Raw genomic sequence first — 72,089 nt, 5'->3', positions numbered from 1 at the left:
ATTCCATGCCCTAGGCTTGACTTGCAGAAGGAACATGAGTGGAAAGGCAGGGTAGAGCGGCAGAGGGGAGCTGAGAAAAATCAGTCTGCTCTGAAGATGGACCTTTTTCCTATGGAGGACACGTGGGTCATGAGGACCTGTTCCCGGTCCTGTCCAAGGGGACCTCCTAGGTGTAGCGTGGATCCTGGAGAGGGGAGCACAGTGGGCAGAGGGGCCCATGGATGGAGTCCACATCTGAGTGGCTCCATTTGAACAACCCCAGCTTGGGAATCTCCAGAGAACCCACGGGGTTGCCCATCGGAGGGTCAGCTTTCACCAACTGCTGGGCTGGAGAGCTGGAGTGCTTTCCCACAGATAGAACTGTCCGCTCCTTCAACTCTCCTCCCTAATCCCCAACCATCCCCTTCAAACCAGGCAGGACTCAAAATTGCAGCTAGCGAATTGGGGGTGTGGCATGAGCAGAGAAGAACAGAAGTGGCTTCATCCCCCAGAGCCTGGCTGCCTACTGACCACAGGCTCTGTCAAGGAGGGAGAATGGAGAACGAAGTGTGTCGTCAACATTGTGGGCAGGACACTTAACCTCTGAACTTAGAGCAGCTCTGGAACTTGGAGTGAACATAGGACTCTGTCTATGCTAAAAGTGGAAAAGGACAAGTCATCAATTTGCTGAATGTCATCTAGAGGCAGAGAGAATGCCTCCTCTGTTAAATGAACTTTGATGGGCTAGTGGGAGGCAAAAACCAGAGAGGTGGGCTTTGTCAGACACCACCTACTGGTCTTGTTCAATGTAGTCCTGCAAGTATGAGGCTGCATTTTGTCCTAAGGTGCAGGCAACAATGCACAGTGAGGAGGAGACCTAGCATCTGCTTTATTTGCAACCACAGATTAAAGGCAGGAAAATTCTTCTCAAAGTAGATTTGTTAGCTGTTCCTCTGAAGAGAAGCAGTAGAGCAATAGGGTTGGGGGAAGGAGGATGTGGTCAAATCCCCTGGTCACAGCAGGGGATAGAGGATGGGTCAACGATAGGTGAAGTAGTTGCCTCTTAACTTTTCTTTCTGTAGCTCTTCCCCATTCCATTTTTATTGAACACAACTGATTGAGTGCCTATTACCTGCAAGGCTCTTTCCACTGCCTGGGCTCTCAGCCTTTTAGTGGACAGAACACTTCTTGGATAGAAAACAGCCTCTGATTATAAAACAGTTGATCCTTGAATAACACAGGGGAGTTGGGGCGACCACCCCCATGCAGTTGAAAATCCAAGTTTAATTTTATAGTTGGCCCTTTGTATCTGTAGTTCCACATCCAAGGATTCAACCAACTTTGGATTGTGTAGTACTGTAGGGCATATTTAGTGTGAAAAAATCTGTGTATAAGTGGACCCGTGCAGTTCAAACCCGTGTTGTTCAAAGGTCAATGGTAAACTCATACTAAGGGGTTAGGGAATCCAGTGTCGATCTTCTCAAGAATATATATATATATATGTATATGTTATATATGTTGCGTATATGTACATATATTATGAATATGTGTACATATATACACGTATATGTCTACACACACATACATACACATAATTGAGGAACAGTAAAAGTTTAATATCTAAAACAATTAGACGTCACAGAAAAACATCAGAAGCAAGGAACACTCATGATGACCCAGAGGTGACCACTGAGAATGAGAATCCATTGGCTCTGCCTACTCGGCATCCCTTCCTCTGGAGCCCCCGACCCTCCCTGTCCCTGGTCCTGGTCATCTGTCAGTCATCCACCCTCCTGTGGATGCTGCCCGTAGCCACAGGAGGAGGTATGTGGCTCAGATGGACCCAAAAAACTTTTTTTCTGCCAGGAACTGGAATCTTTAGTGAAGATATCAGAAAAGAAGTCAGCTGGAGATGACTCACTCTGATGTCAGCAACATAATGGGGTGGTTTGCAGCCCCATCTCTGGAAATCCTCCACATCTGCCCTTGAATCTGTCCTGATCGCCTCGTTGGTCAGCATGTTTTTCCATTCAGTCCAACGAACTTTCCTTGCTTAGGTTGTTAGTGCAGAGCTTTAGGGCTTACAACCAAAGTCTGGGAAATGGATCCATCACTGTTTGATTTTAACCAGTTTCCTTTTCATCTTTTCTCCATCGTTTGCATTCTTTGGATATCAAAGAGAGCTTTGCAGAGGCTCCAGAGACAGGCAGGTAGCCCCCTTCAACAGGGGCGCACATGGCAACCGGAGCTCTGGGGCTGGAATAGACCTGAGAAGTTGTCCTGTCCTTGCCCGCATTTGACAGGTGAAGAGACTGAGGCCTGGCACTGCAGTCTTGCTTGTTTCCAAGCAGTATCTGTTGCTAATCCTGGGCACTCTCCTGTGCACATGAAGGGAAGGAACCCCAGTCTGTGCCAGCAGGGGTACATCACGGCCAGTTTGTAAGGACTGTCTCTTTGGAGGCAATGTGGCTGGATCAAGTTTAAACCATCTGTTTTTAAATGTTAAGGACAAAGGAAGACAAAGTACATTTAAAATATGTAATGTATAACCAGCCGAGCCTTGAACTGCCCAGGGTGAGGAGACAGAAGGACCCTTTCCATCAGGAGACATGGGCCTCCACCAGGAAAGAAACAGCCTCTGTTTGAGAAGAGGCCCAGCTCCAAGTTTCAGACGCTGGAGTGCGTTTCCTGTCTGTAATGTAAGTTTTAAGCTCTTGGTGTGTGTTTTTGCACTCTGAAATAAACAGAGCACCTGGATTGAATCAGCCAGATGGTAACAGAATCAGACTTCCAGTCCCCGACATGTGCCCACCCCCAGGTAAGGGCTGCGGGGCAGAGCAGTGAGCCGGCCGGGAGAATCCCGGACACCGTGGTTCCTTGTGGGCTGATTATGAATGAGTAAACAGCTTGGAGCCCACGTTGGCCCAGGGGTCTCTTTGCAGCACTCGTGGCCTGTTCTCCAGAACCTTGCATGACTTTGGATGGCGGGGGCTGAGTTGGGGTCTGTAGCATTTGGTGTGCAAAACGCTGGCTTGAAGCTCCGGTTGGTCAGTGGAGTTTCATGAACCATGTCTGACTTTCAATCTAAAAACATTCTGGCACTTTCTTTGGGTTGAAAAATGTTGCAGGAAGAATTTGTTTTCTTGTGAACGAAGATGTTTGCTTTTGGATGACTGCTTCTTTGTTAAAGTGCTGAAAGGAGGTCACAGGCTCTGCTCTGACGTGGGACCGGCCACCTGGGCAGCTGTGCCGGGTTCTATGTGTGCAATGCTGTAGACACAGCGCTCAGAAGGCAGGAAGGTCAATGCCACCAGGGATCCTGAGAACTTCATAGCCACCTGTGATAAGACGCTAAAACAAATTGTATAAGCATCTGGAAAGAGAAGCAGGAATTACTGGGAGCTGGTGGTTTTGTTGGGACATTGGCCTGGACTCTGCTTCTTCCTGTTCTGGAACTGGCCTTATGGAATCCTCATGGGTCGTGGGGTGCCTGGCATGGTACCCCTGGGTTCCAGAGAGATCTTTCACCAGGGCCCCCTCTTTGTCTCCTAGTGGGCGAGATGGAGAAATGAGGGCCGATCAGGAGACAATGAGTTGACCCACTGATGGGCCAGCAGACCCTGGAGAGGCCATGACCATCGCTGCCTGAGGGCCTGACAGTGCCCTCAGCGCTGCCCTCTCCCACCGTTTTATGAGTTATTTTGGAGCAACCATCTTTTTTCTTTTAGTCTCAATTTGATAAAGCAGATCTATCATTTTGATTCTTTTAAAATAATTACTGCTGTACAGCAAAGTGGCTCAGCTAAATATATATATATATATTTATCCCTCTCCCCCCCTTTCCCCTTTGGTAATTTTTTAGTTTTTTGTTGTTGTTGTTTTGTTTTGTTTTGTTTTTGTTTTGCGGTACGCGGGCCTCTCACTGTTGCGTCCTCTCCCGTTGCGGAGCACAGGCTCCGGACGCGCAGGCTCAGCGGCCATGGCTCACGGGCCCAGCCGCTCCGCGGCATGTGGGATCTTCCTGGACCAGGGCACGAACCCGTGTCCCCTGCATCGGCAGGCGGACTCCCAACCACTGCGCCACCAGGGAAGCCCAATTTTTTAGTTCTTGAGTGTTTTCTTTTTCTCTTGATATATGAGCACAGGTATAGAAATAATCCCCAAATTGCCAATTTTACCATTATGAACCATGAGGCGTGTTTCAAGCATCTAGAATTCAGCTTTTGAAATGATTTCTCTAAATCTGTGCATGTTAAAAAATAAAAGTAAAGAGTTGTTGGATGTTTTCCTATTTGCTTGATATCTGTCAGAAAACCAACACAGGAGGGCAGGAGGAGGAAGGCGGCGTGGGGGAGGTAAACTATACCCCTCAGCCCAACCTTGAAAAATATTTGAAAAAGAAAATCATAGAGTTACCATATGACCCAGCAGTCCCACTCCTGGGCATATGTATGGATAAAACTATAATTCAAAATGATACCTACACCCGTATTTTCATAGCAGCACTACTCACAATAGCCAAGATTTGGAAGCAACCTAAGTGTCCATCAACAGAGGAATGGATAGAGAAGATGTGGCACATATATACAATGGAATATTACTCGGCCATAAAAAGGAATGAAATAATGCAGCCACGGGGAGGCAACTAGAGATTATTATACTAAGTGAAGTCAAAAAGAGAAAAACAAGTACCATATGATATCACTTATATGTGGAATCTAAAATATGACACAAATGAACTTATCTATGAAGCAGAAACAGAATCACAGACATAGAGAACAGACTTGTGGTTGCCAAGGGGGAGGGGGATGGGGAGGGAAGAAGTGGGGGTTTGGGATTAGCAGATGCAAACTATTATACAGAGAATGGATAGACAACAGGAACCTACTATATAGCACAGGGAACTACATTCAATATCTTGTAATAACCTGTAATGGAAAAGAATCTGAAAAAGAATATCTATCTATCTATCTATCTGAATCACTTTGCTGTACATCTGAAACTAACACAGCATTGTAAATCAACTATAACAAACAAACAAAAAGACTCGCAAAATCCACACAAACAAAAAGCTATCAGTGCAGTTTATCTTGTTGTAACTGTGCCCGGGAGAAACAGAATTGTCCCTTCCAGTGATAATTGCTCCAAACCAGAAGGACGTTGTGACTCTCAAAAAATCACCAGCTGAAGTTATTCTTATATTCAAAATGTTTATCAAAGCCTGGATTTCTGATATGTTTTGGAAAACATGTAAAAAAAAAAAAACCCAAACAAATGTATTAAAATGTATCAGAGAGCAGGAAGAAGAGAAAGCACATTTCTTTGGGGAAAAGAAATCCAGTTTATATATCTGAAGTAAGTGAGGAAATTCTTCTTCCTCACCTCCTTTATCAAATGTACCCATCCTAAAATATTTTTCCCTAAAACTACAATTAGGAAGAACTAAAGGAGAAGATAAGGGAATAAAAAAATAAAAGGACATGTACATAAAATTATAGCTTAAGGAGGGGTGAGGCTGGCTATCATGTAGTCTGTAACAGACGGGGGTCACATTCCAAGAAATCTAAGGCTGGATCCAATTCACGATACCACAGGAGCTACAGAGGGGAGGCCTTCTAAAAACATAACTGCCTTTGTTTTTTCTAATATTTCCTGACAGCAGGGACTTCTTCTATTACCTCAAAGTGCTATTGACGCCAAGCTGGAAGGCAAGATACAAAGAAGGCGCAAGACGGCCTCAGCAGGTGAGAACGATGGACTCGGTTAAACATGGTGGCACTTGATGTGTGCACATGTAAAATGCTGACCCTCGGTCCAAAGACCAACTTCACAGATGCGGTGGCATGTAATGATGTGGATGAACAGGTTTCCTGTGGGGAACAGGAGAATAACCCCTCTGCTTCAAACCCCTTGATGGCTTCCCATGACCCCAGGGGTCAAGTCCACGGCCTTAACATGTGTTGGAAGACTCTGCAGCCTCTGGCACTGTCTGCCTCTCTGTAGCCTCACCTGCATCACTCTCCCCTTCATCCTCTGTGGTCCAGACATAATGGGCTTCACTCGGTTTTAAATACAGATGATGTGTCTCTTCTCGGGGATTTGCTTAAACTGTTTCCCCTGCCTGGAATACTCTTTGCCCCACACAGGTCTCCATTTAAGCATCTCTTCATTGTTCACGCACAATGTATTGAGCTTTTCTTACAGGCCAGCCACTGTGCTAGATGCTTGAGTCACCAGGGTAAACAAGCAAACAAACAAAAAGGCCCCCTGCCTGCCTTTGCTGTGTGAGAGCCAGGCAATCAGACATGAATCGTGTGCTAAATGATGCGAGGGAGAAGCATACGGCGCTAAAAGAATGTGCACCGTGAGCAGAGATCTGGAGAAAGAGTAAGCGGTACCCTTACGGGGAAGCAGTGTGTGCAAAGGCCCTGTGGTATGGGGAACACGGCATATTTCAGGAACTCAAGAAGGGCCAGTGTGGCTGGAGTGCAAACAATATGCGATAGAATGGAGGTGGCGTGGGATGTCCATGCTCTCTGGTGATGGTGCCGTGCTTGCAGAGCTCTTCTAGAGGTAATTCGCATATGAGCTAGAAAGTTGAGTCAACACTTACTCAGAAAGCATTAATCACGCAGCTCTACTGTGTTGAGCAGTGTTCTGGGTGCTGGAGATACACAAGGCAGACGTGGTCCTTGACCTCGTGGGCCTTACAAACAAATAAACAAGCAGCCCCACCCAGGGGAGCACCCTCATTGGTGTTGCAATATATATATTGCAACACCTCTATATATGCAGGCCTCTCACTGTTGTGGCCTCTCCCGTTGCGGAGCACAGGCCCCGGACGCACAGGTTCAGCAGCCATAGCTCACGGGCCCAGCCGCTCCGTGGCATGTGGGATCTTCCCGGACCGGGGCACGAACCCGTGTCCCCTGCATCGGCAGGTGGACTCTCAACAACTGCGCCACCAGGGAAGCCCTGGTGTTGCAATACTGAAGCACGTGGGAGGGCAACTGAGCTAGCCCGGGACTCGGCTTCCTGGAGGACATGATGACCAGCTGATTTGGAAGCATGTCAGGGAGTTTGCCCAGTAAACATTCAGGAAGAATGTTCCATTCAGACTGAACACCACGGGCTGTGTCTACTGAGCCCAGAGCACCCGGGAATGTACATGAAGGCATCTTTCTTTTTTTTTTTTTTTTTTTTTTGCCCTCGCTGCCAGGCATGTGGGATCTTAGTTCCCGGACCAGGGATTGAACCCGCACCCCCTGTGCTGGGAGCACAGAGTCTTAACCACTGGACCGCCAGGGAAGTCCTGAACGCATCTTTCTTGCTAGGGATATTTCAGTCCTGAGCAAGTTTAAGAAGCTCTGGGGACAATCTAAGCTTTGACAAACTGGCTGGCCTCCTGACCCCACCACTTCCGAGCTGCATGACCGGTGCCTGCCCTGAGCCTCATCTATGAAATGGCGATGTAACAATGCTAGGAACGTTGAGTCGTGATGATCCAGTGAAACAGCAGACTGGGTGCCCTACAAAGGTTGGTTGCTACGTCTTTTCCCTGAAATATCTGCCTTTACTTTTAAGTCCCCAAAGTCCATCCTGTAGTGGGTAGAGGGAATCAGGGGAAGAAGCAGAGATGAGAGTCGTCTGAGATAAACTGTTTTGCAGAGGATCTGTATTTCAGGATGTGACATGAGAAAACACTGATCTCTTTTGCCAGAGGAACGAAGTCAAAACATCGGGTTGGGATCCCCCAGGAGCTGTTGCTTGGGGAAACGCAGTAAGTGGTGTTTCTTCTTTCTGCCGTCCTCAGACACCCTCCAAACCCAGGTTGCTTATTTTCATCCTAAACTTGCTCTGGCTTCTTTGGAGGAACTGCAGCTGCAGGGGAAAAGGAAAGGTTGAAACACTCTCCATCCTGCAGACAGTGGTGCCATTAACCCCCTGGTCCTGACATTTATGCTCATTTAGGAAACTAGGGATATTGTTTCCTTTGGCAAGGAAACCAGATCACTTGATTTTCTTACTGAGTTGCCTGCAGACTTGCTGTCCCGTAAGAATAATAAGGACAGCTTTGCCCAAATTGCTGGGGAATGCGTTCTCTCTCTGGGGAAGATTAACATTGGCAGGTGTAGAGTTGCCCTGGGGGGGTGTCGACATCCTGAATTTCCTTTGTTGGCTATCTTTGCAAATCACTTCCCCCTGCTCAGTCTTGGAGTCCTCCTCTAGAAAATGAGAGGTTGGGTCAGAAGATGACAAGGATGATGAAAAGCCCATAACAGATCTCACATGGCCTTCATAATCACCCTCTGAAGTTGGGGGTCTGGTATCTGTCCCATTGTTCAGATGAAGCAACTGAATTAGAGAACTGAAAAATCACAGGACTCGGATATGGTGTAAACAGGCCTATTGACTCCAAGTGCAAATTCTATTCCAACAGGACCTTATCAAGGCTTTCATTTCCTCCTTGCCAGAACAAAGCAAGAGTAATATATGGGTAGATAAAAAGAATGAAATAAGGCCATTTCCAGCAACATGGATGGACCTAGAGATGATCATACTAAGTGAAGTAAGTCAGAAAGAGGAAGACAAATACCATATGATATCACTTATATATGGAATCTAAAATATGACACAAATGAACCTATCTGTGAAACAGAAACAGATTCACAGACATAGAGAACAGACTTGTGGTTGCCAAGGGGGAGGGGGGTGGGGGAGGGAAGGAGTGGGGGTTTGGGATTAGCAGATGCAAACTATTATATATAGGATGGATAGACAACAAGGTCCTACTGTACAGCACAGGGAAATATACTCAATATCCTGTGATAAACCACATGGAAAAAGACTATGAAAAAGAATGTGTATATATATATGTGTGTGTGTGCGTGTGCGTGTGTATAACTGAATCACTTTGCTGTACAGCAGAAATGAACACAACATTGTAAATCAACTATACTACAATAAAATACATTTTTTTTTTTTTTCGGTACGTGGGCCTCTCACTGTTGTGGCCTCTCCCGTTGCGGAGCACAGGCTCCGGACGCGCAGGCTCAGCGGCCATGGCTCACGGGCCCAGCCGCTCCGCGGCGTGTGGGATCTTCCCGGATCGGGGCACGAACCCGCGTCCCCTGCGTCGGCAGGCGGACTCTCAACCACTACACCACCAGGGAAGCCCAATAAAATACATTTTTAAAAAAGAATAATATATGGGTAGATAAAGCCTGACTAATTTCCATAATCAAATTTTAGAAATCTACTCTACATTCTTGAGGGGAAAAATATGCATTCTTTAATGTTGGGTACAGGACTGTATGTCTATTAGGCCCAGCTCATTAACTGAGTTTTACAGATCTTCTATGTCCCTGATGATATTCTTTCTGTCTTCTGGATCATTCAAAGACAAAAAAGTGTTCCTTTTATCCAGAAAGATATTCCACTATGATGGTGGACTTCCTATTTCTCCCTGAAGACTGATCTTTTTAATCGCTTTGTGTGTTTTGAGACTAATTTTTTAGGTACATATATTTTAAAAATAATATCTGTCTTAGTCTTCTTGGGCTGGTATAAAAAAATACCATAGACTGGGTGACTTATAAATAACACAAATCTATTTCTCACCATTCTGGATGCTGGAAGTCCAAGATCAAGGTGCCAGCAGATTTGATGTCTGGTGAGGGCCTGTTTCCTGGTTGACAGGTGTCTGTCTTCTTGCAGTGTCCTCACATAGTAGAAGAGGTGAGGGAGGAGCTCTCTGGGGTCTCTTTTATAATCGCATTCATGAGGGCTCCATCCTCATGACCTAATCACCTCCCAAAGGCCCCACCTCCAAATACCATCACACTGGAAATTAGGTTTCAACATAGGAATTTTGGGGGTGGGGGGGAATTCAAGCCTTCACTCTATAGCAACATCTTAGCAAAGGGAACCTTCTACCATTACGTGGTGGTCCTCTCCCTCACCAACAATGTTAGCTATATTACCATAGATAATATTGATTATATAGATATACAGATGAATGAATATATAGATATATGGATGAATATAGATGAATCAACCAATATATATATCTATACAATCAGTAGACATAACCAGCTTTCTGGTCTGACAGCAGTGGGTTCTCAAGTTCACCAGACGAAGGACAGCCTCTGATTGTATGTCCCAGCATGTCATCAGAGGTGGCTGGATGTCCTACAGGCTCGGGCTGTCCTACTGCATGGTCAGGCCACTCAAGATGGCTGCTCTCTTGCTCTCTGTACATCCTCTGCTCTACCAGGGCCTGCTTCACCTACACCCCACTCACCTGACTGCCCTTCCTACATACTTGCTCCAGGTTGCAGCTAAGGATCAGTCTAGCTTTAGCTCAAAACTCTCCACTGTGCTTATCAAAGGGGTGGGAGTGACCTTCTGCTAGTTTCCCTGGTAACCAACCTGACATCAATTCTTCCTTTAATGGGATACAAAGGTAGTCACCATGTCCTGCCTGCAGTCTGCTGCGCACCATGGGGTATGGGGTGTTGCTCCAGGACCTTGCTTCAGACTGGTAATCTGCCCCATCCATTAAACCCTTGGTGTCTCTGTGGCTGTCTCTGGGCTCTTCGATCTTGCAGCTGGGCAAGTACACGGCTTGCAGGCCTGCAGGGTACAGCCCAACACGCTGAGAGCCGTCAGGGTCCTCTTATAAGATCTGCTGGGTGGAGTTCTGATTCTTCCCTGGAGTAGCCAGTCCAGCCGGGCTAAGGCAATTGCGTGGTTAGGTGATGAGATGCCTAAGTACAGAAAAGATGTTCAGACCCTCAGGGTCCGGCTTCCTAGGCAAAATAATCCTGACAAATCCATCAAAAACGTATAGTTAAGGCAGCTGTGGCCTTATTTATACTAAATATAACACAGGCCCCTGAATTCAAATAACCGTATTACAGTCAGGTAGCACTGGGCAGCTTTATATCCACCTGAACTATTGAGAACTCAAAGGGCTGTCTAGTGACAAAAGAAAGATTCATTTCACACTGAGATCTAAGCCTCAGGATGGGAACCCTTTTGACAAATGATTAAGCACATACTTAAGTACATTTGTTATACATATTACACATGTACTTTTCTTTTATATCATGTATTACAATTTATAATTATATTTTTATTTTGTATCTATTCTCTATCTGTTTCATTTTAACTGTAAGCTCCACCATGTAGGGGCCATGTCTGCGTGCTCACAAATACATTCCCAGTAGCGAACAGAATGCCTGGGATGTAATAGGTGCTCAATGAACGTATATAGAATCGAATGGGCTGGAATTGAACGGCAGCTCAATAATCTGCTAACCTGTCTTCTGAACCTAATCTTTTAATCTCAGGCCCAATGTACACCCTGTATCTTCTCTTCTACTTTATTGCAGGAGCAGAACTAATGCCAAAACATAGAGCCTTTAGGGCAGTAGATATTGGTTCACAGCAAGAAAGAACATTTTAATATAGCCCTCCAGCCATGTATTAGACTTCCTCATAAGGAATGTTCGCTTGGGTGGGGGGGTAAATTGGGAGATTGGGACTGACATATACACACTACAATATATGAAATAAATAACTAATAAGGAGCTACTGTAGAGCACAGGGAACTCTACTCAATACTCTGTAATGGCCTATATGGGAAAAGAATCTTAAAAAGAGTGTTTGTACATATATATAAAGAATCTTAAAAAGAGTGTATGTTTGTTCATATGTATGTTTGTACATACATAAAAGATTCACTTTGCTGTGCACCTAAAACTAACACAACATTGTAAAGCAACTAGACCCCAATAAAAATTTTTTAAAAAAAGAAAAGGAAGTGCTCTCTGACAGCAGAACTAAGTCAGCTAGGAAGAGAAAATTCTATATGTCGAATTTTCTGAAGCTGCAGCTCTCTCCCCTGGGTTCAAGCAGAGGCTGAGTGTCCACTGGTCAGGGATGCTGTAGGAGAGATTCTGGCTTTGGGTGGGCAGTTGCACTGGGCTTCCTCTTGGATGGCTTCCAGTTCTAACAATCTGTGAGCTGTCCACAGTCCTGCCTCATCTGATCGTACTCCTGAAGACTCTGTAGAGTTTTAGCAGGCAAATTACAAAAAAGAAAAAAAGAAAAGAAAGAGAAGCTAACTCTAGATTGTCTGGATCGAGATAAGATAGGTCGCCTTTGCTGTATGAGCCTCCTGTTGCTGCTACAACAAACTGTGACAAGTGTAGTGTCCTGAAACAACACAGATGTATTGTTATACGGTTCTTCAGAGCAGGGTCTCACTGGGCTCGGATCAAGGTATCCCAGGGCTGCATTCTTTTCTGAAGGTTCCAGGAAGGAATCCACTCCCCTGCCTTTCTGGCTTTTGGAGGCAACACGCAGTACTTAGCTTCTGGTCCCCTCCTCCGTCTACAAAGTTGGCAATGTCACAACTGTCTGACCTTCTGCTGTGGTCACACCTCCCTCTCCGATGATGACCAGGAAAGGTTCTCTGCATTTCAGGACTTGTGTAATTACACAGGGCCACCAGGATGATCCTGATCGCTTCCCCGATCCCCAGATCTTTGACCCTATTCACATCTGCAGAGTCCCTTTTGCCATGTAAGGTAACATAGTCACAGGTTCTGGGGATGAGGATTTGGACATTTGCGAGGTCATGATTCTACCCATCACATTGACCAAGCCCAACCTTGTGATAATTTGGAATTTCTTGGGCATCAACAAGGGGCACTAAATCTTCACTTTATAAAATGAAATGCACTTGACTTTTTTTATATTATTAATTAATTTATTTATTTTTGCTGTGTTGGGTCTTCGTTTCTGTGCATGGGCTTTCTCTAGTTGTGGCAAGCGGGGGCCACTCTTCATCGCAGTGCACGGGCCTCTCACTATCGCGGCCTCTCTTGTTGCGGAGCACAGGCTCCAGACGCGCAGGCTCAGTAGTTGTGGCTCACGGGCCCAATTGCTCCGCGGCATGTGGGATCTTCCCGGACTGGGGCTCGAACCCGTGTCCCCTGCATCAGCAGGCAGACTCTCAACCACTGCGCCACCAGGGAAGCCCAATGCATTGGACTTTTAAAGAAAGATCTAATTTTTAAATCCTTGTGTATCTTTCAAAATCCAGTTCTCCATTCATCAGAACGGCAAAGGGTTTTTAAAAGTATTATTACCTGTAGAGATGATTTGCATTCATGGTGTACAATGACATCATCCAAGGCAGGGCTTGGTTGAAACCAGCCCCTGCCTGGAAGGTTCAGACTTACCTTCTGTCAGTGCCAAGGGATGAGCTGGCCCTGAGAGGCTGCTGAGTCAAGGTAATTAATTAATTAGGTAATTAATGAAATTGGGCTTCAGATGGAGAGCATCCAGTTAATTAAACTCCGCAGCATGCTACCATAACTTGTCTTGTAGGGCTCCCCTCTTTGTTTCATTAATTTTGTGTCCTCATCCCTATTCCCATCCCCTCTCCCCATATGCACCTAGTCTGATGTGTTTGATACACATGCTTGGATGTGTTTGTGTGTATTCTCAGCAGCACACCCCCAAGAGAGGGCTTTCCTACTTGCCGCCATATGCGTTTCTGGTGTCCTGAGAGACTGACTGCCAGGTGGTGTCTCAGGATGGTTGTCCCAGTTCCCCTCCTACTCTGAGGAGTGTAAGCTGGTGTTTTCCTTTCATTCGCATTTCTTTGCTTACCAGGGAAATTGAACATCTCATGTACTTGTTAGTCAACAGAATTGAATTTTCAGGAGAAAATTCAATACTCAGGTCTGTTATCTGCTTCTTCTTGTACCTGAAGGAAATGAAGCTTCCAGGGATCTTGCTTTAAAATCTTTTGGCTCATGTGGGAGTATCTTCTGAATCACAGTCCGGGTAAGTGTCTCTTCTCCCTTCACACTCCTCAAGTTCAGGGTTAGTTTTCTTCTTTCACAAATTATCCCCTATTTTGAATTTCTCGGGACAGTGTGGCCCACGGTAGAGTTTTGAATGGACACATTCCATTTGTTAGATTTTGTGATGCTGCCTTTTTTTTTCTCACCAAGGAACACCTCCAATGCACCCAGGCACATATAACAGCATATGCTGCATGGACAGCAGGGCTGATGTGTCCTTCCTGCCCACCCGCTCTAGCCTTAACCACAAGGTGTTCCCTCTACCTGCTTCCCTTTTTGCCTCTCCCACCGGGTTAATGGATCACAGCCCTGGAAGCATACTAAAGCCAACTGGAGAGGGCTTTCAAGCTTCAGTTACTCAGCCCTCACCACCAAAGACAAGGTCTCAATCGTCTGCAGTGGGGTCGGGCACGGGTACTACTTAAATGGGTTGACTACCAAGGGGAGGGGAAAATGAACACACAGGCACTCACACATCCCCACATCTCACTGCAGACCATTGGATCAGCCTCCAGCGAAGGGAGTCAGCAGAATTCTGCATATCTGTGATTCTGATGCAATCCATTTGGAGGTCTTGGGGTGGGATGATCTTTAAGTGGCCTTTTCTCTGATTGTGTTTTTGTTCTCAAGTAGCTGATGGATTTGCAGCAGTGATCATATCCCACAAACAGCACATCAGTGTACAAGGCTGGAAAAGCTTTTTTTTTTTTTTTTTTCTGATTTATTAAATAATTTACATGAGAAGTCTTACCAAGACATTTAATGAAAAGACAGCTATAATATGTCTTCTTGAAAACAAATTTAAAACATAAATTAAGGGCTTCCCTGGTGGCGCAGTGGTTGAGCGTCCGCCTGCCAATGCAGGGAACACGGGTTCGTGCCCCGGTCCGGGAAGATCCCACATGCCGCGGAGCGGCTGGGCCCATGAGCCATGGCCTCTGAGCCTGCGCGTCCGGAGCCTGTGCTCCGCAGCGGGAGAGGCCACAACAGTGAGAGGCCCACGTACTGCAAAAAAATAAACAAAAACAAAAACAAAACCCATAAATTAAAACCCATAAATTATAGCTAGTTCTTAATTTAGTATTTTTTTAATTGAAGTATAGTTGGTTTATAATATTGTGTTAGTTTCATGTGTACAGCAAAGAGATTCAGTTATACATTTACATGTATATATTTTTCCAATTTTTTTCCATCACAGGTTATTACAAGATATTGAATATAGTTCTTTGTGCTTAATTTATATTTGAATATTTAAAATCAGAACTGACCCATAGAGGTGAATGGATACATGTATATGTATGGCTGAGTCCCTTTGCTGTGCACCTGAAACTATCACAACATTGTTAATTGGCTATACTCCATTATAAAATAAAAAGTTAAAAAATAATAAATAAAATTATTAGCTTTATATGTTTTAAAAAAAAAGAACTGACCCATCGATTCATTACAGGTAGAAGAGAACTATATAGATAGTTAAATACACGTGGAACTAATAGAGTTTCTTATAAGAGCCAAGCGAGAATCTCTTGATGCCAGTAAAGCACCCCTCCCCCACCCCTACAAGGAGCCCAGGCCATCCTGGAGGGGGTTGCACTGACCCATGTCCCGTTGCCTCCAGTCTCCATTTCCCAGAGCTACTGATGATCAGACTGAGGCTGGGATATTTCTCACTGGACCTGAACCCTGATAGAGTGGTACATTTTTCTTTATGTTCCGGAAGAGTGTGCAGTGTATCAAGGTTGCTTTCAGGCTTATATTGGTGAAACTCCAACATGGAAAACTGTCTCAATCTCTTTACTTCTTGCTCTTTCTTCTTTCAAGAGCATCCAAATTGGAAGACTGTTTTGGGGAGAATAGATAGGGGCCCACCCCCTACCCCTCCATCTACCTCCCCCACGTGTGGGTGCCGGCAGTGCTTCACTGGACTGCATTGGAAGGTTGGAGAGTCTTGTCTGGCTGCGATGCCCTCAACACATCTGGCCACAGAATCAGAAACTTGGGGGGCCCAAGGGAATAGTTGTAGAAATGAGAGTTTACAAAGTACAGTGATTTAAATCTGAAATTGTTATGTTTGTCTGAATTGTTATGTTTGCGAGTATCTACATTGGATGGTAACTCCTTGAACCGGGCCTTGTTTGTCTTTTTGTCACTGTATCTCCAGGGTCTGATCTAGGGCCAGGCTCATGGTAACCATGGTGACCAATGTGTGTTCAGCGCTTCACCAGGTGCCGGGCACTGTGGTAAGCGCTTTATGTGTAGTCCTCCCGCCAACTCAGGGAAGGGGGTGTTGTTATTCTTCCTCTTTTACAGCTGGCACAGAAAGGTTTAGTAACTTGCCCAAAGTCACACAGCCCATAAGTAGAGCCAGGATTCAAATCAGGCATGGCTGGAAATACTACACAACAGGACCCCCTCAGTGGTGGACACTGAATCCTTACTTGTTGAATGAATGAATGAGTGACTGAATGAATGAACAATGACCATTTTGTGGGAGAGCAGAGGTAGAGAAGGGAGGGAAGAAATAAGGAGGTTGAAAAGATATTCTACACATCTGAATGTTGGGACTGAGCTCTAATTCTGTGTGACCAGGGACCTCTCGTATCTGTGCACTCAAGAGTCCTCCTGCTGGGCTTCCCTGGCGGCGCAGTGGTTGAGAGTCCGCCTGCCGATGCAGGGGACACGGCTTCGTGCCCCGGTCCGGGAAGATCCCACATGCCGCGGAGCGGCTGGGCCCGTGAGCCATGGCCGCTGAGCCTGCGCGTCTGGAGCCTGTGCTCCGCAACGGGAGAGGCCGCAACAGTGAGAGGGCCGCGTACCGAAAAAAAAAAAAAAGAGTCCTCCTGCTGAGAACAGACCTGCCAACTACGTTTTGCCAGATTCAGTCTGGCTGATGGACCTAGAGAAGAGGCCCAGGTTCTCCAATGCTGTCAACAGAGTTTGACAATATATTAGTTTAATTTATAAATACACAAAATGCTTTTCTACTTGTTGAGGAAAGGAAGCTAGGCGGCTGAGAATACCCTCTAGGGATTTGATGCTATCGTGTCCCGATCTTACAAAGGAACTGTTATGGGTTGAATTGTGTCCTCCTAATGACATGCTGAAAAAAAAACGGGTGCTTATGAATATGACCATATTTGGAAGTAGAGTATTTGCAGATGCAGTCAACTTAAGATGAGGGGGCCCCACTCTAATGTGATGGTGTCCTTGTAAGATGAAGATGGGAGAGACACACAGAGAGCGAAGATGCCATGGCACACGGAAGCAGAGGGTGGAATTTTGCTGCCACAGCCAAGGAATGCCTGGGGTCCCTTGGGAAGCTGGGAGAGGCAAGGAAGTAGCCACCCCCCAGAGACTTTAGAGAGAATGAGTCCCTGCTGGCACCTTGGTTTCTGACTTCCAGGCTCTAGAACTAAGAGAATAAATTCTGTTGCTGTAAACTACCCAGTTTGTGATACCTCCTTACAGCAGTCCCAGGAAACAAAGAACAAGACTTAATATTATTTTTCATTTCTGTGTGACTACGATGCAAATGTCAATTTCACCTCTCACTCCCTGCGTTACTCCCCCCACCCACCAATTTGCTCCAAGGGATGTACACAAGGTCAGAAGTGCCATACCTGTCTACACCATCCTGAACTAGACAGTATTGGCCATTTAGTTTGAAATCCTTGGAGGGACTGCCCTGTGTCCAAATCTGACTCTATCCTGGCTCTCTGCGTGAGTTTACTTGTCAAAAACTCAAAATGGGAAGATAGGAATAGTGGCATTTGTGGCGTACTTCCTACGTGCAGGCTTTACAAGAATTTTCTCTAATCCTCACCACTGTCCTGGAAGTTACATGAACCCAAATATCAAAGAAACCAATTGGGGGAAAGAGTCTGACCCGGGAGACCGGCCATGTTCTGACTGGCTCTGAGGCTGGCATGCATACCATGCTGTTGCTTTGGGGACATGGAGAAGGGGGAGAATGGGCAGGGCTCAGACAGGGAAGTGTTTTGTTTCCACCACCGTGGTATGCTGGATCCAGCTCATTACTGGGTCGCCAGATCTGACTGTTAAATTTTCAGTAATATTCCATTGTATATATGTATCACATCTTCTTTATCCATTCATTCGTTGATGGACACTTAGATGGTTTCCATGTCTTGGCTATTGTAAATAGTGCTGCTATGAACCTTGGGGTGAGTGTATCTTTTTGAAATAGAGTTTTTGTCTTTTCCAGATATGTGCTCAAGAGTGGGTTTGCTGGATCATATGGTAGTTCTATTTTTAATTTTTAAAGGAACTTTCATAATGCTCTCCATAGTGGCTGCACAAATTTACATTCCCACGAACAGTGCAGGAGGTTCCCTTTTCTCCACACCCTCTGCAGCATTTGTTATTTGTAGGCTTTTTAATGATGGCCATTCTGAGCAGTGCGAGGTGATACCTCATTATAGTTTTGATTTGCATTTCTGTAATAATTAGCGATGTTGAGCATCTTTTCATGTGCCTGTTGGCCACCTGGATGTCTTTATTATGTTGCCTCTTATATGTGGAATCTAAAACAATGATACAAATGAACATATTTATAAAACAGAAACAGACTTGCAGACATAGAAAACAAACTTACGGTTACCAAAGTGGAAAGGGAAGGATAAATTAGGAGTTTGAGATTAACAGATACACACTACTATATATAAAAGAGATAAACAGGCCTTCCCTGGTGGCGCAGTGGTTGAGAGTCCGCCTGCCGATGCAGGGGACACGGGTTCGTGTCCCGGTCTGGGAAGATCCCACATGCCGCGGAGCGGCTGGGCCCGTGAGCCATGGCCGCTGAGCCTGCGCATCCGGAGCCTGTGCTCCGCAACGGGAGAGGCCACAACAGTGAGAGGCCCGCGTACCGAAAAAAAAAAAAAAAAAAATTAGATAAACAACAAGAATTTACTGTATAGCACAGGGAACTATATTCAATATCTTGTAATAACCTATAATGGAAAAGAATTTGAAAAGAAAAAAATATATATATATATATACTGAATCATTATGTTGCACACCTGAAATTAATACAATATTGTAAATCAACTATACTTCAATAAAGAAAAAAGGAAAAAAACATAAAAATTTTTAGGACTTTTGCAGGGAGATTGATGTCATGCTGGTAGTTTGAAATTGGTCACGATAGGAGCATTTACACACACAGAAACTGGCAAGTGCTACAAATCAAAGAGAGAGAGAGAGAGAGAGAGAAAGAGAGAGAGAGAGAGAGAGAGAGGGAGAGAGAGAGGGAGAGGGAGAGAGAGAGAGAAAGAAAGCTAAGAGAAGGCACCCCTAAGGCCTTTAGACCCATGCTGGCTGAAAAGGGCTGATGTGGTCTAGGCAGTGTCTTGAAGTATTGGGGTCATAACAAAAACTGCCCACTTTCTATGGGTTTAGGGAGGGCCAGTCCCTCCCCGGGAGGTTGAAAGCATTCACAGAGGACCTTCTCAGTGAGTGGAGACACAACATCGTCAGAGCTGCCCGTCTCTCACCCTGAGACCACAGCTACATGACAGGGAAAGAAGCTGATATCTGAACTAGTTCCATGGATGCTCTGGGCTCAGTTGTTATCTGTAAAAAACGGGATAACAGCCAGTGATTCCCGTCTCCCCCATTGTAAGTTTCCCATGGGACTTTGGAAACGCCCCACGTCCACCCCAAATCTACTCTGGCTGCCCCTTCCCGAGGCACCCTGCTCATGACTCCCCCTTCTCCGCGTCTGGACACTCAGCCGCCATGTCTGTGCTCGGTGGTCCTGCCCTGACATGGCTAACTGATCCAGCTGCGGCCAAGATGCTAGCTGCCCAGTTTCATCTCTGTCTCCCGGAGATTTGGAATTTTGAGCTTAGACACCCTGATATCAGGGGTTGATGGTAATAATTTGGACCAATGGCAGCATCCAGAGCTGTGTTGCCCAATTCAGTAGCCCTATGAGGCTACGGAGCATGTGTGCAAATTGAGATGGGCCGTGAGTGTAAAGCACACACTGGATTTCAAAGACTTGATATGAAAAAAGAAAAGGATTTAAAATATCTCATTTAAGGGAGGGTGGGAGGGAGACGCAAGAGGGAGGAGATATGGGGATATATATACACACATAGCTGATTCACTTTGTTATACAGAAGAAACTAACACATCATTGTAAAGCAATTACACTCCAATAAAGATGTTTAAAAAATTAAGCAAATAAAGTATCTCATTCATAATTCTTTGAATTATATGTTGAAATGATCATATTTTGGGTCTATTAAGTTAAATAAAATATATTATTGAAATGAATTCCTTCTGTCTGCTATTATTTTTTGTAATGTGGCTACTAGAAAATTTGAAATGACATATGTGGTTGGAATTTTATTTCCTTTGGACAAAACTGCTCTAGAGAAATGTTTCTTGAAGCCCCTGGGGCTGAGTGGCTCCTAGCTTCCACAGGCCTGGGCTATATATTATTCAGCTGTCTTTTCTTCTTGAGCCAGCCCAGGTCTCTTCCATCCTGTTCTCTTTCTGATTTACCCTAGCCAGAGTAGTTTGAATTATTTGCAACCCAAGGGGCGTTCACTGATAAACCAATGGAACCAAAACTTCCTTAGGGTGTGTACAGATGATTCTGCAGCTCTGCCAGAGAACACTTTCAATGCTCCCAATGGGTCACGTTCGTGGTCTGAAATGATGAAATCACCTGGACCACATTATTCCTGTCCCCAGACCCTGACTCTGCCTCTGTCTTGTGGGACCTTCAGCTCTGGCCACGGGAACCAGATTTGGATTATGAGATTCTGCTGGTCAAGAAGGACACCTGGGGTCCCAAGGTGTCTGGGTCAAGCTGAGGCTGTGCTTAGGAGCTGGATTCTGTCAGTAGAGCCTGGAGTTTAGAATAATAACAGTTTTGTTGCTCTCTCCCAGAATCTATTGGGAATCAAGTTTTGAAACGATCCATTTCACAAAGCCCACACGATGGTTTCTCCCTTCCCTACTCTCCCTTTCTCATCTGGCGAGTCAGCCCACCCTGGTGCATGGTGATTTGGGGCGTTTTGTGACTCCCACCCAGCCCGGGAACTCTTGCTTTGGAATTGTGGCTTTCCTAAGACATTTCAGTTGTTCCAAGGTGTGAGGTGAAACTCCCACAAAAACCTGTCAAGAGCTGGCTTTGGGGTGGAATGCTCAACGTTAACTCACGGGGAGAGCTCGCATCATATGCCAGATTCCAAGTAATTATTCCTTTAGGAACTGCCTGCTCCAAGCACTTTAATGAAAAATGATAGAAAGAGCTGTTGACCTTTGAGACATTCAACTCCACCGGGCAGCTGAGCATCGGCAGTGGATCCGGCCAGGGAAGATTACGTCTGCCCCACCATGGAGACACTGCAACAGTTTATCTTCCAAATAAGCAAAGAAAATGTGTTTAATGAATCCCCAAAGCATGGTACGTGCAGATGGGGTTGAAAACTGCCTTGGGCAATTTTTCATCCTCATCGTAATGGGAATCCCTTGGAAACAAGCTTGAGAGAGTGTGTAAATTTATCTTGTTCCATTTAAAACATTCTTGGGAAGACTAGGCATGAGATGATGAATGAAGACATTGCAAAGGTAATCATTTGAGAGAGAAACCCTTATTAAAATAAAACAGATGAGCTGCATATGCCATATTCGTAGGAGATATACGTTTTAATAAAATGAAATAAGCTTCCAATGTGTTCCATATGGCTCTGTGTTGAGTGGAAGACAAATGTGGGTAAGACGTGGCCCCTACCCTCCAGGAGCTTGGAATCGAGTTGGTTTATTGAGACAACACTTAGACAGAGAAGCTGTATCATAGTGAGAGAGTCTCAGTTGGAGAAAAAGAAGCGCCTGACTGTTGAAGGGGGATGGAGTGAAAAAGAAACATCAGAGGGGGGTGGAGTGTGCAGGAGGAGAGAAATCAGGTTCCAGGACGTTTGGGCTGTTGTCATCAATGTTTCAGAGGCAGTTAATAGATAAATTCCCAACTTCTGTCTCTCGTCCCATTGCTTCTCCACCTCCTCTGTTCTCAGAGGTAAGGACCACGTGGGGATTGGAGTCTATGTTCCCAAGTGAATCGTTATAAGTTTAAATGAAGAGCTAAAGCAAATGTGGCAAAATGTGAACTTTTAATAAATCTGGACAGTGGGTATTCGGTTCTATCACTTTTCTGTACTTTACTGTGTCCTCGAAATGTTTCATAATTTAAAAGAGTGTAAATGAATTGTATGTACAATGTGTAACTAATAAAATGGAGACCCAAGAAAGAAAAGAAGAAGGAAAGAAAAAAAGAAGGAAGGAAAGGGAGAAAGAAGAAAGGAACACATTTACAAAAGAGAGAAAGAAAGAAAAGAAGAAAGGAAAGAAAGAAAGAAAAGAAAAGAAACTAAGATTTATGAGAAGCCATAGAGCTGTAAGGTCACTGTGCGTGGAGAGTCAGGAAAGAGTCAGAAAGGTATCTTCTTGCCAAGAAGATGAAGTTCAACTGGGGTCCTGAAAAAATGGAGAAGAGGGAGGATAAACAGAGTGGGAGGAACCCTGCTAAAGAACAGTCTTATCTGTAAAACTAGGAGTTAGACTTCATAAACTCTGAGCTCTCATTCAAATCCGACCGCTGATGTTATGTTCATTGATTCAGTCCACAAGCAGTGTTTGGACACCTGCCATAATGCTAGACACTGCGGGGACTCCTGGATGGGACATGGCAGGGTGGCTGTCCTCCCCAAAGCCCCATCTCCATTTTCCTCATTCATCATCCTTATCTAACAGTCTGTATCAAGTCTTATTTATCCTCCTTTTAGATGGAAACTCCTTCTCATATTTCTCAGTATCCCCCTTAGGGTCAAGATAGGACTATATATAATAGATAAGTGGATACTCGTTAACTACTCACTGAATGTTTAACTTATTCATTTAAATAGTAACGGAGAGGCTGTTATGTCCTAAAGCACAACTGGGAATACTCTGGAGGTGCAAAGTTAAAATAATCTCCACTTCTAAGGAGCTTTCAGTCTGGTAGGGGAGATAAATTGGCAGAACTCGATTTCTGCAAAGGAGGAAGCACTAGGAACCAGAAGAATCGTGGAGAAAGGGTTACATGGGTCAATTACTGCATAGGGTGACATATACACATCCAAACTTCCGGTTTCTGTCAGAAGTATATTCAGTATTCTCATTTATATAACAGACATGCTACTTTTGGTGGACGGAAGGCTTAAAAATACCAGGTACCCTTCTTGTTAAATGGTGACATGTTTCTCACCTCCCCCTTCTTCCTATGCCTCCATCACATATTATTTAAACTTACTTTTTAACCCCAGAAGAAACAGAAATAAAAACGGACATCACCGAGTTAATCCTTTTTAGGTTACTCTATGTGGTACATTTTTTGAAATTTAAGATTAGGACAGAACTAAACGTTTTTCAAGTTCAACATGGTAGTAACTTACTCCCAGCAAGCCAAACACTGAATTCAGATTCAATACTCAGGCACTTAAGAATGTGTCTTCTAACAGTGACAACGGCATTCTAAAAACTGAACACAAGTCTGCTGTAAGAGATGTCCCTGCCCGGACAGGCTCCCTTGGTTGGAGTGACAGGCAAAGCAATGCTGAGCTAAGCTCATGTCCCGTGACCTTTCTGTCATGGCAACCTCCAGCTTTGGAGCCTTACACAGGATGCCAATGTAGGTCAATTGGTGTCAGAATGATGATAATGATAGTAGCAATAATAGGCAACATTAACTTGGAGTGCTTATGTTATCAAATGCAAGTTCATGTGCCTCATGCACGGCGAGGCCAAACATTACCGAAACGTTGGAGTTTGGAGCAGAGAAACGCTTATTGCACGGCCACATGAGGAGAAAGAGTGGCTCGTGACCCCCAAATCCTGAACTCCCTGAAGAATTTCAGCAAAGCATTTTTAAAGGCCAGGTGAGGGAGGAGCGTGGTTAGTTGTTGCAAACTTCTTGGTGCTGGAATCCTTTGTTCTTGCAGCTGTCCACGTAGGTCAGGTCAGGATGTTCCTGTAAACTTCCAACAAGACAAATGTTATTCCCTGTTCTGCAACTTTTTATCTCTATATGAATGGAAAAGTGTTATACCCTTAAAGGTCAGTGCCTTGAGAATGGGCTTCCTGTATATTTCAGGCTATAGGAAACCTTCTTAACTTGAAGCAAAAGCAACAGAACACACAGGTTAAAGTAAAAGAAAGAGATTCAATATGGAGTCAGATTTGTTCTTCCCTATTACACTTATTATGTGCTTACACTGTTCTTAGCACTTGACACAAATTAACTCACTTATCCTCACAACGATCATATGAAGTGGATACTAATTTGAAAAACAGAAAAAAAACCCAAGTAAAAACACTGTTTCCTTTTTTTGCTGTTGTTAAGCTCAAAGGTCACTTCAGGTTTCTCTTCTGTAGGTCCTGAGTCAGTCCACATAAGTGAAGACTTGCGTGTTCTTCCTGTGTGTTCTTCCTGCGTGTGTCTGGTGGCATCTGAGTTAAATTTATCTGAATACACACGTCAACTTCCATCAGAGGGAAAAAACAAAGGTAATAGGCCGTACAGGTAAATGCCAAGAACAGCACTACATATGCCTTTGACAAGTTGTAGGAATGTAATCTTTTTCCTTTCTTTCTTTTTTTGAAGGGGGTAATACTCTTCTAGAACTTACCCTTTTACAAAGCAATGGTTTGTAATCATTCTTTGCAAGTATTTTAAACCCTCTGTTTAAACCTAGATGTCCATGTTATTAAACTCTATTAAGAGTGGTGTTTTGTTTTTGTCTTTTAATCTAAGCACTGTATTTGGGAATCATTCATGGACAATTAAAAAAAAAAGCCTCATTTTGCTTTTTTGATGAAGGTGATATAAAAAACAAAGTATTGGCTTCTTGGGAGATGCAAGGATCACAGCTCTCGCTGACCTAGTGGGGTGGCCTCTCGATATCCTGGGTGGGTTGTTTGCCTCTTTTTCGTGGTGAAATGAGATCTTTAAATTAATTGTTATTAATCCTTTACTTATTATTTAGAAATTGTTACAGGATATTGTTCTTTGTTGATTTGTACTTTTGCACAAATAATCACTTTCCAACGTTCGCGTTGTAAGTTTCCTTGGTCTGGAAGTTTGTCAGGAGAAAGAGCTCAGGTTTGGGAGTTCAAGTCCCACCCCCAACCCATGTCACTGTGAGTGCGTTACTAGTTCTTAACCACCAGCCTCAGTTTCCTCACTATTAAACCAGTAAAATGCTCATCTGGTTAGGGGATTTGAGGAGGAAACAGGGTCAGGCTTGTGGTATACCATAGGGGTTTAACCACTATTCATTTCCTTTGTTTTCCTAAGCCGCTCTCTCTGTAATTCTAGTTTTTAATCTCCTTAAATTCCACTGCTCTACTTACACAAGAAGCCAAATTAAATAAAAACCCTGGCTCTTGACTTCTCCATGTTATCACTCCTGTTGTTTCCACCAATTTCTGAAAACAGAAAATAGTGATTACAAAGTCACACTTGTATTTTGTAGCAAGTAAGATAAGATTTTTTTCCCCAGAAAACAGGATTGCCAGGGAACACTCTATTTAGTTCCTGGAACTGAAGCATATTATTTTCACCAAATCAGGTTTTGTCAAACCTGCACAATGGTTAAGCATATGTTAGCTTTTAGAGCCATCTCTAAAAACTAGAGTCAACTCTAGAAACCGCTAAGGACCGTGGCTCAGCAGGACCTCTGAGCCTCAGCTTCCTCATCTGTGAAATGGGGGCAGCGTCTACCTTGTAAGGTGGTGGAGAAGACTTAGCGAGGTACAGGGCTTGGCTCAATGCTTGGCACGTGGTGCAGTGATTTGAAGCTGTTATTATTTTATCTGAAGATTTTCCACCAAGATGTAACTTGTATTATCTTGGAAAATTTATGAGAAAAAAGAAAATCACTGAACTGTGATTTCACCAGAAAGCCAGGCTTGCCCCATATAATCACTCACTAGCAACTTGACCTTGGCCTGGATCCCGCTCGGTCTCAGTTTCCCCACTAGGAATTTGGGTACAACATTTGTCCCACCCACCTTGCAGTTTTATCACTCTTGGTGGAGACAATTGATTTGAAAGCACATTGTAAATCGTCAAGTACTGAACCAAATCTAGTGAAGAATCTTCTTCACGTCTCTTTTCCACGTGAGGAAGAACTTGGACTTTGGGGCCAGGAGGTCTGGAGTCCGATGCCACTTTCTCCCCATGCTGGGCACATTTCTGGACCTCGTCTGCCTCAGTTTACTTGTCTGTAAAATGAGGATAATAATAGCAACTCATGGGATTGTGGTACGGACACATGTGCTAATGGAGTGAAGCACTTTGAATAGTGACTGATGTGTGTAAGAGCTCAGTAATGTTAGTTTTTAAAGTCTCTACTTTACAATGGAGGGGTTGAGCTGCCTTAGCTCCGTCATGCCTCCTAGTTTAAACAGTCTTTGAGGTTTACATGTCTTACTTTGTAGAACAAGAAGTATTCTGAATGTTCCGGCACTTTTCTGCAGTAATAGTCCTCTGCTGATAGCATTAAAGTTCAAATGTATAGATTTTTGGAAATTCCTGATTACTTGGTATTCAGGCGAGGCCCCCAATTTCCCATCGGCTGCCACTTGATACCATCTCCCTAACTTTTCAGAAACCTATGTGTGGCCTCAAATTTGTCTGGGACGGGTCTGTGATTCACACACTGTATGCCAAGGCACCCAGCATCACAGTGAATTCATAAGAGACTGTGGGATACTGTGAAATTTGGGGGGAACTTGACATCTGTCAGACACCTCATGATTTACTCCCCTTGTGAATTCCTAGCTAGAGACAGTCCACAGTTTCAACGCAATTGCACTAATTCCTTTTGATGATACCATATCTTTTTGAATCTGTGTTTTCTGAGGCAGCTGAATGGTAACAGTGTATCACCCCAAAATAGGGCTGTAGGGAGTTCAGGTCAAAATAGACCACTTTAGCATATTGGTTATCGAGCTGCCGGAGCTTGAAAAACTGCAAATGCAGGGGAAAGGCTTTCCTTGGACCCTCCTTATCTGCCTAAAGATAGATCCTCCAAAAGGAGCTCAGTTATCCTAAGTCACCTCGCTGGGTGTTTCATCCACCAGGGAAGATGGACTCTTGTCACTGGAGAATAGACTAGAAATCAACACCATACCCAAACTTTGTCACAAACTATTATATCTCCCCTCTGTTCTTCGAAGGGCCCATTCATCTTTCCTAAAAATCACTTAGTCTCCCTGAAGAGGTCTACATCCTGCCTTTCTTTTCCCTATGAAGATGGCATTTAAGCCTGAATTTTATACCACCTCAGAGAGTTACTCATTTTCTCTGGGTATCTCCCATGTATACATGGGGTATACACGTTAATAAACTTCTGTTTGTTTTTCTCTTGTTAATCTGTCTTTTATTACAGGGGTCTCAGCTAAGAATTCAGAAGGGTAGAGGCAAAATTATTTTCCCCACTCTCCACTGTGATAAAAATAAAGTATCATGTGAAAAAAATCAGTGGCGAACAGGAAATGAGGGTGGTGGTACCCCGAAGCAGGTGCACCCAGGGCACACATCCCAGTAGTAAGTAGTTGTGGTTAAGAATAATTTTTTTTTCAATTTATGTGTATATTTTTTCAACTGGTTATTGAGTTAGTAAGAATATAAATATGTATTAAGTTATTTGGGACCCAACTACTTTTGGCCTGGAATGCTAAAACAAATTACTGAGACACTGAAAACACCAGGAACCCAGAAAATTTGGGAACCTCTTGGGTATATCCCTCAGTTTCAGGGTTTTCTTTGAAAAACAGCACATGTGCATGAAATAGGGCAGGGCCTCCAGTTCAACAAGCCTCTGGAGGTTGATGAAAGCCTGTGAAAATTGCGTGTGGAGGTGAAGCTTTGCAAACTTAGATTTATCTGGTGTACACATCCTTTGATAGTCCAAAGAAAGGCAACACAGTTGATAGAGGTGGGGAAATCAGATTTTCCATAATAAACTAGATGCGGTCCCTTTGAAGTCTGTTCCCTTTCGGCTTCTTGAAAGTTTCTCACGCTAACAATTTGTACTGATTTTAGCTGCTGATGGATAACATTGTTTTGTGAGCTCTGATTAGCACATGAATACCTCCGACTGTGGGCCTGGCCGAGTGCACAGCAAAAACATTTGCAGTTGAATGTGTAATTCACCAGGGTCTGGAGTTTGAAGTCTCAGACAGTTTCCACATCCCCTTTAGGTTCTACTGGGACTCTTGCCCAGGTATGAGTCCCCTGGGCTGTATACGTTTCAGGCTCACAGTTTTGTGCTACATCCGTGGAAGGCCTGGGGGATGGTGAGGAGAGAAGCTTGACTCCGTGGAGTGTGTGAAAGTGTTCACACCTGTCCTCAGGCATTACTTTCTTCTGCTTTCACTACTTTCATTTTCTTTTCTTTCTTTTTTTTTTTTGCGGTACGCGGGCCTCTCACTGTTGTGGCCTCTCCCGTTGCGGAGCACAGGCTCCGGACGCGCAGGCTCAGCGGCCATGGCTCACGGGCACAGCCGCTCCGCGGCATGTGGGATCTTCCCGGGCCGGGGCACGAACCCGCGTCCCCTGCATCGGCAGGCGGACTCTCAACCACTGGGCCACCAGGGAAGCCCTCATTTTCTTTTTATCAAAGTATTATTATGTGCACACCAAGAAATCAGATATCAATGGAAAAGTTCATAACGAAAAACAAATGACTTGCTCGTCCTCACCCTTCCAAACCCCATTTCCAGTTCCCCCAAGACAATCCCTTGCACCTATTTTCTGAGGTCTTCTATTGGTTACCTTTGTTAACTACAGACAATACACTTATAATGCACTTCCCTGTTTCTTTGACTTGTCAATTTTAGACACTAATTTTTGACATCTTTGGTAGGAGGAGAACTTTCTCTACCCCAGCAGTCCTCAAACTTTTTGGCACCAGGGACCGGTTTCGTGGAAGACCATTTTTCCACAGACGGGAGGTTGGGGGGGGGATGGTTGGGCAGTAGGTAATGTGAGCGATGGGGAAGGCAGATGAAGCTTCGCTTGCTCGCCAGCTGCTCACCTCCTGCTGTGCGGCCTGGTTGCCAACAGGCTGCGGACCGCTACCAGTCTGCAGCCTGGGGGGTTGGAGGCCCCTGCCCTACCCACCTCATGTCTGTATAATTGGTGCCTGTGAATTAACTGGCAATGGACAGATTAACAGGAGAAAAGCTTATTCTGCCATGGGAATATTTAGTAGCAGGTGACCTGCTGAGTAGCCAGAGGTAAAGGTTTATATACCAACTTAACAAAAAAGGGGGAGGTTAGGACTCTAATGGGAAAGTACGAAAGGGTCTGTTGGTTGTTTTCATGCTACAGGGTCACTGAATTCTCACTTCCCAAAGCTAGGGGCCAGTCTGCTCCCAAACAGGGATCAGAGGAGGAGGGGGTCAATGGCAGCTGTATTTTGGGGGAGGCTCAGCTCCCCCAAAGGGAAGATGTTGTTTCTTTCTGTGGGGGCTGATCACCCCCAGTTTAAAGTAACTGAAAAAAGTTTTCATGCCGCTTTGGTAAGCTGTTAACTCCTTCGTTTCCCCCTTTTGAAATTTCTCAAGAAATTTCACAGACAAAAAGCTGTGTTGATTGCTATGAAGAGAAGACTCAGTTTAGAAATTGGGACGTGAGCCATCTTCAAAGGGAAAGAAGAACAGATTAGAATGAAGAAAAGCAAAGATGAATGGTTGGAGCAGACTATAAGCCCAGTTTCTGAATCTAGAGGGTTAAACATTGGGTTCAAAGCATGTTCAGATGGTGGGGGGAGGATGCCAGTGGCAATCCAATGGATTTTCTGGTTTTCAGTTTGAATGTCTTTGTTCATGGCCTCCCACACATGACCTGATGGGTTGATCAGTCCTTGGAAGTAAGTTTTTTTCAAGTCAACCAGCTTCAGCTTGCAGGACTTTTTCAGATCCTTGGGGAAAAGGGCAGTTACAAGACAATCTAGAGACTTCCAGGGAGGATCTGGGCAGTCAGGTCTGATTTCAGTGACACCAAGTCAGTAGAGTGGGAGAGAAATTGAAAATGTTCATTTTGAGGGTCATAACTCAATATCAAAGTAAGCTAGAAGAATAGAGAATTTGGGAAAGACCAACAAAATGTGTAAGATGGCATGATCCAGTCCAGTTTACAGGTAGATAATAAAACCTCAAAGAAAACCAACAGGACTAGAATCTAATAACCCACAAGGGTGTGTTATAGTTTTCTATTGAAACATCTCTCTATATTTACCTCCTTCTTTAGTCATAGATAAAGTAAGATCATTCTTGCTTACAAAAATAAGTCTTATCTCATTAAATGTGGCCTGATTATTCATAAGGGCAGCATGAAGAGTAATTGACCACACAGGCCTTTTAAAGTTTGCTTTGCTGGAAGCTAAGAGTCTCAGATTGCACTTCTAAAGCCTCTTGAGACCAGGAAGCCAAACCAAGAACTTGTCATTAGACTTCACATGCAGAACCTATAGATTTCTGTGAATCCTCTTCTTGCCGTCCCCTGAATATCTTATAGTTCTTGGGCTTGCCAGGAAGTTACCTTCCTTAATGACCTGTAAGGTTGGGAACCCTGAAAGTCAGGTACCAGGCTGGTATTTCCAAGAGGACTTTGTAAGCATTGGCTCCGTAAACTCAAGCTTACTTCCATAGAACTCATGCCTAATTCTACGCACATCATTCTCAAATATGACTTTCCAGTCAAAGCCTCAATTACGTAACTAATGTTTCTAGTCATGTCTTAATACCAGGAGGATAGATTCTTACTGAAACTGTAAATAATGATATTGACATGAAAATAAGAATACTCAGTAAGAGTTTCTGAATTCTGGAGGAATCAGGCAGAAGAAAAAATCATGTTTTATTTCTGTTTACAAAAGTGTAATCTACTAAATTGTTATGACTTATGGATAGCTTAAGAGAAAGGAGTTCCTTACATCTAGAAAATAGAACATTGAAGAACATGCAATGTTCCAAACGAAATCCATAAAAAATCATAATTATTCTCCATCACTTCATTCACTCCCATGTAATTAGTTCTTGTTCTGCTTGTACTTGGGTTAGCAATTTCATGAACTCATTGGCTTTTCCACTAGAGTTCTTGTAAAACTTGACTTGGTCCAGTGGTATGATCTCAAAGTGAATTAAACAATGCTATCAAAAACCTGTACCCCAGACCCGGCATCGTCTTTTTCCTGGGTTTCTGAGACAGTTCATTTCTGCTGAAGTTTCACTTTGGTCTGTAGCTGATTGCAAGGTGCTTTCGGAGAAGAACAAGGGTAAACCCAGAATTATCTGTGAATGACGAAAAACTTAGAAAGGGCATGGTTTATGATCTAATGAGAGTTCATTATAAACATAATGCAACTGACTAAGAAATTTGGTTGTTTCTGTGACATACAAAATTTTCAATAGTTTCTGGAATTATGACCGATAGCATTATACTATTGTTTTCTACTGTCAGGCAAAGCAGCATAAAGACCTGTCATGAACAGTAAGGTCACTGACAAATTTCTAGGAACTGGATATAATTCCTGAAATATTTACATTAACGACATTTACCCATATAAAAATAACCTAGGGAAGGTTCAGTATCTCTTCTTATTTGACAATGCTTTTTATACAATTAAATTTATCAAGTAAACCTAAGTATGTTCTAACATTTCTTTTTGTAGAAAGTGAAACAAATCCCTTGAGATTTTCCAGATTCCCTCTGGGAAACCCCTAAGTCATCTTGAGATAAAGATTTCATTTAGAATTTGATTTGGGGGAAGGCAAAATATCAAAAGTTGTCAAAAATGTCAAAAAGTTTGAACACGTGATTAAATAAGATCATAGGTCACTGTGAAAAAAATACTTTGTTATTTATTTAACCAAAGCGATGATGAAAGATTTTAAAGGTAAATACAGGAGGTAACAGTTTTGATCAAGAAAAAACCTTAGCTCTTTAATAAGAAAATTTGTTTCTCTTAAATTATTGAGAACATGATAAGGACAACATAGGAGATTATTCTGATTAGTCACAGAATCTGTTTCCTAGATGGATTATTTTAAGAGCTAAAGAAAAACCTTTTACAATCTTTCATGAAGAGCAGATTAATAACCCAAGAATTTTAGTCATTTTAAGAGACAGAAAAGTCTAGCTTGACATCAGTAACCTACTGATATTATTTTTTCATAAATTTTATTTATTTATTTATTCATTTTTGGCTGCGTTGGGTCTTCATTGCTGCACGTGGGCTCTCTCTAGTTGTGGCAAGTGGGGGCTACTCTTCGTTGTGGTGCACAGGCTTCTCATTGCGGTGGCTTCTCTTGTTGCGGAGCACGAGCTCTAGGTGCGTGGGCTTCAGTAGTTGTGGTACGTGGGCTCAGTAGTTGTGGCACTCAGGCTTAGTTGCTCCGCGGCATGCGGGATCTTCCCGGACCAGGGCTCAAACCCGTGTCCCCTGCACTGGCAGGTGGATTCTTTACCACCGCACCGCTAGGGAAGTCTCTAACCTACTAATATTAAAGCTCATTTTAAACCCTCACAGATAAATCTATTTGATCTAAGCCAGCTTGAGCACTTTTTTTCCCTGCATACTTTTTATAGCTTTCTATGTCCATTCAGATTTTTGTCCTATTCTTTTGTCTTTCTCATTGTGAAACAACCTTTAAACAACCTCTAAACAATTACTTTGGGACAAAATTACTTTCTTTTTCCCTTAACAGAGATACATCTTACGCTCCTTGCATACAAAATTCTTTCCCTCCCCTCTTTTTATTTCTAGTAGTTTCATTTACATATATCAATTATAAGTTTTAACTGTGAGTAACCTTTATTATGCAGAGAAAACTAGGAAGTAGACCATTGTGAATTGTCTGTCATGTATCAGCATTTTATAGTGATTAGCAAATTTATGAATATATATACCATTTCACAATTTCTACAGATATATGCTTCTTTAAAGTAAAAAAATAACAATTTCAGTGTGGGAAAAGAACATGTTTATTAACAAATCCAAATATCTCTAGTTTCTTTTAAAAAATAACTAATCCAAATATCTCTAGTTTCTTTTAAAAGTGTAGAAACTTATACTCAGGATAAATGTTTTAGTAGTTTCTTATTTAGAAATGATTTATATCTTTAATGAATATCTGTTACATGAAATATAACTCTAAGTTTGCAAGTCACCAAAAAGGTTTTGGAAACTATTTTTAGGCAGATATGAAAAAACATAATTATTTTTCAAATAAAGTGTGTTGGAACAATGACTCAATTTGATTAAATTCAAATGTATAAATTTTATAATCTTAAACATACAGTAGATATACTATAAACCTATTTGACTAATTAACCCAGGTAGAATAAAAATGTATGCTTGGACTGTATTTAATGCTGACAACTCTGAAGAAATACCTGTTTTTATTAAATCAATTATATCGAACTAGCCTTATTTGCCCAAATCATGTGAACTTGAAAAGCATTTGGACTAATTTCTGTATTTCTGAGAATTTTAGGAATATTTTATTTATATGAGTGCTTATTTTTCTCTAAGCCAATTAGAATACAGCTCCTTTAAAAGATTTTATAAATTAATTTGGCATAGCATCAGGAGGCAGGAAAATACCATGTATACATAATTACATAAACATACAGACAGATGCAAGTAGAGACCTTCAGCTTTCATTTAGGCATAAACAGGAACACAAAACTCACGGGTTTATATTAGAATTCATTCTCATCTTTGCATCTCTTTATATTTTTATCCAAGTTGTGCTTCTGGCAAATGGAAGAAGTTAAGGTTATCTGCTCAATATGAGGGCTAAAGCTTTTTAATGAATATTTGTAGCGGAGATTTTTAAGATTTTCATTTGCCCTGATACGTAATCTTAAGGAGGCTGTGGACTAAATTTTGGAGAAGGGGCTGAGGAGGTGTCACACAGCTGTCTAGGCGTCTCCCAAGCTCATCTGAGTGGATGAAATATTCAGTCTATTTGCGATTAGCCTCTTTAGTTTGAGGTGGCTGCTTCTGGGGGTCCCTGAGTCCCTTGAGCACCCTTGATGGAGCAGGGAGCCTAAAGCTTAAGTGACTATACGGATCTTAAGGGCAGAATGAGAAGAGAAAGGTGTTAGAGGATCCAGTTTGAGAGATATTAAGTTTTCTCAAAGAAGCCATTGACATTCTAAATTATCCTCAGTAAGTCACGTCCATAAGAAAGGAAACAGCTGGTGCTGGAGTGGCTGAGCATACAGTCAGCAGGAGTTCAAGAAGCAGGGAGGGCAGCAATTGGCACTTACTCAGAGGAGACCCTGAGAAGATAGTTCCGGGTGGTAGGAGATTACATCTCACAGGCGAAGAGGAAGGGACTGTGATTGCAACAAGCTCTTTTTGAGCAAATGATAAAGAAAGTTGCCCCAGTATCAACTGAAAAAAATCCAGCTCCTGACCCTCTATTTTAATTTCCATGGTAGGCTCTGGGGGTGTAACTGACAATTGCTGACCCCATCAATTGCCTTCAGTCGTGGACCCACCAATCCATGACACCAGATGGGTGATACTGAGATGGTAATTCTCAGCACCACAGAGGCAATTTGATAGAAAGGAAGTTGAATTTAGCCAATCACAGGGGAACTGGACATTCAGTAAGAAAGCTCGGGCCCTCAAACTGGCAATTGGCTGCCTCTAGAGAGAGACCCAACAGTTTGTGCCCCTTAGCAGGGAAAAGCCAGAAAGAACACTCCGGCTTCCAAAGCGAAGCTTGCAGGACACAAAACACTTTTAGTCGGGACAATACAAAGTGGTAACACGCAAGACAGAGAGAATGGCTATATGTGGGAGGGGCTGGCCCAACTCTAAGAATCAAATATCCAAAGAACTAGTTTTAAGCAAAAATTGTATCCTGTAAATCTAAATTTTAGAAAATCCCCCTTTAAAAATAGAGAGGGAGACAGAGGCTCTTCTTGCCCTCCCTTGAGCAGACCTTGAGCAGGGATCTGGGAGTCTGATTGGTAAGAAAGCTTACTCTTACCTGTGCTGGCTTGTCAGAGCCCCTAATAGCTGAGCTGTAGGCTGCGGGAGTCCCAACCATCCCCATCCTTGTTACCAAAACTATTGAGAGGAAAACTTTTCCTCTATCCATTTAGGTCTTGTGCAAGAGGGCCTGCAAATTAACTGGCAATAGACAGATCAACAGGAGAAAAGTTTACTATGCATGTGGGAGTACTCAGTATTGAGTAACTCACTGAATAGACAGAGGTAAACCTTTATAACCAACTTAACAAAAGAGGGGTGTGGTTTAGAGCTTCAGTGTCAAAGTATAGAAGATATAATTGATCTTTTTGGTGCTGTTGGGAAGCTGAGAGTTCACTTCCCAGTGCTAAGGGTCAGTCCTCTCCCAGACAGGAGACTCTTGGAGGGGGGTCAACAGCACCTGTATTTTTTGTGTGGCTCTGCTGAAGTTCAGATAATGTTTCTTTCTGTGGCTGCTGATGGCTGAGATGTTTTCAGTTGAAAGTAATTTTCATACCACTTTGGTGGACTGTTAATGCTGTCACCCAATGCACACTAGGAGGTTTTAGCTAATGAATTCTCCACCTTCTCTCTCCTGACATCTTCTATTGTTTAATATTTGTGCGATTGTTTTTGGTTCTTTTACTGGTTAGCCTTACAACTTTGAATAATGTATTTAATCATTAATTAATTCTTGTTTTAGCAACTTTTAACTCCATTTTTATGATTAAGATATCAGGATTCCTACCCCCATCCTTTCCCTATTTCCTCTCCCCACCTTCTGTCACTTACACTGAAGTTCACCATCTTCAGGTTGATCACACTTCTTTCTTTCCTGTAGCCACAATAAAAGTTGATTCTAAAAGTTCAAAACCAGCAAACAATTCTGAGTAAATTCTGGCTAAGTGATGTAAGTCTCTTTGGAATGGTGACGGGATCTCTAGGGAGAAAATACATCCCTACCTGCAGATCCCTTTGTCACTCAAAGGAGAATGTTGTTAAAGCAAGATCCAGTTTTGTTTTTTTTTTTTTTGATCATTGCTTCAAATTATGCCATAATTCATCTCGCCTCTTATTTGGACCATGTTTGCATTTAGCTTATTTCCCTAAAGTTTCTAACTATTTTTCTTTCTCTTTTTCTTTCCCCTTTCCTCCCACCCTCCTTTCCTCCCTCCCTCCCTCCCTCCCTTCCTTCCTTCCTTCCACTGTTATCTCCTAATCTTTTTCTAAGTTCTCCATAATATTTTTTATTTTATTGAATCTCCATCTTCTCCCTTTCCCTTTATGTCCTGGAGAACTCCCAGAACTTCCAAAGAAACAATGCATGGGATATAAACCTTCTGAGTCCTTGAACATCTCAAATTACTTTTATTCTCTCTTCACAGTTGGTCACTTATTTCCTGGTAGATATATTTTAGAATTAAAGTTGTTTCCATTAGAAATTGAAAGACATTGCTCTGTTATCTTCTAGTCACCAGTGATGCTGAAGAGTATCTGATTTTTGTTTCTTTGCAGGTAATTTATTTTCCTTCAGTGGAAGTTCTCAGGGTGTTCTCTTTATCTTTCATGCTCTATAATTTCACAAGAATAGGTCTAGGTCTTTTTCATTTGTTGAGCTGTACCCTCAGTAGGCCCCTGTAACCCTCATCTGGAGAAAATTTTATTTTTTATTACTTCTTTGACTGTTTCTTAAACTCTTGCTCTCTTTCTGGGACATTTATTAGATGAACTTCCTGAATTAGTCCCCATGTCTCTTTATTCGTATTTCTATTTTTTTCCTCTACATTTTGAGAGATTTCTTCTATTTTGTTCTCTGGTACTTTTATTGAACTTTCTCAGCCCTCATCAGCCATACTTAAAATCTCTGACTTTCTGATTGTGTATTTTTTAATGGCATGTTTTCATTGTTTGGGGATGGAAAATATCTTTTTGAATAGGATGCTTTAAAAGTGCTTCCTTGCTCCCCGAGTTTTTTTCTGTTTCTTCTTCTTTTTAAAAAATCTCTTTTAAAATCTTGTTCAGAATGAAGATACTTGATTCTCTTTGCATACCTGACGATCTCTGGTTTCATGTTCACATTTAATGTAAAAGGACGGTGCAGCCTGGGAGGCTTCCTCTGGTGCTGTGTAAGCAGCCTGGTTCCCGGAGAGGCCTCTCTCTCTCCCCAAGAGGGATTCTTACCAGGCCTGTTGCATAAGGCAAAGCAGGGCTTGTGAACTGGCAGGTTTTACATCACCTGAGAGAGGAGTCAGCTGGGAGATTGGGGGCCTCCTCCATCTCTATCCCTAAAAAAAGGCCTTATTCTGGGTCATCAATATTCCCACTAGAAACCTAACTTCCCCCCAGATTTCTCTGATTTATATAGAGAAGGTTTGCATAGTGCTGTATTGGTGATAATGGTAGGGTAATCAATTTTTTTTAGAGCTTCAGTTTGGGACACAGTTGCATCAGACTAAAAACAAAACAAAACCAAAAAACAGACTCCCCAAACCCATAATAGTATAATATAAAATAATTATACCTAAGTATGCTATAATGTAACACAAAAATACGAAAAACAGGTGTTTATTTGCAACTCTAGGTCATTCCGTAATATTTACTTTTCTGCTACATACATGCTATTACTTAAAATAACAGGAGGACTAGAGAAGAGTGGCAATTAGTAGTATTTAATAGTAAAAGAATTAATAATAAATAAATAATGGAAATTAATTGATAGCAATTAAACAAATACTGTGTCAGAAAATGTAATTATATTTTTATAATGTTCCTCTCTTTTGATACAACAATTTATCTTACCCCTTTTTGGAAACCATTTATTGTATATTTTCGTTTTTTAGGCTATATTATTGTGTATTCCTAAGATGCATAAATGTGAGGGTTTTTTTTAAAAAAGGGAAACACAATAGGAATAATTAAATAATTATTACCTATATTTAATAAAACTGACAATGACATATGTTTTCTGTCCCTTGATACAGTTGGATATTTTTACTTTCTGTTTCCTTTTCCAATAATGCTTCTTTGAATTGCTTACAGCTTTTTCTTTTTTTTTTTTTTTTTGGCCATGCCCTGTGGCTTGTGGAATCTTAGTTCCCCAACCAGGGATTGAACCTGGGGTCTCGGTAGTGAGAGTGCAGAGTCCTAACCACTGGACCACCTGGGAATTCCTTGAATTGCTTACAGCTTTAAATAAAAACCTTCTTTTCTTTTATGTAGTAGTAAAACTGAACACTGTCAAAATTCACTGCCTCGCAGTGCTCTTATTAAGCCCACATTACACTGATTTCTGGAGTCAGGCCAATGTGATGGCCTCAAGCTAAATAACCCCTCAACAAAGGCATTTGGCCATAGGATAGTTAGGATTTTTACTTACCAGCACTAGCAGGTTTGTAGACTTGTAGGAATTTGTTTGCAGCTCTCCCAAAATGTTCATTCACTCTGTATCTATGGGCTTTTCCTGTTGGACCAGCTCTCTGCTAATCAGGTCCTTTTGCATTTATAATTTCATCTTATAGGCCGGCCATCTCCAAAATGTCCATCATTTTAAAACACTCTGAAGCACGTCGGGTGTCATCATAAATTAAATCTCTCTTTGTGGGGGAAAAATACTTTAAAAAACACAGAAGTAATGTGAACTTGCGAAATCAAAGCTGGATTTCAAATAAGTCATGGTTTTAGTAAACAAACTAAGAAACTCCTATTTAAGTTGACTGCTCCTTTCCAGTAACAGTTTTTTGAGTTTGGAAGTAGTCTTATTTCCAAAAAATGAGTCATTTCTTTTTTTCTGTGTGACTTTTTACTGCAACCTACATTTCACATCGAACAACTCAGACGCGGTGAGTCTCACCTTTTCTAGGACGCTTACGGGCTCTTCACAGATCATCAAACTGTTTTGCAGAAACAGCACATCAGTTTCTGTTTCACTGTAATCCTTTTCTCCATCCTCATCCCCAATGTGTTTCCAAGCACTCTCGTGTTTCCACGTTCTTCTCGTCCCACATTTAGAAAACATGATTATACGGGAGGACAATCTTGTAACTTAATTTCTGTGGCTGGCAGCAAAAACAGCCGTCTTGTAGGCAAGAAGAGACCTCCTTACAAAATATCGGAAATCTAAGTGCTTCCGCATGTTTCGAAACACCTGGAAAGTGATCAAAAACTTTTCATTACGAAAGCCTCAGTAGCACACAGGTAAGCAAATCACATCTTTTTCTTTTCAGCAGTGTTCTGTACAAGGTGTGAAGGACATTTGACAGCTGAGAGCTTTCATTTTCTTCGGTAAGAACTTTACACAGGAAATGGAATTTGCCAAAATTTACATTCGTGTCGTCTGCCAAATATGCAGCTAGAGGAGGGAAGCTGAGGTTTTTTTTGGACAGGATTGTTGATTAAGATGATTTGAAATTCCATTTTTGAAATCAAAGTGCCTGAGAACTAGGGGGAGAATTTTTTAGTTGCTACAATTTGATGCTTCTTTTGATACACAGTAAAAAGCATAATCCCTGGTAAGATTTTACAGAATGAGTGGAGTGCTACAGCATTAGGGGCCAGCACAAAATTTATCAAAATGTTCCCTTTCGTTTGCCCACAGGTCATTTCACTTGCGTCTTCTTAATCAGAAAATGTTTACTCAATTTCAAAACTTTACTCCATTTCATAGAGCAATCAAAAGAAGAATACAATACTAGGAGCGTTTTTGCATGGTGTACTCAAGATAACTCAACAGTCACTATTTTTGACTGAGCATTGGTGTCTTTGGGGAAACAAAAAACTGGATGGATTTAGAAGTACTTGCCTGTCTCATCCCAGATGTTTGAGGTCCAGTCTCTAGGAGTACTTTTATGCCCTCTTCTCCACAATGACCAAACTCTTTCTGGCATGTCACGCAGTGTGCCCTGCTTTGGTTATTTATTTCCCTGATCCAGTTGGATGCGTCCTTCTGTCTGTCATTAAAATAACACAGCTGTTTAGTCTCGTTCAGTGATGTCTGGGTCATGCGGGTGTGAGTTCATTGTTCTCATTTTGATGACGCGAACTCTTAGAAAACACGATCACAGTATTCACAGTGTGAAAAGTTAAACAAGCACTATCCCACAGCCATCACTTCAGGGGCAAAGTCAAAGTTCCAGTGCATTTGAATCGCACACTGGAATCTCATCGCTCGGGGGCTGAAACCACAGAGGATCTAATGAATGAACCACAAATGGTTGTCACCAACATCAGCGGTCAGGAGACGTGAAAGACAATGACAACATCTCTGCCACGTCCACTTGACATTAACGATAGTGCTGCTTCAGTCCCTATTTTGGGGGTCACTGTATGGGTTTTATACTTTCCCCCCAATCTCCTGCACTCGCAATGGAAAACCAGGACTTTCCACACCTGGGAGGGATTTCCCAGGTGGTGGGACTTTCAGTAAAAATCCAGGATAGTCCTGGGCAGAGTGAGGCAGTGGTTTCAGAAAGACCTGTCTGTGCTCCATGGGGAAGGAGTGGGTGGGATACAACCTTCCCCCATATAGACCTGTCTTTAATCCTCAGCTTTCAGCTTCATTTCTCAGTCTTACCCCTCGAGGTGACTCAGCCCTCAAGATCTCCAGGTGGACTGACAGACAGACAGAAGCATGATCTAGGCTAGACGTTCTCAAACATGTTGGGCTCTGGACTCTACATTCTTAAATATTATTGAGGACGCCAACGAGCTTTTACTTATCTGGATTGTATCTGTCAATGTTTACTGAATCAGAAGTTAAAACCGAGAAATTTAAAAAATAATTATGTATTCATTGATTTAAAAATAACAATAATAAAATCATTGCATGTTAATAGAAAAAAGCATTTTTTTTTTTTTTTTTTTTTTTTTTTTGCGGTACCCGGGCCTCTCACCGTTGTGGCCCCTCCCGTTGCGGAGCACAGGCTCCGGACGCGCAGGCTCAGCGGCCATGGCTCACGGGCCTAGCCGCTCCGCGGCATGTGGGATCTTCCCAGACCGGGGCACGAGCCCGCGTCCCCTGCATCGGCAGGCGGACTCTCAACCACTGCGCCACCAGGGAAGCCCAAAAGCATATTTTTTTTAAATTTATGAACCATAGCTACATTTTCCGAATCAAAACAGTTTTGTGAGAAGGGTGGCTTTGTTTCATTTTTCTGCAACTCTCTTTAATGTCTGGGTTAATAAAAGGCCCCTGGGTTTTCATTTCTACTTCTGCATTCAATCTTGGTTGAAGTATTAGAGAAAATGTGACTTCACACAGATATGTAGCTGGAAAAGGGAGGAGTATTTTAGTAGCCTTTCTAGATAATTCTGTATACATATTCTATTCTACACCAGAACTTAAAGGTCAAAATTAATACAATTAGTAATTTTACTGTTTCAGCTTGTAACAACTGTTGTAACATCCTTAGGTGAAATTGACTTTTTCCCTGCAGGTGCCTGGGAGTGAATAATACAATGACTTCTGGGACAGTGTGGTACCTCTGCCCGGATTCATGATGAGACCTCTGCAGTTTTACCCACCATTGCTTTTGGACCATCAATGCAAATGTCAACAAATGAAAATGGCCAATAGGATCTTAGTATTATCATGAAAATATAATAATGACATTACCCACATTTTGAGAACTGCTCATCCGGGCCATCTCTTTCTTGGCTTACTTTATCCATCAACTAACTCCCATTCACTTTCTTTCAGAGGTATTTTGAGTTCTCTTTTTGATCTAGGTTATTCCATTTTATATTTTCAATCCTTATTACAGTGGAATCCCACTGCATTTAGAGAAAGCAAGTATGTCTGGCGTATTGAAACATAGGCCTCACATAAGTCCTTTTTACTGTTTGCCCAAGAATCATAAAATTCATAGGTAAAAATTTCAACAAAGGTGAGAGATGTTGTTTTGCAAACATGCTCATTTCTTAAACGGAATCTTTTAAAAAGTTCAACATGAGGAAGCTCTCTGTTCTCATTTAGGTAGACTTCATTCTCAGCCAGAATTGGTTCTCATTTGTAAGCCTAGGTGGGCCTGCTTAGAAACCCCCTGCGATTGGTCAGAACATGAACCTGTGGTGAAGAGTTTATCTTCCTTTGATCCTGTACAATAAAAGTTTGACTCAGCAGGTCCAGATTGTCCAAACCCTACACATTACAGAGAAGTTCTGCCCCTTGACAGCTGCTGGGAGATATACTCTAAACCCTTGAAATATCCTGCCTGATCTCAGGTATCTCTGTTTACCTGGGGCCCTGATCCATGGCCAGATTCTTTAGGCTAACAATGCGACTTATGGTGGGGACCTTATCAGTCTGACCTCTGGAGTGACCAGAGACTAAGAAACCGAATTCAACTATGTGGACGCTCCATGCCTACATGACTGACCCCCAATAAAAATGCTGGACACCAAGGTTCAGGTGAGCGTCCCAGATGGCAATGCTCCATGGTATTGTCACACATTGTTTGCTGGGAGAATTCCACACTGTGTAAATGCATGGGGAGAGGACAACTACAAGGTCATGTGTGGTCTCTTTTCTGGGCTCTGCCGTATGTGTCTTTTACCTGTCTGAGTGTAACCTGTATTCTTTTGCTATCACAAACCACAACTGTGAGTATCATTGCTTTTCTGAGTTCTGTGAGTCCTTCTAGAGAATCACGGAACCTGAGAGTGGTCCTGGTGATCCCTGAGAACGGATCCCTCCTGCCCACTCTGCTGTACCCCAAATTATCGAAAAGACAGAGCTAGGCACAGATGCTGCCTGCCTGCAAGGAGTTCACGGTTTAGTAAGAGAGGAGGTTAATACGCCCCAAGTACAGTACAAGGTACACAGCAAGGAACACTGTCAGATAGATCCACAGGGTCTCATGGCTTAGAAAGGAAGAGGAATCCATCAGGCTGGGGGTATTTTGACACAAAGGTGGTGAGGCTAGAAATACATGAAAACTCACAGCACAAAAACATTCAAATTGCCTTTGGAAATAGAATCAATTGTCAGCCAAATGCTGAATCAGAAGATCCAATGTCTGTAGTTCTTCCTCCCTGACCTTTTCTTCCTCTTTGTTTTGTTCTTGCTTCAATTCTTTGCCATCTGGCTGGCTCTATCCAAACAGAAAGATATCTAATCTTTTTTGAACTTTGACAGAAACTCATTCACATCAGGAAATTCTGCCTCCCAGGTATTTGCTCATAAGAGCCTTTTTTCTGTAACTGGGGTCTGGGACTGCTCTGTCTCTGGTTAGAGTAACATCTGGCAACAGCAAGATAATATTTTCAGGCAGGTGGAGAGAGAATTCCCCTGGCCACTGAGCTAACTGTTGCCAAGGCTGCCTGGGAATGTGTATCTGCTTTAGTTTGTTTGGGGCCAGAGATGGGTTAGAAGGAAGAGTAGGGTATCAAGACATCTCTTTTCTTCTTCCTCTCCCCCGCCCCCAGTTCTAAACATCTCATCTTATTTCTCAAATCCAAGACTCTCCCCCAAAGATTTCTCCCCGTAACATTTCCCCTCCCCTTCACTTCCTCTCCCTGTAGGTGAGCATGACCTTGGGAGCAGGTGCCCACAGCCAGAGACCTAGAGTTTCCGACATCCGGGCTCTCTCCTAGGGCGTCTAACCTGGGGGAAGTGAGCTGGTGGTAGCTGCTTGATGACAGTGTGTGTGTGTCTGTGTGTGTGTATTGTGGGGTTTAATTTTCTGTGTTAAGTAGAGACTCAAATAGAACACTTCTAATTTTCCGGTTCTACTTCAAGATGCTACGGATATTTGATTAAATGAGAGCTGGGAAATCCAGAGAAACGAGTCATCATTGATGTCAATTTTAAGTAATGCAGAACAGCGAGCAAACAAAACTCTGAAACTTGGTGTTCTGGGTAAGAACATTACCAACAGAAGTCATCTATGAGCATGACTGACCACTGCAGCTCACTCACCCTGCAACATAATAACACGTATATAGAGGCGTCAACATGCCATTTTCTTGGTTATGTTTTACCTGATCAGTAAACTCTACATGATGCTCACTTTTCATTCATTTTCCCTTTCGATACACTGGTTGTCTGCTCACAGCTTCAAGTGAAAAGGAACATAGCCTGGGAAGACTCCGTTGACGGATGTGCCGTTTTGGTGATTTGGTGGTTTTCGCATTCTAGATGGTTTGCAGATTGCACACCATCATGCATTCAGCGAATGCCTGCTACGTGCCTGCCTGCTCAGTGCTGTTGCCCTCTGCAGGGAAGTCAGGGCAAGTGAGGACAGATGGGGAGGAGGTGTTTACAGCTCTTGCTGGAGGGAAGTTCTCTTGGATGGTGAGGAAGTGGCCGCCTGGATTGTCCCCCAGGGCAGCCACCCAGCATGGGCATGGCTGTTAAAGCCAGCGCAGACTCCCACCAGCTGGCAGGAACGGCTGAGGACCCTCCTGCCCTTGCCTTTGTGGGGTCCCAGTCCAATCCCCACTCCACCTGACTCTATCCTCATTCCACCCCACTCTTGGTTTCTGTATTTGGAAAAAAAAAAACACTTTTCCATGAGCTCACTCTTTAGACATGCCCTTTCCTCAACACTTCAGGGGAGCTCCTGTACACAGCCCTACTTCTTTTTTTTTAAGAGTATTTTATCATTTATTTATTTTTAAAATTTTTATTGGAGTATAGTTGAGTTACAATGTTGTGTTACTTTCTGCTGTACAGCAAAGTGAATCAGTTGTACATATACAAATATCCACGTTTTTAAGGTTCTTTCTCCATATGGGTCATTACAGAGTATTGAGTAGAGTTCCCTGTGCTATACAGTAGGTCCTTATTAGTTATCTATTTTATATATAGTAGTGTGTATTTGTCAGTCCCTTCTTTAGGACTAAATTCCATGCTGGTCCCCCCTAGGGGTGGCCCTGGAGGCTAGTGATTTGCAGGGAACATTGTTGACTTGGTTTTTAAGTTCTGAGTTTAACCCCATTTTGACCTTGTCTTTAAGAGAATATTCCCTTGGAATGACTGTCACAGTAAATGTCCTGATTCTGTACCTCATTCCCAAATGAAATTGGGTCAAGTGTCGTACTGAAGATCTCCTTTTATATGAGCAGGAAGGAGTGGCTCATCAGATGGGAATAAGCTCTATGGAGGCACTGACCTCTGAGAAGGGTCTCTTTATGCTAGGCTGCAGAATCATGATGGAAATGATGAATTGGGTCTACACAGGCCTGGTTAAACATGGCTGGGAAACATCTTTTTCTTGAGATCCACAACACACTTTCATAGTAGAGTGGAAGAAAGATTTGGAGAAATAAGACTGTATTTCAAATAGCAATAGTGGGCCTTCCTGCCTGGGTGAACCTGGACGATTTACAGAATATCACTCCGCCTCAATTGTTTTCACCTTAACATGGTGTTTAGTTTCTGCAGGCTGCTGTAACAAAGTACCCAAAAGTAGGTGGTTTAAGACAACAGAATTTATTGTCTCACAGTTCTGGAGGCTGGAAGTCTGAAATCAAGGTGTGTCAGGGCAACGCTCCCTCCGAAGGCTCTAGGGAAAATCCTTCCTCACCTCTCCCAGCTTCTGGAGGTTGCTAGCTGTCCTTGGGGTTCCTTGTCTTGTAGCTGCTTCACTCCAGTCACATGGCCTGTGTGTCTTCACATCATCTTCCCTCTGTGTGTATCAGTTTCTGTGACCAAACTTCTTTTTACAAGGACAGCAATCATATTGGATTAAGGCCCATCTTAATGACCTCATTTTAACTTGATGACCTCTGTAAAGACCCTGTTTCCAAATCAGGTCACATTCTGAGGTCCTGGGGGTTAGAACATCAGCATCTCTTTTTGAGGGGACATGATTCAGCCCACAATATATGGGAATAATATTTACCCTATAGGCAACCATCTAGCATGGATGTGAACTCCATAAAGGAGAGATATTATATGATGATGGTCACAGGAAGGGTGATTTAAAGTGATTAAATCTTCAAAGTCGTTCATTTATTCACTCATTATTTCCACAGACACTTACTGAAAGCTGTGTACCAGGTGCCAGGGACCAACCTGGTTTTTTTCGGTTCCCACCTGGCTCCTGCCTTGGTCGCAGTTTCCCCCAGTTCCTGGCAGTGGCTCCCTCTCCGCTGTGTAATGTCCTTCCTGTCTGGGTGGCCCAAGGGCTGGACCAGGCCTCCGGCTACAGACCCTCGGCTCTGCCACCAGCACCAAGGCTGCTTTGCTTCCCCAGCCCTGTTCTTCCTGCTCTGTCTTCCTAACCCCCCAGGATCGAAGCCCTGACTTCATTCTCCCCACCAGGGCCTTGCTCTTGCATGTTATCCCTGCCAAGGGGGTGATTTGACAGGAACTGATGAAGCCCTTAGCTGGAAACAGCCCTGGGGACCTTCTCTCGTCCGGGAGAGGTTGCATCCTCTCCCTTCTCCATCCTCGTCTTGTCCTCCTCTCTTGCCTCTTCTGGCTCTCAGCCTAAGCTTTCCACATGCCCTGCAGAGCACCTGGCCATACTCAACCCCTGTGCAGATCTCAGGTGTTTAAGGATTGCAAGGAGGAGGCTGCAGACACACACACACACACACACACACACACACACACACACACACACACTATACGTTCCCAACCTATTTAATTAGGAATCTTCCTCTTAAAGCAAGTAAGGCAGTTCATGTAGGAGCAGAGGCAACACACCTCGAGGTGGCTTTTCCTTGGAGCTGGGGTTTTAACAGGACATGCAGCCGCTGGTGACACTTTCCCCTCCAGAATTAAGAAAGCAGGTGGATTCTTCTTAAGCCGCTGCCCTTTTATATCCAGGGTTTACATTACCTTCCCAGAGGAACTTATATTAACAATGCACACACTGGCTACATATTAGAATCACCTGGGGGTGGGAGGTAAATACCCCCAAATACCCAGGTTTCTGGGTATATAGAGTCAACAAGTCTTTGACAAAGGAGCAAATGTAATTCAGCTGAGGAAGGATAGTCTTTTCAATAAATGGTGTTGGGACACCTGGATATACACATGCAAAAAAAAAAAATTAGAAAAAAGAATCTAGACACAGACCTTGTACCCTTCACAAAAATTAACTGAAAATGGATCATCGTCCCAAATGTAAAATGCAACACTGTTAAAGTCCTAGAAGGCAACACAGGAGAAAAATCTAGGTGATCTTAGGTTCAGTGATGACTTTTAGATACAATACCAAAAGCACAATCCATAAAAGGAAAAAATGAGAAGTAGGACTTCATTAAAATGAAAAACTTCTGTTCTGCAAAAGGTACTGTTCAGAGAATGAAACAAGCCACAGACTGGGAGAAAATACTTGCAAAACACGTATCTGATAATGGGCTAGTATCCAAAATGCACAAAGAAATTTCAAAACTCAACAATAAGAAACAAGCAACCCAATTTAAAAATGGGCAAATGATCTGAACACACACATCACCAAAGAAGACTTATGTACTTATGGGAAATAAGAACATGAAAAGATGCTCAATGTCCTATGTCACGAGGAAGCTGCAAATTAAAACAACAATGAGATGCATTATATACCTACTGGAACGGCCAAAATCCTAAACCCTGACAACACCAAATGCTGGCAAGGATGCGGAGCAACAGGAACTCTCATTCGCTGCTGGTGGGAACGCAGATGGTGCAGCCACTTTGGAAAACAGTTTGGCAGTTTCGTACAAAATGAGACGTACTCTTAGCATACAATCCAGCACTCATACTCCTTGCAATTCACCCAAAGGCGTTCAAAACTTATGTCCACACAAAAACCTGTACACGGATGTCTATAACAGCTTTCTTCATAGTTGCCAAAACTTGGAGGCAACCAAGATGTCCTTCAATAGGTGAATGGATAAACAAATTGCTATACATCCATACAACAGGATATTATTCAACTACACAAAGAAATGAGCTATCACGCCATGAAAAGGTGTGGAAGAATCTTACATGTATATTGCTAAGCGTAAGAAGACAATCTGAAAAGGTTACAGACTGTATGATTCCAAGTATATGACTTTCTGGAGAAGACAAAATTATGAAGACCTATGGTTGCCAGGGGTGAGGGGGCAGGGAATGATGAATAAGTGAAGCACAGGGGAGGTTTAGAGCAGTGGAACTATTCTGTGTGACACTGGAATGGTGGATACATGTCATGAATACACTTGTTAAAATCTATGAAATGTACAACACCAGGAGTGAACCCTAATGTAAACTATGGACTTTAGCTAATAGTAACATGTCAATATTGGCACGTCAATTGTAACACATGTACCACACTAGTGCAAGACGTTACCAATAGGGGAAACTTTTTCAAAAGCAAGGAGGGTCAAGGCATATAGATAACACAGCAAAAGCAAAGTGGGGAACAGTGCACGCTACACTTTCATTTTATGTATAAATATATATGATTTCTTGTCGGTTTTAAAATGATCTCTGGAAGTTGCCTCTGGGAGAAGTGAGTGGCTGAGGACAGGGCTTGGATGGAGACTTACTGTACTGTCCTTGTGTACATTTTAAAATCTATGCCTTACACATGTAATCTCTCTTCAAAAATAAATAAGATTTTTAAAAAAATGAACACAAATACCCAGACTGTATCCCAGATTAGTGTAGTCGGTGTCTCTGGGAGTGCAGTCAAGGCATGAATAGTTCCTAAAGCCCCTCCAGGTATTCAGGAGAGAACCACGGCTTTAGAGGACCGTTTGCAAACATGGGGCTCCCCTGGTTCTTGCACCAAACTCATCAGCAGGGCCAAACTCTCATGGGTGGGGACAGGTAAAGCAGGGTCAGTGCCCAGGTGTCTCTGAATCTTAGCTCACCCCCAGTGTCTAGTAGTCTGGAAACCCATTTCCCCAGGGATACCAGCCAGCGCCCTCTCCATGGTTTAATTCAAGTTTACCAGATGAGTTTCAAAAGCCACGCACATCCCTTTCCTTGCAGCTAGCTACGTTAATTACAGAGAATTCTGAGTCTCTGGGGAGGCAATTGCAGAGTTCAGCTCTTGAACCTGTCAATTTCATCTTTCATTTCCTTTGCTCTCTCCCAAGTGGCTGGGAGCTGTGATCTCCAGGCACTGGCAATGGAAGCAGCACAGCATGGCTGGTAAGAGCATCACTCAGACTGCCTCAGATTTGCATCCCAGCTGCTGCCCGCCACCTTGTCTTTAAGGAGCCCAGCTTTCTTACTGGGGTTAAGCTGGCAGCACCACCACGCTAGATTCAGCAAGAGCTCTAGGGCAGTATGGGCAATAACTGCATTTCCCATAATCTGAGATATTGTATGTGAAATCTCACTGACAATTGTGTTTTTTAATTAAAAAATAAAAGTAAACTCTAGCCCCGCAGACCAGGCTCCAGGCCAGGTACTGAGGGTACAAAGAGAAGAAAAACTCCACCCCTCCCCTTCCCTCCCTCTACCTCCTTTCGGTCTATTCCCACGTGAAAAGCCAACAGTTAAGGAAGAGCTGAAGAACTAATTAGGCAGGTTTCAAAGAAAAATTTGGGGAGTTATGAAAATATCTGTTTGCTTCTTTTCTATTCCCACCCTCAGCTTGTTTACCTTCCGCCCACTCTTCCCTTTCTTCCTCCCCCTGTTTATACAAGTGCTTCCTTATCAGTCTGCCATTCCCCATCTCAAAGATGATGAGAGGAATTGATTGGGAAATCTGTTCTGCATTTTGTGTGCATCCTGTCCAAAGTATTGTGTTTGAAAACGGTTGTGCTGTTTAATCTAATTTGCCATCCTTAGGAGCGGGGAGATTTACTAAAGTCAGGAGGCAAAAATCACATGCAAATGTATTCAGACTGTGCACAGTCATTGCTGTGACACCGGCCCCTTGGAAAGCGGCTGTGAACACAATTGAAGACATGCTTCCTGGGTCTCCAGAGTGTGCCAGGCTCTAATCATGCTGGACGATGTGGTGAACACGAGGATGAGGCCATTGGCCACCGCGCCCTCCAGGAACTGACCATCTGGCAGAGGTCGCTGGTTGCAGTAACCCTAATATTGTCTTAGCAGCATCCTTACCTCTACCTGCAGGAAATCTCAGCCTCTCCAAGCCAGTAACCGTTGTCTTCTGCTTGCAGAAAACATAGGCTCGGAGAGACACCTCTGCTGTCCATGGTCACTCAGCACATCGGTGGATCACTGATAGTAGATTCCAGGGCTGAGAGTATTGTTCCTGTTGGGTAAGGAAAGATCAGTTGAGAAGCTCTTCACACTCTACAAGCCATCCTCACTCAAGGGCTAGAGGGGCTAGATTGGTCCGTATTGACTGAATATCTGTAATAGGAAACTACTGAGGTCAAATCCCCTGTTTTGATTTTCAGATACACTTGTGTTGAACACAGTTGTCAGAGAAGAGGGTGGAAATGAGGAGGCTGCCCTGCCTCGGAGAACCTGAAAAAAGACTTTAATGACCAGAAAACAGTCACACCCATTGTTCAGCAGCTCAGCATTCTTTCCCCTTTGTTCCCTGTTTAGTAACAACAGCCAAAGTTCACGTCATGCAGGATGAAAGACCTATTGTGGGTTTGGGATCAACCAAGTTTGCACTGATGACTTTTGACTCTAGTTAGTTTGAAACCCGGGTTCGTCCTGCTAACAGCGTCCACAGTTCTTGACTTGAACTGAAGCATCTCCCTTTGAGCTGCAGAGACAGCTGGCTAACCTTGAGGATGCTCAGGGCGCTGTGAGTGGATTACAAGACTCATGTTATTTTTGTGTTAAGACTCTACTAAAGTGTTGTTTCAGGGGAAATGCAAGGGGGAAGAAGATGTTTCTGCAGGTGTGGGGACAGTGATTTTTTTCTAAAATTTCAGCTGCCCGAAATCACTTTGGATCACACCCAAGGCCAGGGTTATTCCTCACCCTCTCTTCTTGCCCCTCAAACCAGCTGTAAACCTCCAGTCTTTCCGTGGGAAGCTTGAAAGTTGGAGCAAAGCCTTCTGGGATCCTAGTCTCTGTTCTGCAGCTTGCTGAGCTGCAAGCATCAATCTAATGGATAGTTTAACATTTGGAAAGAAGATTTTTTTTTTTTTAATTTTGTGTTTTATGGTGGACTGGAAAACATCAATTCTTTTGAAGGAACATCATAGCTTTGGGGGAATAATACTTAGGGGATGACAAATTCCTCTCTTAACACTACTTTCTCCTGCCCCAAAGCACACACTCTCATGCTTTCTCCTGTCTCACTGACGTCCATTAGTCAGATGGGAAAGACAGACCCCCCCCAAATTTTTCAACAGTGCCTGGGAGATTGGCTTCTTTTCACTTTTGTTCTTGTTCTAAAGGCCCGCAGAGTAATGAAAAATTTTTTAAATGTTTCCACTGTTTGGATGTTGATGGCTTCTCTATTTCCTGGCCTTCATTCACCATCTCCTTTTCTTACACCAAAATTAAGTCTCCGAAATGGAAAATATTCGAGCTGTTGATGGAGAATAAATACTGACTGTTGCAGACACCTTCCAAATTTTTTGCATATTTGACGCATATACAACAAGAGAAAATGAATAAAAGTCTGGTGCCAGGGAAGAATAAAGAGGCACACATGTCTTAGTCTGCCCAGGGCTGAGGTAGTTTGTGCCTGTTGGCTCAGCACCCAGTTTGGTTTAGTGTTTGCGGGATTCTTCATTTTTAAATGAAATATTATTATCAATAGTTCTGTTGAAATAAGCCTGGGTGGCTTTGGTAGACCTCCCTTTGGTGGTTCCCACTTTGCCATGACCTTATTGGTTAGCGTATGAGATGCATGGGCAGTGGTTTTATCTGGAAGATGACCAGCAACCACTCAGCTCTCTTTTCCCAGCTCTCCCAGTTGAAAGACACCAACACCTTCTTTTGAGGGACTGGTAGATGAAGTCCTCTCGGACAGCAGCTGCTAGGGACAGTAAATCCTCTAATCACAGGTGGTGCCGGGAGGGGTATTTGTCACTCCTGTACCTATGGGACCACTTGGTGCATCGGCCACTTTCACTCACCCCTGTGCTATGGCCCAGATGCAGGAAGCCTCTAGGCCACCATTGGCTTGTGGGAAAACACCAGAAATTATGGGCTGGGTGTAGGTGAAATATATGTGGGAAATAGAGGCTGAAGCATAGACAGCGAGTCATCTATACTCCAGCTACACTGATTTTGTCATTAATCTTATGGAGTCATGTAACTATTTATTTAGTTTATTTTGGAGTGATTTTATTTTGCAATTGCGTTTGCCATTTGCAAAAATGAGCTGAAAAATTAAGTATAGTTCACCAACACCAATTCTGTTCAACACTGTACTGGAGCTACTAGCCAGTACAATAAGGCAAGAAAACAAAATAAAATGTATAAGGACTGGAAATAAGGAAGAAGAAATTATTCCTAGATGATATGTTTATGTAATAGAAAATTCAGAATAATAATCTTCACAGAAAGTTAAGATAAATACGTTTACCAAGGTTAACAGATGCAAAGTCAATGTAGGAAAATTAATTTCACTTCTATATCCCAGTAACAAACAGGTGGAAAATGAAATCTGAAAAAAAGATACCATTTAAAATAGCATGAAACAAATCAAGTACTTAGGAATACATCTCACAAAAATGTGTCAAATTTCTATACATCACACTCTACAGTAATAGTGAGGTAAATTAAAGGCAATCTAAATAGATGAAGGAATATATTAATTCCTATATTAGAAAACTTAAGTTTTATCAAGATATCAGTTCTTTCCCAATTAATGCAATCCTTATAAAGATCACAATGGTTGTTTAAAAATTGTGTATTTAATAGAAAATGAAGTATGTACTAAATTTCTGTTTCTTAAGAAAGCTGATCATCATCAATGTCAACAACATGTAATGTGCACAAAATATTTGCAGGCCTTTGCTGTCCACCCTGGGAGGCTCGGCAGTGTCAGTGACCAGGCCCCCCCCGGCCCCCCAAACCCAGAGGACTCAACTATGGTAAAGAAAGGTCAACATCTACCTGAGAAGTTACTTCAGGAGTTATTTTAAGAAGGCTATATGCAACTTTAGAAAGCATGTTTTAAACTTACTCTGAAGAGTATTACTTTTTATTTATAACTGAATTTATTTACATCATTTATAGCTTCTAAGTTAATTCCACTCATTAAAATAAAAAAATTTTAAACAGCTTTAGTGAGGTATAATTGATATACAATAAACTGCCCATATTTAATGTATACAACTTGACGAGTTTGGACTCATGCATACACCCATGAAACCATCACCACAACCAAGATAAAAGCCGTATATCATTACTTCCAAAAGTTTCCTTGTGGTTTTTTTTTTTTGTGTGTGTGTGTGGTAAGAACACTTAACCTGAGATCTGCCCTCTTAACAAATGTTGGAGTGTGTGATGCAGTATTGCTGACTCTAGGTCTCTAGAATCACTCATCCTGAATCCCAAGTTCTCCTGGTGTGTACAAAAAATGAAGCCATAGCTGTTGACGTGTGGGTTCCATTAAGAGAACTCCTCCCACAGCTAAGTGATGCCAGTTTTATAAAATGTCATCAGATACTCCAAGTAGGAAAATCAATTAATCCCCATAATAGCTTGATTCTTTGTCCAATTCATGACAATAGAGCAAAGCTTTTAGAAGTTCGTTTTCTTAAAGGCAAAATCTAGCCATTGTTGTGAACGCTATTATAAATGTCGTTATAAAGTTCAATATTGAAGACGAAATTATTGTTTTTACAGAGATAATGTAAACAAGGTCTGCGAGAACACAGTTTTGTGGTAAAACCAGTGTTTTAAATTAAGAAAATTATGGAGCAGAAATATACTTGGAATTGGTTGCGGTGCACTAAAAATTCATAATTGTGTCCAGAAAGCTCTTGATAATCTGCCAATCACAGTAGAGGCCAGAGGTGTTGCTATTTATGACTATTTTCAGATATACACAGAATAACTGAAATACAAAATTGTTTTGATGAAGTTAATGTTGAATTCCTTCCAAAATAGTTTGACATTGGTAGTATGTGCTTTCTTTTTTTCATTATTTGCCACCAATTGGACTTTAGAAATATCTGAACCTTTGTGAATTAAGCTATATGACGATTTGGACATTTTTGGAAATAAGTCCTCTAAACTGTAGCTGCATTTTGTTCAAAAGGTGTTGAAAATCTTTAATGAAAATATGCAATAAACAGAACACCGTAAAACTTTAGTGAAGCTTTGAAACTTTTAGCAAATTGCAATGTTGCGATTTTGAAGACAAAGTTTGCAAACTGGAAACCATGAAAGTTTATCTCCATAAAGCAAGGAGAAATGAATAAATCAAACAATGCGACTGCAAATGGTGAATAAGAGTGAATGCTGGTATTCTATGATTTCACTGTGAAATAGCTCAATTTGTTGAGCTCCTATTTTTAATGGAAAGGTATGTATTCGGTACCAGAATAGAACAAAATTGATGAGACCTACAACTTGGCAGCATTTAAATGTAGTCAAAAGTTCAAAAAGATGGGGCAATTTATTTGCTGTTTTGGCTTACTGGAGTATGTGTCAAAGAAAGCTGCTCTGAATGGGAGCCAAAAAAGTGTGAAAATATTTGGGTTGAAATATGTATACATTTCAATGTGAGAAAAATTAGAATCAAGACTACCCTTCATTTAGTAGAATTTGTTGTTGGATATAGTTTTTCTTAAATAAAAATATTGTCGTTTACAGAGAAGAGGCGATTGAATGTTATCAACATTTTCACATCATTAATCATAGACTGCAACTTTGAGGTGGTAGCAGACAATTTTATGGAAGAATTAAAAATAAGATCATTTTGAAAAAACAAGGTCAGAAATATATAGTGATGTGCAATTTGATACAAATACATTTTACCAACTAACAAGTGTGTGTCAGGGGTTCTGGGCTGAACTATCTCGTGAGAGGGGGTGAGGGCATCACACGGGGGTATCTTGTGCAAAGGGCTCTCTTGGTGCAACAGAGCTGAACCTCCTGGCAGGGGAGAAGCAAAGGTGTCCCACCCCACCCCCTGGGAGGTCAACAAATCCCCGTGTCGCCAAGACACCTGTAAAATGATCCTCCTGTGCCCTAAGCTACAGCATTTCCCCAAAATGAGTTTGGAAACGCTCTCATGACTCATTCAAGACTTTTAAGAATGTTCTAAACTGACCTTCAGAGCCCAAGAGGAGAGTTCCTCTATTGATCAGGAAGAACAGAGTACTTTCACTGTAACACTGGGAACCAGGCATGACGCGGGGCGTGTACATTAAGGCAGCTTGAAGGTGGAAAAGGAAATGCTCCATTTTTGAAATAGCTGGGCCCCTTCATTCAATTTTTTTAAAAATAAATTTATTTATTTTATTTATTTGGCCACGTTGGGTCTTCGTTTCTGCGCGCGGGCTTTCTCTAGTTGCGGCGAGCAGGGGCTACTCTTCGTTGCGGGGCGCGGGCTTCTCATTGCGGTGGCTTCTCTTGTTGCAGAGCACGGGCTGTAGGCGCACGGGCTTCAGTAGTGGTAGCACACGGGCTTCAGTAGTTATGGCATGCGGGCTCAGTAGTTGTGGTGCACGGGCTTAGTTGGTCCACGGTATGTGGGGTCTTCCCGGACCCGGGCTCGAACCCATGTCCCCTGCATTGGCAGGCGGATTCCTAACCACTGCGCCCCCTTCATTCAATTGTGATATTTCTGGCAACTGGGGAGGGTGATGATGATTGGTCCAGCTGGGCTGGGGAGACGACTGACAACTTCATCTCCTTATAGAAATGGAGCTTGTTTGAGTTGACAGCAGAAAGCAGAGCAGTCGAGCCCCTGAATTTCCAGTTGAGACAATGGAGCCCAGGAGGAGAAAAGTGACCTTCTGAAAGTCGCACGGTCAGGGTCAGGTCAGGCTCAACATTCCTGCCCCTAGACCAGGGCCACGTCCTCTTGACAATCCAAGTCTCTACGTCATTGCTTTCCTCTTTAGTACCAAGAATGCACTTGATCTCCGAGGAGTGGCTACCCTCAATTCTGGTTTGCTGGATCCCTGCACCCTCTCACTCTTGTCCCCAAAGAGGAAGTGGTGCTTCGATTGGAGGAAGGTGGCACTCTGTGGTGCTTGGATGGTATCTGTCTTGGCTCCTGTGTCCCTCTGCTCTCCTGAACTCCCTGGTTGCTCTTGTGCCATTTGGTTGTTGTTGCTTTCTTATCTCATTCATAGGTTCCACGTGTTGTCCATACCTCTTACATATTCTATTCCTTTGGGTGATCTCATACCTCCCATGTCCTTATCAATCACTTATACCCTGATGATACCCACATTAGTATCTCCAGTCAAAGCTTCTTCCCTTGGCTTTTGAAGCCTGTGGGGCATCCAAGTGCATTCCCCCAGGTGGTGATTGACATATCTACATCCCCATCACTCCCCTTCTCAGAACCCTTATTGGCTCTGTAACTGCAGGAGCATCTCACCTGGCACACAAGTCCCTCCACGACCAGGCATCCATCAGCCTCATTTTCTAACATTATCTCTTTACAGTCCCTGCCTTTCATTGTCTATCACAATATTACCAAATATCCATCAGACCCTCCCATCCCCGGGCACACACACCTGTCATGGCTTGTCGTTCTCCACTCTTTCTGCACCAAAGTGTCAGGATCTAGAAGGTGGTGCTGCCCATAGCATTGTTGCACAAAAAGAGTCTCATGGGAAAAGTCTTCCTACGGAGTGGGACATGCTAGAATCTTGGTGTGGAAGGACGTGGAGGTTGAGATAGCCACCGGGGTCCCTTGTTTGTCACCCCCTCCTTTATAGGGGGATTATCTCCCTCACTGAAAATAGCTGTTGAAGGCAGATAAGAGACTCCCACCCTTTCCCCATGTGAAACAGAGCTTCCATTGTCCGCAGTGGATTTCTGCTGTCTTAGACAAAACTATCTCTCTCTGTTGCCCCCCGAGACAGAGTTCATTTTGGAGCCTGAAGGTTTTCCTTGTTTAATTGATGAGGAGCTAATAAAGCCTGCCCTGTTCCTTGGACTACAGCCGTCTTGATGGTCAGGATCCTCATATCACTTTTACACACATATTAAATTGCAGCCCAGAAGCCAAATCTTCTACTCTTTACGAACTTAATGGAAAGTTGGGGGCAGGGGGCGGGCAGGCAGAAGAAACAGCTAAGTGATGAACAAGAGCCACTGTGTGCCTGGTGTTGTTACATTTTCTTTGGGATCGTCTCAGAAAAATGCTCCAGGGTCTTATCTTAGAATAATAGATTTTGAATCAGAATGGTCCTCTGAGGTTATCAGCATCTCCCGCCCAAGGTAGAAATCCCATCCGCAGCGACCCTCGTGAATGGTTGCATCCAGCTTTTTCATACACTCGTGGTGACACAGCACTCACTGTGGCTTGAGGCAGCTACTCATTTCAGAAAACAGAGCTGATGTTAGCCAGTGACCACTTTATAGTTGGCTAAAAATATAACCTGTTTCTGGAAAAAGCTTCTGGATGGGACTCAAAATAAATTTTGTCCATATTCATTTCCCATGGATATACACAGAGCTGGGTAATTCGATTTGAAAGACTCATGGAAGTGGAAGGGCTCTGAATCCGGTGCTCGTATACCCGAGTCTGCTTGGCAAGAATCAACTGTAAACGTTTTGTTCTATTGTCAGGTTAAATTTGCAGTCAAGGTCCCCAGTCACTTTTCAATGTCAGGATATCGGGGACGGCAGTTATTCCAATCTAGTTAACTATTGACGGGAAAAGGAAGCCTCATGACAGAAAGATAATATAAATTCAATAATCTGTTTAAATGAATTTCTTTTCTAAACCACAATAGCATTTAATTAGCTTTAAACTTCACTGATAAGTATAGAACACTATTCATTTATCTAAAGTTAAGCCCTGATGCATAGATGGATTCTTCGATCTCTCGTGAAGATTTCTGAGATCTGCCCAGGCATCTGAGTCCAACAGGTGGGGAATTTATTACTGTGTTTGATTTTGGGTTTGGAAATTGGATCACTCTGGGAATATACTTTGTGAATGACTGATACTTTCTGTGGCTTTTTCGTTTTCTTAACTTTAATAATGTTTCTGAGAATCACCTTTTTCAGCTGTAGACCTGCCCGGGTGTCAGTAAGCTGTTGGGTAAAACGAAATCAATCATGACGGCAACAAAGAACCTTAAGGCTTCCTGGGACTCAGAAGGTGCGGCAGGCAGCCATCTGACAGAGAGGTACGATCCAGGTTCAGGAGCTGGAACGCTGACTGATAACTGAGCCACCATCCCCTGTGTGGCCATGTGCAATTTACTACACTGCACCGCTCCAGGCTTGGTTTTTCTCATCTGTGAAATGGGACCAATAGTCTCTCTCTAATAGGGATGGGATGGGATGGACTAGGTGGATTACTAGACCAAGCACAGCATCCACAAACCCTATGTGCTATCTTGTCATTTTCTTTTCCATTTCCTTCTTCTTCCCCTGCATCATCACCACCATCACCAACATCATCATCCATACTCAGGGGTGACACGTGGGCCATATTCATGGCCATCTCCTGGTACGGGATAAATTGGGCCACCCGAAGCCTGAATGTTCTAGATGAGGGGTCCCCTGAAGTGACAGTGAGTGGTTTGGATAACAGCTAATAAAAGAGCCCTGAAGCTCAAAAGACAAAAGACCGGACTCCCTTGTAAAGCACTGTCCTCCACCACCAGGGCCAGAGGTCAGCAAACTTCCTACAAAAGGGCAGATGGTAAATACTTTCTGTTTTGCAGGTTGGACGGTCTCTGTGTGGCAGTTACATAATTCTGCAGCAGAGTGAAAGCAGCCGTGGATGGTGTGTAAATAGATGGGCATGGCTGTGTCCTTTATTTGTGGACACGGACATGTGGATTTCATTTCATTTTCACATGTTATAAAACACTCTTCTTTTTTGGAACCATTTGGAACTCACTCTTAGCTCATGGGATATATGAAAACAGGCAGCTGACAGTAGCTGGTCCACAGGTCAATCTACAATGGAGTCAGTTTCCCACGACTGGTCTCTTCCATCCAAACCTGTGCTGATGTCCTTTCCTTATTCAGGTACTTGTGATGTTCTCCTGGAGACACGTGGGGAGGAGGGAGGGACACTCATTTTCATTATTTTTATCTTTAGAGTTATCTTCTATTTTGATCATTGATCCATAAATGGTTTTACGATGTCTCTTAAATAGAACGTCTTTGCATATATTAAAAATAAACACAACTGAATACATAAATATAGAATGTATATAAGTTTAAAAAGAGATCCACATGAAGAAAGATATCCAGTAAGTGATAGCACACATGTACACGTATATGGTGAGACCAAGGAAGTGGCGCTCAAATCACTCAAGCTTGAGATATAAGGCGTGGGAGAAAGTACTTTGGGAACGACGTGAATCATTGTATCTTGGCTCTGTGCTTTATTAACTGTGTGATCTTAGGCAAGTTACTCCATGGCCTCGTGCAGTGAGGCTAACAATATTTATCCTCCCAAGTTACTCCGAAGTGTAAACGGAAGGTTCTAGGGACAGCACTCAGCATCCTCCAAGTCTACCATGTCCTACTTTCTTCTCTACCAACGGGGAGCTCTACTCTCTGCTACCTCCACCCCGTGGGAATTACCTGGAAAAGGCTGATCTCTAGTCACCTTTGAATTAGCAGATATCTCTACGAAGTTTAATGAAAAGGCATTTGTACTGAACTGAGTAAGAGGCTAAGAGCTGGACCATCACATCTGGTGGGTCTGGGTTTGCATCTTCCTATTTCATTGCAGGCCTCTTACCTCCGGTCCAGTTTATAACTATGAGGGAGGTCAGCAATGCCTGTTTCTCCTGGAGTCTTAGACTGACGTGGGTGCCACGCTGGCCAAAACGTCAGAGTGGCCCTGATGGAGCTGCAGTTTGGGGCATCGTATCACTCAGGCCCAGGTCCCGTAGGAGTGATCCTGAGCTGGAGCCCAGACTCACAACAGTTTAGGGAGTTTTATTTTATTTTACTTTTTAATTGAAGTACAGTTGATTTACAATATTGTGTTAGTTTCAAGTGTACACAGCAAAGTGATTCAGCTATACGCACACATAAATGTATATACTCTTTTTCAGATTATTTTCCATTATAGATTATTACAAGATATTGAATATAGTTCCCTGTGCTGTACAGTAGGTCCTTGCTGGTTATCTATTCTATAGACAGTAGTGTGTATATGTCAATCCCAACCTCCTAATTTATCCCTCCCCCGCTTTCCCCTTTGGTAACCGTAAGTTTGTTTTCTGTGTCTGTGAGTCTATTTCTGTTTGTAAATAAGTTCATTCATATCTTTTTTTTTACATTCCACATATAAGTATATAAGTGATATCATATGGTATTTGTCTTTATCTGACTGACTTCACTTAGTATGATAATCTCTAGGTCCATCCATGTTGCTGCAAATTTCATTCTTTTTTATGGCTGAGTAATATTCCATTTTATATATATATATATATATGCCACATCTTTATCCATTCATCTGTTGATAACCACTTAGGTTGTTTCCATGTCTTGGCTATTATAAATAATGCTGCTATGAACATTGGGGTGCACATATCTTTTTGAATTAGAGTTTTCACCTAGGGAGATTTGTAAGGAGGTGTCCTTACAGTCAAAGAAAGATAAAGGGAAAGTGGAGCCACTATGTCTCCTGGGCATAGAGAGCAAATGGCCTCTTTGCTTCCTGCTGCAGGTATAACAAGCTGGGTCCTCAAGTGGGGGATGGACCTTTTGGGAGGAGAAAGGTCTGAAGCTGGAAACCTTTGGCCTCTGGGTCTCAGCTCCCCTCTCTCTGTCTCCTTCCTTTAGCCGAGGGATACCTACTGCCTGAGAGCATCTTTGGTTCTGGGGAATTAGAGGAGCCAGGTTAGGAGACAGAATGGGGGGACTGGCTGTCAAGTACTTTCTCAGGGTTCAATGGCTTCAAAAGGAAGAGTCAAAGGGCATCCCCATGAGTCCTTGTTTATGTGATGTAGTCCTTCCAGCAGAGAGGTCAGGCAGTGATGGCTCAGGATAGAGCTTATGTTGAGGGTTAAAGAGTAGGCATCTTACTTTCTCATCCCTCCAGTTACAGCTGAATTACCTACAATGTATCAGGGTGCGCTCAGATGTGGAGGTCTGGGCTACGTGAACTCCTGTAGGGGAAGTAGAGTATCCCACAACCATACACAGGTAGTACTTGCAACTCCGGAGTCTTGGGACTGAAGCAAATGCTCTCTTGGACTCTTCCCAGGAGGAATCAGAGAAGAATACCAAGAAGCCTCAAGCTTGCCTCCCCATGGACCCCATCCTGACACCCCACACCCACATACCCCAGCCTCCAAAGCTTGTTGTCTCTAGCACTTACTTGACCCACTTGGCATTTGTTGTCTCGTGCAGTCTCAAACTTTGCTATTAACCTGTCAACTATGTTATTCTTGCCCCTCCAAAAGTTTTGTAAGTTCTTTGAAGAAAGAGAAAGGAAATCAATATACGTATTGAGCAATTCCAGGTACCATGCTAAGTTCATTTTGCATGCGTCAGGTGGTTTAATCCACATACCAACTCTGGAATGTATTATTTATCTTTTCTAGTTGTGGAAATGAAGGCTCAGAGAATTTGCGACTTGCCTAAGGTCACATAGGCATGGCCACGATTTGGTACAGAACACCTGGCATGAACTCATGCGTATTGTTAGAGCTCATTAAGAAGTCACTGTCCTTAAAAACCAAACCAAACAAGGCCACTTTTTGGACAGGATGTAGCGGGGAATATTGGGCAACATAACAGGAGACGTGCAGTTTCTCCCTTTGCCTCTGAATTCAAACCTTTCTCTCTTGCTCCCTGAGATATTGATCTTTTGTGACAACACTGAGACCAGCTGTGTCAACATGACCAAGTTGTTTGCTACAGGGAAACTTTGCTGGGAAATATAATACTACAAACCTGTAAACAACTTCACTATTCTCTTTTATTGGAGACAACTGTCTGTTCACCTGGCCAAGCTCTCACTCTCAGGTAAGAGTTTACGTATTAAGACTTGTTTCAGGAGTCTTGCTTTGCTGTGTCCATCACTCCTAAACTATTTTATCACAAAATCTCCCCCATCAGTTCCCTGCCTTGAAAGACTCAACCCCAGTGGTGTCTCGCGAGACGAGATACCAAAGCCCTAGAAATAGCCCACTTCTAACTCTCCCCTTCCAAGCCACGGCTAAGACGCAGCCACGGTGATGTTCTCATGGCAGAGACTTCAAGTAGTTTTACTTTGTTTTAAAATCAGGATTTCTGGTGATATTTGGGGGCACTAAACCCTCAAGTCTTACGTTCTTTTCATCATCAATGAGATGACAGCCTTGGGTTGGCTGGTTAGAATAACAGGCTCTGGGGGCTCCGGAAGTAACTATCTGAGAAGCACACAAGATGGGCGGTGATGGGGACCCCATCCGACTTCCTCTTCGTAAGTAGGCAAGGGCTGGTCGTTCCTGTGAGTGACCAGCCTTTGTTAAGAAGCCGGTCTCCTTTGTTAAGAAGTCAAAGGCATACTTTCTCGGAAGTGAAATATTATACACCTGAAGTACACCCTTTTAAAACAAGCCTGCTCTTGAAAAGTTCCTAGGTGTATAACTCAGGTATCTTTGTATAAAATTTGCGCACTTTGTGGTTTAAAGGGATTGTGGGGGAAATCTTCGTACATCCAAGTCACTCGGTTCTGCCACATAAGCATGTTCACCGTCAAGGATTTATAAGGAGGTGGAAGTATGCTTCTTGCGAATGGATGATTCTGGACGGAAATTTTTGAACAGAAGCTCTTTATGTTACTCTCATTATATTAGATGGTTTTAGTTGCTGGAACAAAAACAACCTGACATAAGTAGTTTAAACAAAAGACAATTCATTATTCCACATAACCAGAGGTCTGGCTTCATTCTAAGGCTAGAGCATGGTACCTGGGGCTGCTCCAGGCTTTGTGTCCAGACGTGACAAAGGGGAGGTGTCCTCCTTCACCTCATTCTTGAGAGTGACAAATTCCTTCTCAAAAGCACCTTGGTATATGTCATGTATCACTGGCCAGAATTGTGTCTGTTATTAAGCCAATCATTGGCAGGGGGATGGAATTACCAGAATTGGCTCAGATGAAGTGGGATCTACCCCCGGGAATGGGATCTCCTTCCCCTGAATGATACAGGGTAGAGACTTATACAAAATAGGATCTATTAGCAAGGAAGAAGGAGAAACAGACACAGCTTGGGTAACGAACAGAGTGTACTTAATATATGTATTATAGATGCTGTAACTTCTCATTTCTTGTTAGCTTTCTAAGATGATGGCAGAGAAGAGGATTAGTTAAAAGTAGGAGACATAAATTAGGTGCTGAGGTATTTTCCAGAGGAAAGGTATCAAAGACACTAACTAATAACCATCTACCAAACCAGGGAGTTCTAGAGTACAGAGAAGATGGTGTCTTCCCTGGTGGCCCCCAAAGACCTATAGGAAGGGCAGCGCTAGAGATAAATCAGATTATAACCAACTAAGTGGATATAATCCTCATGCAGCTGCCCTGAGACTGAGCCACTTCCAGTGTGCTGCTTCTTTCTCAAAATTCTGTAAAAAGCTACTCTCACTCTTCACTTGTTTAAGACCCCAGAAAAGGGTTAGCAAGCCAAGAACCAGAGAAGACGCTGTAGGCTTCTCCAATTCCTCTTTTCTGCTCTTAGAATAAAGAAAGATGGGAAGGAGAAGAAACAGTAAAAAATATTTCTCAAGATGCCAGGGGCTGCCACCTTTGTTCTTAGTTTGATCCCCAAATGGCCTGGTACAAAACTGCCCATTGCCCAAGGAAACTATTATGAACCTAATTAAGGGTTTTACAATTCACACCATGTACCTCCATCCCTATGGTACCTAGAGAGTATTCCCAGCAGATGTTCAAGTCCATGGCAAAGGTGATTATTCCTTTGACCCTTGTGTTCTGTCGCCAGTGCCTAGAATGACTACATTCAGGTTGGTCACTAATCTTACTGAAATGTGTGATGTGACATCTATATGTCTGTCTCTGGCTTGTATCAACGTTATTCACATTTTTATAGCATTTTCTGCTTTTTAAAGCATCTTCATGTTTCATAAGAGAGTCACAATATCTCCTGAGGTGAGAGAGCTATCTAGCTTTATATCCACAGATACTGAGTTCAGAGAGGTACGTGACTGCCCCCAGGACTTGGAACTGGGTGGCGAGAAGTGAACCTGAGTCTAATCTTCTGACCCCAGTCTTGGCGCCCTAGACTGTGTATGGGTCGTTTGCTTATTTGACTTCCACTGTGAGTAGAAGCTGTGCTCCTACTTACAAGATGAGGTAAAGGTAGGTAGGCTGGGAGGACCAGGTGGTAGGAGGAGGCAGAAGAGAAAGAGGATTTGAGGATATAGGATTCCTTTGGGGTCTTTGAACCTTCCAAACATTCCGGACACAGAAAATGTCTCTTACCAATGCCCCAGGTTAGGGTATCGCTTATGTAGCTTCCTCGTTTACCACTCAACACTTTTTAAATAAGTGAAGCCAAGTTAAGAAATTTCAGAAAAAGTTTTGAAGGAAAAAGCAGTCTTCAAAAGTCAGTCGAGGAACTACCAAGAGCCCTTAGGATGGTGGTAAGCACCAAACTTGGAATCTCTCCACAGGTTCTGCAAAAACCACACAGAGAAAGAAGGAGGGCACATGACGGGACCTGTAACCCATGTCTACAACACACCTGAAAGACAGGGAACACGGCACCCCTCAGTAAGTAAGGAACAGACATGTGAAGCCCAGGGGGGCGGTAGCCCAGGGGGGCGGTGCTGGAGCCCTCACCACCGCGGGGAAGTGCCTCTGGGTCCCAGCGGTGGAAAGACTCAGATAAAATCGCGCTTAGAAGGTGAGAGACACACCTGGGTAGGGAAATATTAGACTGCGGCGCCACCTCTCCACTCATGGCTAGGTCTTTCTGAAAAGCTGCCCCCATCCGCAGGCTGTCCAGGGCCTCTCCAGCCGCCAGCCATCTCATTAGCTTGCAGACTTCTCTCCTATCACTCAGGAGATTCCCAGTGTCTTAGAAGCTCTTGTAACAGGAACTGGAGACTAAGAGGAAATATTATAACAAAAGATGCTCCTATCACCCCTGTCAGTCAGGAAATTGAAAGGGTTTTGGAAGCTCTGTGCCAGAAGAGGCCACCGCAAAATGCGCCCCTTTGGCGTGATGGCTGAAGGTGATCCAGACCCAGTAGACTCAGGAAGAACTTTGACCTCTCCCTTAACTGATTAAAATATTTTAGATAGATGACTTGGCCCAGAATAAGAACTATTATCAGAGATGATTTTTTTAATCTGGAAAACTTTCCTGCACGGCAGGGTAAACATCTAATTACCAAACATGTGCTCTTAGCTTCCTGTGAATTGGCCTGAATCGTCCTGAATGATCCCTTTGACCTTAGCCCCCATCTCATTCCTTTTTGACATGTAAACCTCAATTGCCTGACTGCCTTTGGGTCTCGTATTTTTATGAGACTCCTGTATGTACAAAATTAAATTTGTTTTTCTCCTGTTAATCTGTCTTGGGTCAATTTGACTATTATATCAGCAAAAAAGCCTAGAAAAGAAGGAAAAAATTTTCCACCCCTACAAAGACCAAATGTATATTTCTTATTCTATCATAGTATGACAAAGGCACTATGCAAATAAATTTTAAAACCTAGATGAAATGGAGAATTCCCTGGGAAAATGCAATCTACCAAAACTGATCTGAATACAGAAACTCTTAAACAGACTAATTTCCATCAAAGAAATATAGAAGGTCATCCAAGAACCACACCATTAAAAAGAACTCACCAATCCCAGATGATTTCAAAGGTGATTTCTATCAAAACTTGAAAGACCAATATTATACCAATTTTTTCAGAGCTTAAAAAGAATGACTTTCAAATTATTTTTATGAAACAATACAATATTGCTATACAGTAAATGTGCTAAAGAGATCATAAAAAGAGGGAACTGCGGACTATTCTCACTTATGAATATCTAGGCAAAATCCCAAATAGTAGCAGAAAGAATTTAATATCATGATAAGAAAATAACACATCTCACCAAGTGAGATTTATTTTAAGAATGCAAAAACGGTTTAATATTAGAAAATTGATTAATTCACCATATTAAATAATATAGGAAAATCTTGTCTGTCTACGGATGGATATAGGCCTTCAACACAAACCCAGAACTATTCCTTATAATAAAATAGTTCACTGGTGGGAAGCAGCCGCATAGCACACGGAGATCAGCTCGGTGCTTTGCGATGACCTAGAGGGGTGGGATAGGGAGGGTGGGAGGGAGGCTCAAGAGGGAGGGGATATGGGGACATGTGTATGCATATGGCTGATTTGCTTTGTTGTGCAACAGAAACTAACAGAGTATTGTGAAGCAATTATACTCCAGTAAAGATCTATTAAAATAAATAAATAAATAAAATAAAACGTAAAAAAAAAGACCACACAGTAAAATAGTAATGGATGGACACTTCTTTAACATGATGTGTGTGTGTGTGTGTGTGTGTGTGTGTGTGTGTGTACCATTACATTACCAGGTGTATCATTACACCTTGGGCCTAAAGCCACATCACTGGTAGAACAATAGAGGCTTTTCCATCACGTCAGGAACAAGGCAAGATGTCCTACATGTCCATTGCCATGCGATGCTGTATTGAAAGGATTAGCCTGACAAGTTGGACAACACAAAATTTAAAAAAAAATTTTTAATGTAGAAAAATGCCATAACACGTGACAAATTGGGAGAATATATTTACAATATATTTCCTAGATGCTGGAATAATCACTCTAGAACACTTAGAAATTGAGAGGGATACAAGATCTGAAACCTGATAGAAAAAAATGAGCAGGTAATGGACAGGCAGTTCATAGAAAAATAGATGTAAATGAATCTTATAAAGATGTTCAACTTTGGACTTCCCTGGTGGCGCAGTGGTTAAGAATCTGCCTGCCAATGCAGGGGACGTGGGTTTGAGCCCTGGTCCGGGAAGATCCCACATGCCTTGGAGCAACTAAGCCCGTGCGCCACAGCTACTGAGCCCGCCAGCCACAGCTACTGAAGCCCACGCTCCTAGAGCCCGTGCTCCACAACAAGAGAAGCCACCGCAATGAGAAGCCTGCTCACCGCAACGAAGAGTAGCTCCCGCTCGCCGCAACTAGAGAAAAGCCCACACGCAGCAACAAAAACCCAACGCAGCCAAAAATAAATAAACAAATTTATTAAAAAAAAAAAGATGTTCAACTTTACTGTAAAAAGAAGAATGCAGATTAAAGCCACATTGAGATGTCATTTCTCACCTATGAATCTGGCAAGAGTTCAAAGGCTTAACAGCATACTGCTGGCCCCGGCGTGGGGAATGGGCACTCCCATCCGGTGATGGCAGGTGTGCAAAATGGGGCGGCCCCTGTGGGTGGGAAACAGCAAACCAAGCACCATATGCATTTAACCCTTGACCAGCAATCCCATTTCCAGAAATTTCCCCTGGAAACATATCCTCACAAATTTAAAACACTATATGCAGAAAGTTATTTATTACAGGTGTTTGTCACAGCAAAATACTGGAAGCAAGCTAAAAGCCTATCCCTAGCCGACTGGTTGCATAAACTGTGGTATGTTCACATCACAGAGCCCGGTTAGCAGCAGAGGCAACCAAGGAAGATTTCTAGGATGACTGACATTGAGGCATTTTCAGAATATACGAACAGGGAGGGGAAAAGCAAAATGCAAAACGGTTGCCTTTATTCTGTTAACTTCCGGGTGAGAAGCGTGGGGAGATGAAAATATGGATGTGTGTATGGATTTGTTTATTTTTGCAAAGAAGAAATATGGGAAGGATAAACTTGATCCTAAGAAAGAGTAAACTTAAGTGAAAGACATACTGCTTTCATTGTCCTTTTAATTTTTTTGGTAGATTTGCGATGAAAAATTAAAAGAACGAAACAACCACCTCCCGTCCCGACATATAGGAGTATATGTCGGGGATTAGAAGTGTCCGAGGTTTTGTATTGCTGGTTAGTGAGGAAGCAGGGCTGGGTGGGTTATTTGCCTCATAATAAATCACCTGACCAATGCTCTGGTCGCATCCACTTGGGACACGTCTCCGTGTCACATCACTCTGTTTCTGGCCCCCCTTTTCTCCTCCCATCAGACATTATTGAGCACCTACCCCTTGTCTGGTTGTGCGCCAGGGCCTGTGCTTCTCATGGATGAAAGAGACACGGTGCCTGCCTTCCGTGGGCCGAGTCCAGGAGGGACCCGGACAAGCAGCTGGACAAGTGCGACACTTCTGGACCTGCTGTGGCAGGTGCTCGGAGAGCAGAGAAGGCCCGGGGCTCCCTTCACCACCACCCCAACCCCGTATGGTCTCCGGACGCCCCCTTCCCCCCATTCGTGTTGTACTCTCGCAAGTGTTGTCTACCCCAGACGTGGGCCCCCCAGCCGGGTGGGAGGGGAGGGATGTGCAGAGGGTCTGGCGCTGACCTCGCGGGGGCCTTCATTCCCCCTGGAGGTCGCGGGTTTAGACTAGCTCTCCCCTGGACTCGGGGGGCCCTGTCCTGCAAGCCACCGCACTGATCCCTCAGCTCGGACAGGCTAGGAACCAAGGTGCCCCGCCCCCCGCCCACCGCCCCGCCCGCGGCTGATGCGAGAGGGGTTCCCTCCGAGGGGCTGGCGGCGGCAGAGGGAGGGGCGCCTCCCTCCACTCTCCGCGGACCCACGTGCCCCCGACAGGGGTATCTCTGGGGATGTCCTTTGTCTATCAGCCACCAAGACAAAGGACGCGGCACCAGAGTGAGAAATCTCAGCCATCCTGCCGCCTCCCCTTTAAAAAAAGAGAGAAGGAACTAGGTGAGCCGCAGCTTCCCTCCTCTGTTTGACGGTCTGTGGCTCTTTCCTCGGGGGACGGAGCGGAGGGTGGGGTGATCCTGTCTAGCACAGAAGGAATCGGAGCCGGGGGCCTGATTTCTAAGCCTAAACCACTTGTTATCCTCATGTCCCCTTGGTGGCCTAAGCTGATTGAAAGTGGCGCGGCACTTAGCGACATTTTGACCTTTGGGCTTTGCGGCGACAGTGAAGTGGACCCGGGCTTTTTCGGAGCGGCGACTGCAGTTCCAGCCTATGCCACACAGTGGCAGGTTTCGCCTAGAAAAAGCGCTCTTCACTCGCCATCGCACACACCCCCCCTTCCCCCGCCCAGCCGCTCAGAGGCGTGGCTTCACCGAATTCTGTTCCGGGACAAAAGTGATTTATATTGATTGCTTCTGCTAATGCATCAGAGAGAACGAATGCTCGGGGTACATTCTTGGTGACGTTTGTTGCCTTTTATACTTAGAAACATAAACTAAAGCAAATAAGTCTTTAACCCTTTCAATGGATCCTTGTTATAATGGATGAGGCAAAATCGTTAGCGTTCTAGGGAGGAGGGGGGAGACATGAAGGAAACTGGGTAGAGGGACTTGTCCGGTTGTGCGCCAGACCCTGTGCTTTTCGTGGATGAAAGAGACACGGTGCCTGCCTTCCGTGGGCCCAGAGTCCAGGAGGGACCCGACAAGCAACAGGACTAGTGCGACTCTTCTGAACCTTCTGTGGCAGGTGCTCGGAGAGAGCAGAGCCTTCTTTTCTAACTGCTGGTAAATGTTCTTAGAAATGACTTCCCAACAAAAATACAGAGGTTTCATATTTGGGAAGAAATAAAGAACTAAAGAGATGCTGGAATCCTTGTGATCCTTTACTTTCAGCCTAAAAGATAATAGAAAATGCAGAGAAACAGGAAGCAAATCAGGAAACTCTTAATATGGTGATGGTTAAAACGATGGCTTGGTGGGCACGTGCTCTATGCCAGACACTTTTCTTAAACTACGTTTTACTTTTTGAGGTCTAAGTTGATGCGTTTTGTTTTTCATGGCACTGGCTTGAAATTTCATGCAAAGGTGATGAGTGTTCAGGTAACAAGCTGCCTGTTCCCTCGCCCCTCCCATCTTCTTGGTCCCCAGCACCTGGTCACCTGACCACAGCTCTGTTTGCTGGCCTGGCAGGAGTGCTCCTGGGGTTCTGAGCTACGTGACTCGGAAACTACAGAGACCTTCTCAGACCAGAGTCACATGCCCTAAATGATTCACGGTCAATTACCCCAATAGGGGAGGGGGCAGCTGGGAGGGGAACCTTGCCTGGAAGCCCATGTCGGGAGCAGGTACACCAGAGGCTCTGCATAGACAGGCGTGGCAGCAGCGCTGGGCACTGGACGCCTGGCTGGACAGGGGCCGGACAGCCGACTCACAAATCCTGAGTCTGGGCGAATATCGCTTCTCATAGACTTGCTCTAGCAGCAATTTCTATGGAGTAATACTAGCAGGATGCCTCCTTTTCAAGATATTCTGCCTAAGGATTCAAAAGTACTTCCTTGGATTCCAGATCTGTTACTTTTAAAGGCTCAGCCTAGGAGAAGGAGTGAGCGGGATTTCAGGGGAGAGGCAGGGCTGAGGTTTCAGCCTCCGTCTTGTCTGGCCCCTGAAACTCCTGGCAGTAGGGACTGAAAGCTGTCCTCTGCAGGTCCAGTGGGTCCAGGGGCCTCCGCAGTCTCCTTTGCTAGTTCTTGCCTGGGGTGTAGTTTGCAGACCCCTTTTCTTCTGCAATACACTCACTCCCCTATCAATCTTAGGAGTATGGTGGCTTTAATCCCCATCTATACGTGATGAATCCCAGCTTCCATCTCCAGGCTCCACGCCCCTGCACAAACTCCACGCTCACACGTCCAACTCCCTTTCTGACACTTCCATTTGGGAGCCAACAGACACCACAAACCCCACATGTAAAAGCTGAACTCCTGGCTTCCTGCTTCAGACTTGTTTCACTGGCGGCCTTTCCCATCTCTTTACAGCAACTCAGTCCTTACAGTTGCTCAGGCCAAAAATCTTGCTGTTATCTTTGATTCCCCAATTTCTTTAATCTATCCAACCTATGAGGGGCCCTTACTGGCTCTACCTTCAGAATATATCCAGAATCTAACCAATTTCTCAGCATCATTACTGACACCAGTCTGGCCCAGGCCACATCATTATCCATCCTTGCCCCTACACGTTTTTCTTTAATAAATTTATTTTTAATTTATTTTTATTTTTGGCTGCGTTGGGTCTTCATTGCTGCGCACAGGCTTTCTCTAATTGCGACGAGTGGGGACTACTCTTGTGGTGCGCGGGCTTCTCATTGCAGTGGCTTCTCTTGTTGCGGAGCACAAGCTCAGTAGTTGTGGCGCACGGGCTTAGTTGCTCCGCGGCATGTGGGTTCTTCCCCAGCCAGGGCTCGAACCCGTGTCCCCTGCATCGGCAGGCAGATTCTTAACCACTGCGCCACCAGGGAAGCCTACAGGTTTTTTATGTTGTGTTACTTCATGGATCAAAACCTTCTGAGGGCTCCCCCTTGCCCTAGGGTAAAGTCCAAACCATAGCTTCCAGGCCCAAGCCAGGGCCGCTCACCAGCTCTTTTCAAGAAGGGGCCAGTGTCCATGAAGTGGGGCAGAGTGAGCTCCTGGTGGGTCTAAACATGCAAGGGATACAAAAGAGGGGGAGAGGAAGGTCACAACAACCAAAACTGAGGTACAGTCTGAAACCTGGAATCGAGTGAGCACCTACGGTATCACGATTTCACAGAAATGTACTTAGACCCAGCCACAGACTATTAATACAGTGAGCAATTCCAGACCCCTATCCGGGAATGATAAATACTGTGAGTACATGAACCAGGCCTGACAGCATCATGATGTGGGAAGCATTACTACCCCATTTTATGGATGAAGAAATGCGGCCCTAGAGATAGATGAAGCAGAGTTGTGTAGAGCCACACAGATGGGTTCAAACCCAGGTGAGGTGCCTCTGGAGCCCACAGAACAGACCACAGAACGGCTGCAGGATAAGCATCCATTGCACAAAGGAATCTTTCTGATCACAGGTGTGGGAGGAGGGTGTCAGGCTACTAGATAAGAGTTTAGATCTGGGGACCTGTAAGAGCTACCAGACTGAGGACTGTCTCATCCTACTGTAGAACCCCTTTCTACAAACATCCATTCATCTCATAAATGATTATTCACCATCCGCCCTCTAGTGCCAGGCACTGTTCTAGAAACTGGCCGTCCGGCGGTGAGCACGTCTGCC

This window comes from Delphinapterus leucas, chromosome 21 (genome assembly GCF_059928025.1).
Source record: "Delphinapterus leucas isolate spDelLeu-1000000601 "Yukka" chromosome 21, BTC_Dleu_Yukka2, whole genome shotgun sequence".
Taxonomy (NCBI): Eukaryota; Metazoa; Chordata; class Mammalia; order Artiodactyla; family Monodontidae; genus Delphinapterus; species Delphinapterus leucas.
The sequence above is the reverse complement of the archived record's forward strand: the minus strand, read 5'-3'. Positions refer to the sequence as shown.